Source organism: Corylus avellana, chromosome 1 (assembly GCF_965113065.1).
Source record: "Corylus avellana chromosome 1, dhCorAvel1.hap1.2, whole genome shotgun sequence".
In the NCBI taxonomy this organism is placed as follows: domain Eukaryota; kingdom Viridiplantae; phylum Streptophyta; class Magnoliopsida; order Fagales; family Betulaceae; genus Corylus; species Corylus avellana.
The window spans coordinates 11,654,148-11,714,063 of NC_142490.1; the positions used below are offsets into that span (position 1 = coordinate 11,654,148).

Genomic DNA, 59,916 nt, shown 5'->3' on the forward strand with positions numbered 1-59,916 from the left:
CCTCCAAGGCACCAAGGAACCTCCCACACATTCATCAAACCAGCCAACTCTTCTCAAAGTGTCTTTCTCTCCCCATCCTCATTCGAACCATATACCCCCCCAAAAGCCCACTCCTTGTTATCCTCCACATTTTGAAAAGAGCAAGCCAAGGAAAAATGCCCCACACACTCCTCCTTACACTCCACCACCATCCTATCCCACATCAATAACATCCCCCCCGACAAGCCATTCAACCCTTTAAACTTCCATCCCACATGTTGGCCTCCCCAAAGACTATGAACCACCTCTCTGGAAATAACCTCCATCTTTGTCTCAATCAAACACACTACATCTACTTTCCACTCTTTCAATAAACCCCTAATACGCAACCTTTTTTTGAGGGCATTCAACCCTCTCACATTCCATGCTACTATGTTAAGCTTCATGATCCACCAACGTGCCCCTCTCACAATCCTTGAGCTCCTTTAATCTTGTTGGGGCTGGAACATAGGCAGAGATGCCTCCCAAATCAGCATCACCCTGAATCCTAGAAGCTTCAATAGAGTTGAACAGCAACTCCAACTCCTCTTTCTTCCCTTCATCTGTAATACCAATTTTAGGGCAGAATTTGAGGCAATTATTAACTACCCAACTGGAAGACATCAATCCTGGCCCTAAATCCTCAAACCCAACAGAATCTGAGATACTTTCCTCTTCCAAACTAGAGCTAGTCCCGAAAGGCTCCATAGCCGGCATACACTCCACTCCTTTTTTTCCCTCAAGAAACTGCGGACTCGTACTGCTTGCCTCCCCCCGACAAAATTCCTGCGAACAGCTCCCCTCTACCATCCTTTTATTCCGACTAGAGGGTATCTCTACCAGGAACTGATCAGTACCCTTACCCGTACCTGCCCCCCCATCTCTTGTCTCCACAAAACACATCGGCAGGCTCTGGGTATTTTCCGGCCGGAATTGCGTTTCCGGCACCCTCTGGGCTGAAACCAGCTTCGACCCCAGTCTCCCTTTCCCCTGCCCACACGTCGCAATACATTCCCCAGCTTCTCCGGCACCCTCTGGACAGATTCCGTTCTCCACCGAACATATCGGCGAGCTCTGGGCATTTTCCAGCAAAACTTGCGTCTCCAGCACCCTCTGGGTTGATTCCGGCCTCAACCCCAGAACTCCTTTCCCCTGCCCAGAAGCCGCAATTGTGCCTACCGACACATCATCCCATGTTTTCTGCCCAAAATGCCTTCTCCTATAAGTCAACAAACCCTTTCCCTTTCCGGTAGACTGAACCTTCGCCGGAAAGGTGGAGACTCTGTTGCTTGAGTTCTCACCGACCATAAACCCATCGCCATCCCGAGCAGAAGTGCCGACAAACTCTGTGAGTATACCCCTTTCCGCTGATCCAGCCCTTCCACCCACAGGTAGAAACTTCTCGGCCAGCAACGACGAGTTCTCCGGTTGTACCACGTGAGGTCTGAGCTCCAACGATTTATTCTCAGCCTCCTCCCTAAGTGCCACCTCAGCTGAGAGACATAAATTCGGTCCAACTCTACTGAAGCAGCCCACGCCTGAGCCCAGCAGTCCTTTGGGCTTAAAAACTACTCTTTTTTTCACCTTCATCTTGCTGTTGGGCTTTGAGCTCAGCCCACACTTTCCCTTTTCTTTCCAAACTGAACTTTCCTGGCCTATATCTTTCTTATCTCCCTGCCCAAGCCCACTGCCCTCCAACTGCTTGAATACTCTATCAAGTTTAAGCAATCCCACGTCACATTCTCGTTTCAGACAACTCAAAGTCTCCCTAACGTTGAGGAGCTCGAGATGTACAGCAGAGTAGGTCTGCCCAGCATGGTTCACCACTCCCTCCCGTCCCTTCAAGTGCCCAGAAACTGACGTCGACACCTTCTGCCCTGCCGGCAAAGAATTGCGACTCACTGGAGCTCCTATCGGCGCTCCCATGCATCCTCCATTCTTCACGCTGTGCCTACCAAACCCTACCGGACCTGTATCAGACCTCGCCGGCAAGGGCAGCTTCGTCGAACCCACCCCAGAAACACCAAAGGCCGACGTCGAACCTTGGGTCTCCGACAGAAACACCCCTTTGCTGCCATAAACTTGAGCTTGCTGTTTCCTGTGCTCAGAGTGGTCTTTCTGCCTCCTAGTCACTCTGTTCTTCGGTTCTTGGAAAGAATTGCAGCAATCCTTGGTTGACTTTAATGACATTTTCAGTGTTTCCGCATAGCTCCTTCTTTCCTTCACCTCATTATCTCTCTTGTCTTCCCTTAACACTCGTTGCTCACTTACACCTTGAGAGTCACAGAGAGACGAGTTTGCCACTCGCATTTCCTCGACGAAACGATCCCACCCAAACCCACGCATTCCTTCAGGGATGATGATTGAGCCGCACCTCCTTCTTCCATCAAATTCCTCCACTGTCAGAAAACATTCATGCCTGTTTGAACATTTCTGAGCTATTATTCTAGGATACCCAGCTCTAGACTGATCCCAAAAAACTTATGAATTGTCCACAGCCACCAGCGCCTCTCCTATTCTCACCATCCATGCTAATTCGTCCTTTTTCATGAAAATGGACCTCTTGAATCTTTTACTCCTCTCTAAAATCCTTACCCCAGCTGCCCCCACCTTAATCAAAACCTCAAACTCCTTGGACTCCATTGACCACCTCCTCGAACCAGCCATGATACAGCCTAACACTAGCACAAACCAGCTCTCACGTGCCGACACAGGCGAGAGAGAGAAGAGAGAGAAGAGAGAAACAAAAAACCATTCCCCTCTTCTACAAGTAAACACATTCTTATGAATAAGAAGCTTGTGTAGGCATAAGACACATACAGTGTTGTCAAGAGTTGACAGACACAGTTTAAGAGGCCACACTCTTAAACTATGTAAATTGTTATGATACTAGTTTATGAAAAAAGCCTCGAGTATCGGTTGATAACCTTCAAATATTGAACATGAGTTTTCACGGGAATGATAAGTGTTGTCTATGTTATTATAGTCTCTTTTTTTTAACAAAAAAAAAAAAAAAAAAAAAAATCTAATTTAATAGATAAAATTGATCAAAGAATAGCCAAACCATCTAATTAACAATCCTTGCAGGCCTTTTCATCGTTCTTCTCTGGTTGTTGATTAACTATACTTGTTTTACATCATATAAGTTCATAAAATCAAATAGCATAATAGAATGAAAAATAAAATTTGCATAATTCAATATCCAAATCTAATCCAAACAAATAAACGAAACGATTCCAAGCTTCATTGCAGTTATTTCAGTTTGTTAAGATGAACAATTAGAAAACAGGTATCAAAAGATACCATCAACAAATACAAAGATCTCACAGAGCTTTCTAATCCTTCACAATCTGTACTTGGTCCCAATTCAACCCATTTAAATATTCTAAAAACAACTTACAAAAAAAGCTGATAATGATCCAAAACTCCTGCATTATAGAACAACAAGTTCGGTGGATGATTTGCAAATACATTAATTCCAAGAAAGGCAGCCTCCAACATCTTTTTCATTGTCACCGCAATTCCCCCTATGAAATGCAACACAAAGCAATGAATTAGAAATATAGTTTATAACTTACAAAAACGAAAAAGAAAAGAAGAAATATAGTTTATAGTTTATGTATTCACACCAACAGAAATAAACAGAATTAGGTTGCGAAGTTTCGTGACACTAGCACACGGCCTACACCATGGAAAGCTCAAAAGCATTCCGAACATGTCCTCCTCTTCAAAGAGAGGACTCTTAGGTATAAAAATCAAAACAAACCATACTAACAAAACGCAATCCCTGCTCAGCCAAAACAGGAAAGCTAAAAACAAAAACAAAAAAACATCCAAAATTCAGAGAGAACGACTTGTCCATGGAGCTCAGCAAAATTCAGAGCTCACACACATCAAGCCCAGCAAATGAGCCTAGAAAAAGTTTCAACAAATATACCCATTCTCGACCAACAACCAAAAATCAAAGGAACCAAAATTTAACAACCTATTCGGTGAAGCAAAACCAAACCAGGGAGCAAAGAAATCCCCCCACCTAGCCCACTCAGCCATGGCAGAAAGAAGACCCAAAAGTTTTTTCCCCCATGCCCAACTGGTGCTCAACCAAAAAGTAAAGGAAAAATCAAACCAAGACTAATTGAAATTTCATACCCATTTTCGATTTAGGAAACAACCCAAAGAAAACCCATTCATTCCTTAAGAGCAAATCAAATGAATGATCAAAACAAAACCCACAGAAAATCAACCAAATTCACTTCAGCCACCAATTTTCATCCATTTAAACAAAGCATGAGAAGAAGAAAACTTCAACAATTAAAAGAGGAAATAAGCTCGCCTAGCAGGTCATCAAGAACAACTACAAATGGAGAAGCAGCTGGCAGAGGAGGCGCATGAGTGGTGGCCTTAGGAGGGGTGTGAGGGGCTGTCCATGGAGCTGCTGAAGGCCGGCATGGCATGCACAGAGGACGACTTGTCACCATCGTTGTGGGAGTCACGCGAGGAGCTCTGTACTTCAGGGACCCATGCGACATGATTAGCTGCCTCACTGTTATCTGGTCAATGAAGACACAGTTGCAAAAGCTGGGATTTTTTTTCCAGCTTGATGCAAGGAAGAAGAAGTGTCCTTTGTTTTGAAATTTGAACGCCCGGCCTTTTTTGTTTTGAAATTTGAACAGGTTTGGCCTCTCAATAAGATAGTAGACAGCTGACCTGTTTTGCACCCTTAGAAAGAACAGCCAAGATTTTGAAATTTGAGAATCAAATTTCAAAAGAATTCAAGATCCAAATCCCAACATTTCCCCCAAAAGAGCGGAAAATAGAAATATACCTTGATGTTTAGAAAACCAAATAGCACTTCAAAGCACAAAATGTTTACATTTTATGTTCTACTTTTCAATAGCAAAATGAACCTTTACATGAAACCTGATTATGGAGGTCGAACTTAAATCCAGGCCACAACACAGAATAGAGATAGGTTATTTTGATGGAGCTTTTTCTTTGCCAAGATGGAGGTATTTGGCTAGGTTTTCTCTCTGTGTCCTCCCCACTGGATCAACTTGCTTACAACACAGTTCTCCATATCCCAGGTCATGATGACCAGACAAAGCAACATCTTGAAGTAAATTATCCCCACAGTCAATCATAATATTGTGTAGTAAACAACATACCAAGATAATGCTTGGCAATTTCTGCTTATCAGGTCTCCACATAACCTTGTGAAGGATTCTCCAACTACCCTTTACCTGTGAGAATGCCCTCATTGCAAGCAACCTTGCAGCCTCGTGCATTGAATTGAAAGTGGGCATGAAAGTTGAGAGACCATTACTTTCATAAGGTGTTATGAGCCATGGGAGAAGAGGGTAGCCGACCCCACCAACTATAAATTCTCCAATCTCCTCTCCTCCAGATAAACTTCTAACATTTCCATTCAAACGCTCCCCAGCCTCGCAGAGTTTGAAAAATCCAGTACACTTCAATAGCCTGGAAACTGTCATGCCCCCAGGCCAACCTGTAACAATATCAAGAAATCTCATTTCATGGTCAACAATTCCCTGCAAGAGCATACTGTAATTATTTTCTCGGTCACACCAATCATCTGAGGTCTGTACAGCCGGCAGGGTCATGATGATGTGTGTTGCATCAATGGCTCCACAACAATTAAGCAATCCAAAGGATGCTTCAAATTTGGATTTTATTTCCTCCATTCTATTGAAATCAGGCCACTTGAGATGATGCTTAGCACGCTCTTCCAGTGCTTCGATAAACCTCCAAGTTACTTGAGAAACTGTAGACTGGCCAACCCCAAATGCAGCTCCAACTGAGACCTGGGACTCACCGGATGCCAACCTTCTCAAGGCAATCGCAACCTGTTTCTCAACACTAAGAAGCCTTCCCTCAATGTTGATAAGCCCTGATGGTGGCCTCGATATAAGATCTTCTCTTACAAGAGAACAGATGTAGCTGAAAGTCTTCTTTGAAACCCTGAAATAATACTTAAAAGCTTCTGCTTCATCGTTGGGTACTGAACAACCTGTAAGTTTAGTTACATAAAAGAGAATAATTAGAAATTTCAGTTCCCATTACGAGCAACCAGCTAATAACTAAGTACACATCTACAAATATATGAACAAAATTCATTAAGAAAAAACAATGACATCACAACAATCAATTACCATGGATTTTATAACTTGCAGATTTAAATCCAAACTACTTATTTTCTTATCAAGTCTAATTCTGCCTGGATTTCAAACTCTATAGGCAACTTAGAAACCCAAATTCATCATTCTATTTCAAATTACTAGTCAATGCCACTATTTTAAGCTTTATTTACAAACAGATACAGTTGCTACACTTTCAGATTGACTCTAGAATTTGACCTAAATTCTACCCTTTTGGTTTCTGGCAGCTTGGACTGCAAGTATACTTATTTTTCAGAATTTTCTAAAGACACACACACAGATAGAGGCTACACTTTCAAATTCACTCTTTACCTCATTGGTTTCTGGCAGCTTGGATTACACACACACTGGCTACACTTTCAGATACACTCACTGACACACACACACACACACACACAACCCAGTGGTTACACTTTCAGATTCACTCACACACACACTGGCTGCACTTTCAGATACACTCACTGACACACACACACACACACAACCCAGTGGCTACACTTTCAGATTCACTCACTCACACACACACACACACAGTGGCTACACTTTCAGATACACTCAACACACACACACACAGTGGCTACACACAACACACACACACACACTGGCTACACACAACACACACACAGATAGTGGCTACACTTTCAGATACAATCGAGAATACTATAAAACCATAAAATCAGCTTAACTTAAAAGGAGACTATTGCAAAGTCATAATTTTGAACTCCAATAACAAATTCAATTGCATGGGTTTTTGCACAACAAACATAATCAAATACAGAAACCCCAGTAATAGTATAATCCTGACCAAAAACACAATCAGGAAAAAGATAAAAACTTACCCCAAAATATGAATGCCCATGAGTTTAATTTCCTATAAACACAGTGATCATAAGGAAATAAAGGGCGAGTGAGAGAGCAAAATGAAACCTGGGGTCGAAGAATTCTTGTGCCAGAAAGTGTCCCACCAGTCAGACTCAATGGCTTTGGGTTCTACAGAAACCACAATGCTTATGCTTTTGGGTTTCTTCAATTTTTTCAGCTCCCTTTTGCTTTTCTTGGATTTCTTGTGAGGTGCCATGGAGCATAAGAAGATTTGCCCACCTTTTGGACAGTGAAAATTCTGCACCAATGTGGTCTGTCAGAAAGTGGAGTGATGAAAAGAGAAGATGGTTAGTTCAGAAGGTATTTTCAGGCGAGAAAGTGAGGGAAAATGAAGCTTGTTAAGGTTTAAAGTTCCCTTTGATCACTGTCTGTTTGGGGTTTAAAGTGTTTAGTAATTAGCCATAAATTAGTAGAAAAGAAAAAGCTCAAAATTTTGGCCAGTAAGAAAAAGTGGGCATGCATTATATTTCTGCAAGGAATGGATAAAATGGTTACAAGAAAAATAAAGGGGAAACTTCACTTTGACCCCCTGAACTTCCACTCGATTTTACAAACCCCCTTGAACTTCCAAATATCTCATTTTGGATCCTTGAACTTTCAATTACTCTCAATGTGGACCTCTCCGTCAGATTTTAAACGTTACATGACGTTTATACCCTTGACTTTTGTATAAAATTCCAACTTCCAAAACGTTTTTTTATTTTTTTAAAAAATGAAAATCAAGGACATTTTGGTCTTTTTTTGTATTTTTAACGGCTAAGGGTTCTAATTGAGAGTAATTGAAAGTTCAGGGGCCCAAAATGAGAGATTTGGAAGTTCAGGAGGGGTTTGTAAAATCGGGTGGAAGTTCAAGAGGCCAAAGTGAAGTTTCCCCAAAAATAAACATAAAGATATCAATAAAAGGCACTATGTCCAAATATGACAGCATTATAGCCACAAACAGCCATATAAATACTCATACAACCAGATTAGTGCATTACAAATATCATGACATTACAAAAAGACGGCACTTAGCTACTGTTAGACTAAATGTCCTCCCTATGCTTTATCAGTTGTCCACCTTAAGACAGTATGAAATGTAAAAAAAAGGAGGAAAAAAACAGCAAAGGAGTTTTGACCACATGAATAAGATCTGAATGGGCTCACTCTTGTGACTAAGCATAATAAAGCATTTCATAAATGAAAAGGAGAAACTAAATAAAATGAGAAAAAGCAACACTGACCATGTAATGAAACAAAATCAAGTAATTGACTGGATAGTTGTGTGAAAGAGCACATGGAGTCTTGATTAAAAAATAAAAAGAAGCATAATCACTGCTGTTTACTATATAATGAATTTACTATAAATTCTTTCTTCTTTTTTTTCATACATTCACAAAATACAAAAATGACGCATAACAATGCAATAGCACTCATCAGGATTCCAAGATTTCTAATTTAACCTTAATTTGTGTCTAATTAATCCTGTATGTGGCATGTGGGCTGCACTTCAATATTTAAAAGATTTCTAATAGTATCTTCCATTTCATTCCAAAGGAATTTGATCCATAAGTAGGAACTTCATGCAAACAAATTTCACTGTGTTTTTGTGCACCCGAAGACCATGAAACTGAGGTAATAAGGTAGTATATAAGACATGCATACATTAACCAATTTCACTGTCACCGAGCTGTTGGAAAAATGGGCTAGCAGTGTTGTCTCCTTCACTAACCTTATCAAATTTAACCATGGATTTTCAAGCTGAAGACACCCAATATTAGATGGCTATAAACATTTCAAATTCCTCATTTCTTATATTGGTTATTTCATATGCAAAAGTGTTGTGAGTGCACTTGTGAGTCAAGTTGAGTCCCACATTAAGAAAATATAAAAGAAAATAGTACTTAATATACCTAAGTGGACCTTAGCCCATTAGCTTAGGCTTTGGTGCTAGAGTTGTGTTCAACTATGTATATTAATGTACTCTTGGTAAAAATTTCATAACCGCTTTATCTCCCAAAAAAAATAAATGGATTTGAGGACGGGATCTCAATTGCTCGACACAAAAAAAAAAAAAAAAAAAAAAACACGAAGAAATAACTTTATGCAACTACCTTTACTTTGTTTCCTTTTCGAATATGAAACAAATGTAATGAAATTAATAATCTAAACATCTGCTGCATATGCTCTACTGGGCATAAACCCGGAAAAAAAACCCCACGATCAAGGCAGATAAACCACAGTGAAAGCACATTACACACAAATGCCAGATAGAAACGCAGCGGATTAAAGTCAGCACTAAGAAAGGTTCAAGTTATATGTTGGCATATAACTGAGAAAGAAAGCAAACAAGAAGCAGCAACTGTAATAGATTGAGCAGCAGAAAAAATTAGTAGATCCAACACATCTGGATTTACAGATCGATCAGAAGGAAAAGAAGAAAAATTACTCCAAAGGGCTTTCCTCTTTGAATGACAATTTTCACCGTAAAGAAAGGTTGACAAAATCTTCAACACACTCGAACCGTAAAATATGTACAGAAAGTCATTGAATTCCAACCTGAAAATTAAAAACCCTGAAAGACCCACTAATCAAAACCCCAAAATCCATAGAAAAGGAGCAGATTTTGTGAAATGGAAGGGCACCTGTGGGGATCGTAGGCAGTGGCTAGTGCTACTTGTGTCAGTGTGTGTATATTCTAATCATTGCCACAAATTCAGCACAAATTCTCGCAGGTTCAGCCTACCCAAAAACCTACAATACCGAAACACATAGCCAATTTCTTCCCAAATCACGATCTACCCATAAACTTACACAACTGAAACGCATAGCAAATTTCTTCCCGAATCATGATCTACCCATAAACCCACACAACCGAAATGCTTAGCATTGCGTATATATCGAAGAAAAAACAAAACACGCCCACAAGACCACACAGACACGCATGAAATTCTGGGCCACATCAAGAAATGAAGAGAATGTAAAAGTGAAGCCAACCTTGCGATAGGTGGAGCCGTCCTGTTCGACGGTCCAGCCAGCCTCGGCGCCGGCCTTCAAGACCTCGTCTGCAACGGCGAAAATGGAGAGAGAGAGAGAGAGAGAGAGAAATGGAGAGTTTTATTGGAGTGCGTGAGGGAGTATATGGTGAAAGGTCAAATAAAAGCAAAAACTGCAGCGGCGCCCGAAATGGAGAGTTTTATTGGAGTGCGTGAGGGAGTATATGGTGAAAGTTCAAATAAAAGCAAAAACTGCAGCGGCGCCGGCCGAGGGAGGCGCTTGCCGTAGATGGAGGCTATGAGCGGCTGAGCAGAGAGGAAGGGTCGTTCTGAAACTTGGGAGGCCATGAGAGGTAGATTCGCTGTGGCATTTCTTCAAACAAAAAAAAGGAAAGAAAATTCAAAATTATGTGTAATTGGAAAAAATATGTTTGTAAAGGTAATTATAGTTTTTTAGTTATCAAGGAATTGGCTACAAGAGGCAATCTTACACTCACTTTAAACAACTCTACATTTTGAGTTATTAGTTAGATTAATGCTATAAGTTTTCTTATAGTCATTTTATAGTCATCCTAAATGTGATGTGACTTTTAAAATTACCGTTGAATTTAAAATGTAATTTATTGACTTTTAATTAATCTATTGGTGATTTTAAAAATCATATCACATTTGTGATGACTCTAGGAAGACAATTACTCTACGAGAACACTAGAAAGACTTATTACATTAATAATTAATGTAGTGGTTATTATTGAAGTGTTGAGAAAGTACGAAGAATATCCTCTCCATTTTATTTTAAATTGATAATACTCGGTTAGTGTATTTTAGAGGGATAAAATTGTTCAAAAATTTTTAAGGTAAATATCTAATAAATCACTGGGTCAACACGTGAAAACAAAAAAACTCCGTTAACTTTTTTCTTTTTGAATTTTTACTCTCTAGATCAATCGAAAAGACATTATAAGTCCTTTTGTTACATTTTCTTCAAAATGTCTAACGTCCGTTATCAAATCTCAAAACTCACAGTTTTGCCACATTAGCTTTTTTTCACCTTACTTTAAAATATTAATTTAATTTAAAAATTAAACTAAAATAAAATAAAATTTGAAGGAGTGGCCAACTGGGGTTGCCACCACTGGCCACCCCCAAACCAACCATGCAGCCACCCACAAGGGTTAGGAGTAGCTTTCCGGCCACCCCCGAAGGTGTTAAGAGTGGTCACGAGCCCCCCCCAACCCTTTAAAGGTAGCTTTTCGGCCACCCACGAGCCATCACGTTGGGTGGATTTGGGGTGGCTTTTCGGCCACCCATGAGCCATCTTGTTGGGTGGTTTGGGGTGGAGGGTTAGGGATGGGCTGTGGGCCACCACAACACTCGTGGCCACCCCGTTGGACAGTTTGGGGTGACCGCAAAGCTACGCATGGGTATTAGGGTGGCCGTAATTGGGGGTGGCCAGGGGTGGCCAGGGGTGGCAGACAACTGGCCACCCCTTCAAAATTTTATAGTGAGGTGAAAAAAAGCTGATGGGGTAAAATGGTTAGTTTTGAGATTTAATAACAGACGTTAAACATTTTGAAGAAAATGCAACGGAATGACTTATGACATCTTTTCGATTGACCTAGGGAGTAAAAATTCAAATTAAAAAAAAAAAAAGTTGGAGAGAGTTTTTTGTTTTCACGCATTGACTCAGGGATTTATTAGATATTTACCCAAAATTTTACTCATCTAAAAAAACATTAACCGAGTACTATCAATTTCATTTGAAATAGAGAGGATTCTATTATGAGAAAGTAATGATGTATGGTGTGAAGATATATATATATATATATATATATATATATATATATATATATATATATATATATATATATTGTGATGTTATGATTAAGTAGTGGTTATTGTTATTGTTGTTATAGAAAATGTGTAATAACTCTTTGAGTCAACCCTCCAAAATTTAAAACTCTTTAAGTTTTTTTTTTTTTTTTTTTTTTTTTTTCAAAAATTTACTTCTTGGGTTAATTGAAATGACAATAAAATTCAGGCTATCAAAATTTTTTAACAGCCGTTAAGGCCAATCAAAATGCATCGTTTTACCTGATTAAAATATTAATTTTGTATTAATTTAATTAAAAAAGTTAAATCTAAAAAAAAAATTAAAAATTAAAAATTACAACCACCCCTAACCACCACCCAACCCCTATGGGGTCGCTGCAAGCCACCCCAGACCACTCATGCGGCCACCCCAAACCCCCTGGGGTTGGGGTTGGGTAATTTTTTAAATTAAATTAATACAAAATTAATATTTTAATAAGGTAAAATTGTGCATTTTGATTGGCCCTAATGGCTGTTAACAAATTTTGACGACAAAAATTTTATTGTCATTTCAATTGACCCAAGGACTAAATTTTTGAAAAAAAAAAAACTTAGAAAGTTTTAAATTTTGAAGAATTGACTAAGAGATTTATTATACATTTTTCCTTCTCGTTAAAAGAGAAATTAGTTTTTTTTTTTTTTAATGGAGAAATGTAATGTAAAAGTCGTCATTTTTATGTGCATGGATGGTTGGTATTTGGTAATTATAGTATAGAGTTGATGAAGTGATTGGGTAAATGATTTGGAAATTTCTAAACCTTATTAAAAAAATATATATATATTTTTAAATGATTTGGCAATTTATAATCATTGTCCCCGTAAACCTATTGGTAATTGAACCTTCAAATGTGTGACAATCTTGGCTACTCCTTTGAATAACGCCAATAAGAGCACTCTTTGCAACCTCGTCAAATTTATTTTTTTGGTTATTTTAGTGAGTTAATTTAATCAAAATAGCTTAAATGTATACTTTTCAGCCTTACCACTTTAACAAAAAAAAAAAAAAAAAAAAAAGCAGTGAGGTGAACAATGCTCACCAAACTTAAAATATACTATTTAATATTTATTCACCTATTCATTAAACAAATATATTCTCTCTCTTCCTTACTGCTTTTCATTTATCTTTTTTTTTTTTTTACTTTTTCTTTCCCTTTTCTCTTAGCCTCTCTCCCTTCTTTTTTATTTTCTCTCCCTCTTCAATGAAATCAAAGTATATATTATGCCATATAATTGCATTAAATATTATTACTGTTGAATGATATTAAAGACAAAAAATTTCTTTTTTTTTAAAAAAAATAAATAAATAAAATTTCAGAATTGATATGGGAGTGTATATAAGCCGACATTACTAACAATTCAAAATCAATCATGAAAAACATTATATTTCTTCCAATAGAAATTAAAACTAAGAAAGTGAAGGAAATATTACAATTTTTTAAAAATATTACCGTTAGAATAAGACAAATATTCTTAAAATAGACCATTAACAAACATTCAAAAATATAAAAGTTAAAGAATGAATAAACAAATCTTTAAAAATAATATTTAAATGAAATAGTGAAAATTAATTGTTAAAGTAGTGAGACTGCTGTGTGTACTCTAAAAAAGTGAGTTATTAAAATAATTAAAAATATATTTTCAATTATTTTGGTAAAGCTGCTATGAATGCTTTAAATCAATTAGCTCTTGAGGCTGCCATAGATTTTTGACTAATGCTGTGCATATTTATTTTTATATACTTTTAAGTAATTTTTAAAATTATTGTCAATTTAAAATTCAATAAAAATTGATCCCAAATATAATATTCTAGGGTTGTTTTGATTCTTGAAAGTTAAGGTGTGTGGAAATGAATGTAGAGAAATGGTAGCTTCTCCCATCAGTCTCTTAACAAAATTGTCGCATCAGTCATAGAAGTAAATGCTTGTTCATTGGTTGCCCACAATCTTGATCTTATGATTCTTATCCAACGGTCAGCATGAGGGAGGCACACAGCCAAGAAAAAAATACAGTAAGGACAAAGGAGAGCCAATAAAAAAGAGAACCCAATACCCACGTAAGTCCAAGAAGTAACAAAGACAGCTTTTTGTCCACTTCGGTATTACAACTGTACAGCCTTGATTATCTCAAGGCTGTGCTGACCACAGATCCTCCTATTCAGAAGATTCTGGATCAAAGAATTGGAGCACAAAAATCCATTTTCTTTTTTCTTTTTTCCTGTTATTATTAGGTGCCACTCAAAAAACCAAGTTGTGAGTCTTTGGATTTTGATGGATAAGTTTATGGTGGTGTAACATAGGCACAAAAAAAGAGAAATTGGTTCCTGAAACTTGTTTTCTGAACTGGGTTTCTTATAGGTATGGTGGTTGAGCTTTGCTTGATGGCTTCTCATGGGTACCCTTCCGGGCTTGTTTTGCACCAAGAGCAAGGTAGAGTCCTCAAGGTATGGCACAAGTCCATTCTAACTTGATTATTTGATTTTGTTGGGTTTGTTTGATTTTGGTTGCCGCCATGTTAAGTCTTTGATACTTGTTTTATTGTGTTTGTGTTAGGAATTGGATGATCAGCCTGCTTACTGTTTGATTTTAATGGGTTTGGTGACCTGGGTTGTGGAAATACGTTTTAATTTTTAGTGGGTTTTATTGGGATTCATGTTTTAAAGATAGTTTGTTTTGTTTCATGTATGTGCTAATCCAGCTTGGTTTATTGAGCTTATGTTTCAGGTGGGTTTTATTGGGTTCACATCTTGTAGCGTTTAGGTTGTGGATCTATGCGATAGTTCTACCGGTTTTGATGGGATTCTGATTGGGTTTTCCTTTATTTGTTTAGATTGCTGATTGGCATTCACCTATTTGAGAAAAATTACAGGTCAAATTGTTTGCTTATAATTTGAATTTTAGTTCTTTGCGGTATCGGCGATGCTGATGCATTTCTGATGATAATTCTAATTTGGTTCAAGTTCATGTTTTAGTGACTTAGGTATAAATTCAAGTCAATTTATTGTTAACGTGTTTTAACACAATTGGATAATAAATTACTTTGTTATGGCTTAATTATGTAGTAGCTTGTGTTGAACTGTCAATTCACATGGTCAAATGATAATTGAGGTGATTATTAGCTGGTTTGATGATTTAAGAACTCTATTTCGCATGTAATTCACTTATTTAGTGCTAACATGAAGACTGAGCTTTTCTCCCTTTCTTATGTGAAGTTGTGAACTGTGCTAATGAATTCTGCCGTTCCTGAAATTGAGTTTCCTTTTGTTTAATGCCTGACTCTGTCATTTGGTTGTAACTCTAAATTTGGCTTTTTTGGGTAGTTCTTCATATCTCTATTCAGTTTTTTGAAGTTTGAGATTGTGACTTCTAATTAGATTGCTATTCTGTATTGTTACATTAATTTGTGTTCATTTTGACTTTCATGTTTTCAGTTGATGAAATCTTCTAAAGCACTTTCAACAGGACATTAGTTTTGTGTCATTGGCCTCCTATGTGTTTTTGTATCTTAATTTAATAGCCTCCAGTATAGCTTTCAAAGGTTTTGTTACTGTTAGTAATGTTTTGCTTGTTATTGCAATTGGATTGCTACACCTTAGGATTGATAAAAATTTGAGCATCTAGTTCCTACTTTTATTGTTGCTCAATTCTGTTGTTTGCTTGATTGGATTGACAAGTTTGCTTTTCACTGCCTGCGTCTATACTATGGCATGTCCCATGATTAGTTGTTTCCTTTGAAAACTGATTTCTTTTAAATATTGTTCAATGCAGGATTCTCAACATCTTTTGCCAAGTTCTGGAGCTGGACATGAGATAATAAGCTCAAGATCACTTACTTTGAGGCCACATCAGTATGAGGAGCCGTGGAAACCCATAAGTGGGTTGTCCAAGTCTAGTCAGTTTGTCCAGCTTGACTCGACTGTTAAAAAGCCTGTTCTCATTGACGTGCAAGGTTTGCCAATCATTTTTTGGATGCTATGGTTGTTTGAAGATCATTTCCCTTTAGTGATTGAGGTCATTATTACTAATCATTTAATAAAGGGATGTCTGAAGATATATGAAATGAAATTAGTAAATCGTGCTTTGTGTTGCTGTTGATTTATTTTTGACTCTATTCATCTCATTTTTTAGTTGTAGCATGTAAAAAAAAATGTTTGGTGGACCTCTCGTTCCATTGGATATTGAAGGAAGGCTAATTTCATCCAAGAGAAACAATGAAAAGAATTTTTTTTGCAAACTGTGTGGCCATTCACATGAAGCTGTGGAGTCATACTAGTTTCAGTTTATCCTTTAAAGCAGACCTAGTTTGCTATCATTCCCTTTTCTGTTTTTGCAAACATATGCTGTCATTGGCACCTGTACCCAAAAAGAAAAAAAGAAAAAGAAAAAGAAAACTCTACATGGGTAGCATTCAGCAAACATCTTTTTCTATTTTATATTGGACTAATTGCCTTTTGAGGAATGCTATTTTGCAATCTTGCCCCTCGTGAAGAACTTCCTATTGTAAGAAATGCTGTCAAATGCAACCCTATAGATTTAGTTGTTTATAAATGTACCCTGGGCTTTTGATGACATCTCAATTTTGTTTGTTAAATTGTTTTTTCCTTGGCCATATTGAGTAGAATATTGGGCTCTTGTATATGGAGTGTGTCTATGTTTGCATTTTTTTTGTCTGTGCATGTGTGAGAATAAGCACAAGCAGAGCAAGGCAATAAATCCAGTGATTAAAAATAAAAAAGTAAAAAAATTAGTATTAATCAAAAGATGGGTCTGAATTGTTAAATGATATCCTTTATAATGGTAGGGCAATGGATAAAAGGCTGAAGGAAACTATGATTGGAGGTGGGGGCATAGCTGGTGACATGGTTTTTTAGCACTTTGTTTGTCTCTTGGTAGGATGACATGTAGAATGATTCACTGCTAATTACTCTTTGCTTTTCTCCATATTTGCTCTGTGCTGAAGTAATCTTATTTGCCTCAATTTTTTGAATGCAGATGATAACCCAGACTCAATACTGTTTAGCTTTGGCATTGCTGAGCAATGCACAAAACATGAAAAAATCTTGAATTTCCTCAAGTCCGGACCAAGTGAAGCAGAGAGAAGTGAACTAGATATGTCTTTGCTATCTGACTTGTTGGGGCTACAAGCATTGACAACTAATGTGTATCAACAGCCGTTTGCTCCTTCTCTTATTTATCCTAGTTGCAGACTTTATGCCCAGAAGCCTCGCCTGGACTTTGTGGGAGATTTGGCCCGTAGTTCAAACGTTATGGTTCACCCTGATGGTCGGGTCGTATTCAAGGGTACTGAGGTGGAGGTGAAAGATCTACTTTCAGTTGTTTCTGAGTTTTACTTATCAGGAAACTCACCTAAGTGGAGAAAGCCGTCTATGTTGGTCCCACATTATAGTAGGTATGGGTGTCTAGACCTGTTTTGTTTTCAACCAGAATTATATGCAAGTTGATTTTACACACGTATAATTTATGTGCATCTGGAGTTTTATGTTTAAATTTTTGTGGAGGGTTGTCTCAGTCCTTCTATCAAATTTTTTATTTTTTATTTTTTATAAGGTATCAAAAGTCATTTTATATGAGCGTTCTTTTAACATTTTACTTGATCTCATGACTATTTTCAGTTAGCTTAGCATATGGTATTAACTAATTAATTTGGTTTCTCAAATCTGCTGTGCACCTCTTGATTCGATATATTTCATATAATGACATTTATCAAATCTATTTTTGTTTTTTTGTTTTTTTTTTTTTAATAAAAAAAACCCTCACCACTTGGCTTGACTTTCTTAGCACTCTTTATTTTATGTCATTAGGTATTTTTTTTTTTACTCCATTCCATTTTTGCTTGTCTATAGGCCTTTATTAGAGGGTCAAGTTTGTTTTATCTATGGAACTTTGGGCTGACTCTTTAGTATTGCTGAACCATTGACTCATATCAAGTCAATTCAAACTAATAAGTTGGTGAATTTAGAATGATGAGGAACATTTTATACTTTGATTACAATGAGCAGCAGAAATGATGAAAATATCAGCATGAATTGTGTCATGCTTGAACCTATTCTAGTCCGCAACATTGTTCACCGATGTGGAGTGTGAAGTCAGAATTGACCGTTACTTAATTTGCATTGCCAATTCCTTTCCCCTATAAGTTCTGAACTAACTCACATTCTAGTACCCAGAAGAAGTATGCTAGTTCTAGATTACTTGTTTTACTGAATTATATCTTGTTTGAACTCCTTGCTTAAACTGATATTGTTGAATGAATTTATGATGTTGCATTGAAGTTGACAGCAATGGGTTTCCAATATGATTTTGAATTTTTATTTATATTTCAACCATTCCTTATTGTCATTGTTTTTCTTAAAGACCTGATTAGTCATTATATTATGCAGGCTGGACAGCAATGAAGCAGTGGTCAATGTTCATGGGTCTTCTTTGAAGCTTCAAGCAACAACTCTTGCCCCTTTGAAGAGGTATATGACAATGATCTAGTTTCTTTGGCTGAATTGGATCTATTTTCTAAAAAATGTTCTCAAAAGCATGTTTTCAAGAACGAGAACAGTAAAATGTTTTGTGTCATTTTTCGATACCAAAAAATGTGTTTGGAAAGAACTCAAAAATTGTTTTCAGAAAATAAAACACTGAAAACTTAATTGTTTTATGACAATTAGACAAAGTATTTAAAACAGTGATAACCAATAAAAAAATCCTTGGTTATAAGCATTTTGTGCTAAACAGTTTCCGTTTAGCACAAAATGGTTTGAAGGAGTAGATCTCCGTATATTGGTTATGACAGAAATATTCAAACTCACCAGAGCATATTCACTTGGTAAGCTGCAGAATTGGCATAACAATCTAAAACAAAAAAATTGAACAAACTATATTCTGGATCTGATCTTGTGGCCCCATTAAGCACGGTTCAGTGACCACTATATTAGCAATATGAAAAGGACTAGGGCCTTCATATATGACTGATTCCATGGATTAGAATGGTGTTCCTAATCAACATTCCATTGGTTGAGATTTTCGTCTTATTTGAATACCTGACACTGGTGATTCATATTTTATGCATGGATGCATTCATTGCTTTGTTTTTTTGTCAAAGATTACATTTCTCCCAAAAGTAAAATTTTCAGTTGTAATTGAATTTGTTGATGAGCGCACACATGAACTTTCTTCCAGCTGTTTCCATGCTTTAGATGTTTAACACTTTGATTTTGTTGTATGCTGTATGTCACATTCTTAACAGTCCTGAGAAAATAAAGGTCAAACCATCGCCAAAGAAGAAGAATAGTAAGAAAGCAGGCAGAGAGAGGGATATGTACAAGAAGAACTATTTCCATGCATGTGAGAGCCTTCTATCATTAATGGTTAACAAGAAGTGCCATCGAAAAACAGCAGTCCTTTCTCTAAAGAAATCTGGCCCAGAGCTTCCTGAGCTCCTGACCCAATTTTCTGCTGGAATTGCTGGGACCGGCCTTGCCGTACTTTTCTCTGTTGTCACCAAATTGGCTTGCGGGAGGGTACCATTCTGTGCTTCCAGACTGTTTAGCACCGGAGTTGGGTTTGGGCTGGTTTGGCTCTCATGGGCAGTGAATAAACTTCGAGACACCATCATCTATATCAGCAAGAATTCTGGGAAATTGGGTTTGAAGGAAGAGGAGATGGTAAGGAAAGTGGATAAGAGCGTGCATGAGATTTACTTTAGAGCTGCAGCTTTGATGGCTGTAGCGGTGTTGAGGTTTGCATGAGCATCAAGAGAAGAAATGAAATATAATTTCATGGTTTGGAGAAACAGTTTAACAGGGTGGTTGGTGACTGTAATTGTAAATGCCATAGTGAAGTTGGATGATGATCAGGCAGGCTCAAGTTCATTTGGCTTGCTCGAAATGAAACCCAACATTAACCTCTGTTCCACCTCATCACCACTCGGCTTGTTCCTGTAAGTTGATGTGCCACTAATAGGTTATAATTTTAACATTAGGAGGGTTACATTGTTAAGGACTGGAGCAGAACTTGTATAAAATGTACCATACATACAGTTTTGTGCATGCAATTAAGGGGTTTTTTGTATTTTGACTTCTAAGTGATCTCTCTTTTTGGTCTTTTTCTTTTCCCATAGAATCAGTAGACCAAGTCACTAATGTGTTTTGTCCAGTTAACAATGCTACAGTATTAGCCTTTCTGTAGTGGACCTTTTCTGGATATCTCGACCAACTTCTGTGGAGTTGAGTACCCGCAAAACCTCTTCGGAGGCTTTGCTGAAAGTCATATTCACTTTGTTGAAGAAATTTGGGCATTTGATAAAGAATCGTTGATTTTGTTGAAGAAATTTAAACATCTACTGTGCTCATTGCTGTGGACGGATTCCGATCCCACGCAATGAGACAGCGAGAGCTTGCCCAAACCCCGTTGGCTGTGGTCCTTGAGATGATGGAATAGTCAGCAATGCAGCAGGAAGCTTTTGCAGGCTATATGATTTCACTACTACAACCAAGTAGCAGCTTGATCTGCCTGGTGGTTTATGTTACTTCATTAGCGGAACATGCACATCTCTGAATTAGCAACTCTTGGGCAATTATACGGGATCAAAGTTTTCTTTCGTTAAATTGTAGCTACAAATGACTTGTGGTGATGGAAGAAACAGTGGGTAGCAGCCTCTTACAAGCCAGTATCGTTAAACAGATAAAAGTGGATTCCCAAGGCCGATTACTATTTTCCGATCTCCATGGTTTACAATCGCTGGCATAAATGCAACTTTCACTTAAAATGCATATTACTCTTGAATCAACTTGGGCTTGCTTAAATAGACAGCAATGCAAGAGAGCACTAAGCACATCATTCAAGGTGGTGTTACAATTGTAAAGGGCAACATATTCACCACATGGTATCATATACACAGTTAGATTTAACAAAATAAAACTTTACCATAAAGCAATTCCTCCATTTCAATCCTATTCCATCATTCAAAAGGTTAGCAAGAAAACATCTATAAAAAGTCTTAAGGGCTTTTTTTTTTGTTGGGCAGAATCCCATGCCTATAACTCAAAACATATATAATGTTTCAAAAAATATAAGTAATATTTTGGTGGATCCCCATGCCTGCAACACCATAAAAGTCCACAACATCGATTAGCTGATTATTTCTAATAACAAGGACAGAATTATTTCAGTACCGATCAAGATCATTTTGACCAATTGTGCACAGCAAAAAGTAACAACGAAGATCAACTTCCTTTAAATTTACTCAATTTCATACCACTAGAGATCTCTCTCGTAATGCCCTAGAGCAAACATTTCATCAAGTGTGGACTTTGAAAGTAATAACCACATGGCATGTGTATCCAAATCCAAGAGATAACAGTCAGGTCTTTTGTTTTCCTCCAGCAAACGAACAGAATAAAAGCTGAAGAATCAAGCAGCGTGGACTCAGCTCACTAATTTCGAGACTACACCAGCACCAACCGTTCTGCCTCCCTCCCGCAAGGCAAATCTTTGCCCTGTTAGATTGAAAAGAAGAAATAAATAAGGTCTTATTTCCAGTATTTCAGACTCTTTAACTAGGCCACAAGTTTTATGGAATAGGGGCAAAAAATACACCATATCCGGAAATCATAAACTAATGATTTTCAGCAGAACACACATGGTCCTATGCATTAAACGAAGCAAGAAATACAGAAACAGAGTCAAGCAAAACACTAAGTTTTTTACCACTGAGAGAGCATATTTTGCATGCAGCAGACAAATAAAATGCTAATGGATTGTCCATAACCCATATCTGCCATCTACAATATCACATACACTTGCAAATGTAACATACATGCCAAGGCATTAGGCATGTCACACACACACAAACTTCACATGAATACAACAAAAACACAACCATTGGGCTAAAAGACAACCTATATGGAGAGTATAACAAAATTATTTCTGGCATGTAAATGGGAAGGTCTACAAAGGAAAGAAATGACAGAAGTAGTCTACTCAATGACTAGAATTAAAGTAATATACAAGCAACTGATGCAAGCAAATCCAGTGTCTTCAACTAGGTTACCTTTTCACATGGTTGTACATGTTCAAAACTTATGGTGCCTGCCTAATTCATAAATACCCCAGTATGCACACACAAAAAAAAAGTAATGAAAAATTTTGTTTTCTAAGACATCTTACCATGAAATACAATAAATATTAAAGGTACAACACTTTTAGCAGGGTAAAAATTATGCTGCATCTTTACAATGCCTAAAAAAATCATACAAGCAACTCCTTTCGTTAATTAATTTAGACATACCTGGTTCAAGTGGAACAGGTGAAATCAACTCAAAAACTGCAGTCACGTTGTCCCCAGGCATAACCATCTTAACATTTTCAGGCAATTCTACTTTCCCAGTGATATCTGCAGTCCTCAAATAGAATTGAGGCCTGTAATTTGAGAAGAAGGCTGTATGGCGTCCACCTTCATCCTTTGTAAGTACATATATCTCAGCCTCGAACTTCGTGGATGTTTTAATACTATTGGGCTTGGCAATTACCTACAAAATGTAGTTAAGCAATTTCCTATAAAACTCATCTTCACGATACAAATTGCCTACATCCATACAATTTTTAAATTCTTCATGCTTGTCACAGGCACTACTGATCAAAATCTTGTCATGCAGCATACAATTTCAGTTATCTTTAATAATCAAAGCCAATTCACTGAGACTACTCTGTAGAGTATACAACATAAAATTGAAGCAGAATCAAGTAATTAAATTAAGTTTCACAAAATATACCAGGAAATTTCAACGAAGATTTTGGTGACCATAAGCAAAAGTACACTTTGAGATCTAAATAAACTAATTTAAGTAACATATGAGCTCTTCATGATGCTACCAGGTCCAGCACTCATTTTTCTAAAGCTTGATATGTGCTACTTACCTGACCACGCTCAATGTCTTCCCGCTTTAGACCACGTAGAAGAAGACCCACATTGTCACCAGCCTATTAACATTTACAACCCACCATTAGTTTAATCCCAGCTGTGCAAGTAGCTCAAGGTGTAATCAATCACTTACTTGCCCCTGATCCAATATTTTCTTGAACATTTCAACACCAGTGACTGTAGTTTTCACAGGAGCACCCTACATAGAACAGGGAAAGAACCCCAATATTAGAACCAGCCATTCCAAGTATGGATTTTGGCTACAAGATCTGAAGAGGAGCTTCCACCAAAGGTCAAAGCCAATCTAAGCTAAAAGGAGACTGCCCCATCAGTAATGGCAGATTCATTATCAAAATAGAGAGCAAGTAATCAGCTATTTACTGAGAAGGAAATACCCAACGAATTTTCCCAGATATAAGACAACAAAACATGATTCCAGACTTACCTGCCTTAACCCCAAAATCTCAACTTCTTCACCAACTTTAATGGTTCCTTGTTCAACACGGCCAGTGGCAACTGTTCCACGCCCCTTAAACAAACAGAAAATTTTAACACTAATTTGAAGTTCCAGGAAAAAAAAAAAAAAAGAATCTCTGTGCATAGAGTCTAAAGTATACAAGTACCAAAAAAAAAAAGAAAAAAAGAACCCATCCTCATTTTTCAGCACATTACTAACAGCAGTATTGAAAAACAAAAGCTTCCCAGTAAAAAAAGGTTATGTCATAAAACAGTTGAATTGCAAAACGAAGACATTTTAGTAACAATACCTTAGTTACTCACTTTACTATTCCATAGATCTACTGAAATCAATAAACCTCAAAAAATCAATGCGGAGAAAAATATATAGTCCATCACAGCCTTAATACATTCCTCGTGAAGATTCAGAAAGGGACAAAACAAAGACTCATATTGAGAATGAGTAAAGAAATAAAATTCCTTCTTGCTAAAGTGCAATTCCCTTTACCAAAGGAATGCTTAACAATTGATGCTGAACGGTTGCACTTTTACCTGAATTGAGAAGACATCTTCAATAGGCATCAAGAAAGGCTTGTCAAGCTGGCGTACAGGGTCAGGAATGTATTCATCCACAGCATCCATTAGTTTAAGGATAGCCTTTTTGCCTATCTCTTCATTTGTGCCTTGTAAAGCAGACAAAGCTGAACCCCGAATGATAGGGATCTCATCCCCAGGAAACTTGTAGAAGCTAAGAAGCTCTGCCAGATACATAAGCTACGTGAAACACTTGTAGTAGAGTCAAAGGTAACATAAGTGAAAGTACATATATATATATATATATATATATATATATATATATATATATATATATAACAAATTCTCAAAAAGCCAGGCTTACCACGGAGCTCCATCTCCACCAGCTCCAACAACTCAGGATCATCAATAGCGTCAACTTTATTTAGAAAACACACAAGTGATGGCACACCAACCTGCGTGCATGCATTCAAATATCCTTATATACTTCACTCCATTTCTACAAGTTCAAACAACAAGTACGAAGGGTAAAATTTACAAGCCCAAATAGTAGGATATTCACCTGGCGCGCAAGCAGAATATGTTCCTTGGTCTGTGGCATGGGGCCATCAGGGGCAGATACAACAAGAATACCCCCATCCATTTGTGCTGCACCCGTAATCATGTTCTGCAAATCATGAGCGGGTGCATGAGGCCAAAGATGAAGAGATATGCAATTATTTAAACTTCAGATACAACTGACTTGCAGAAATCCTTTAGAAACAAATGAATTTGGTGTATAAGGTATAACAAGTTAATTAGCTACGTTCAAAGTGAAAGTCATCACAGAGATGCGAGTCAAAAATAATGAGAGGTCATATTTGAAGCTAATTGAACTAATGTTTCATTTTCACCTAATTTCTGTTTGCATATTCAAACCAATCTGCGATTTATTTACGTAGTCATAAAGGGATGTTAACATGTCTAAACCAAACACTCATATAAATATATATAAGTTCATGAAACAAGATTAAGCATATGTAGATTCTGATACAATGTACAAAAGTGAATTGGTTTCAGTAAGGGTTAATCTATTTCCTACAACACTTTTATAGATTGTTCAGGTCGTGGTAATGTTGCAAAACTCAAATGGGGTTTGACATACTTCCTTCCTGACGAAATTAAATAAATTGTACAGCTTACCTTCACATAATCTGCATGTCCTGGACAATCTACATGTGCATAATGTCGTTTAGCAGTTTCATACTCCACATGTGCCTGTAAAATATTACTCCTAAGGTAAGCTGAAAAGATATTTTGAGAAGATGAATTTGTTAAACAAGCAAGATCCGAATTTGTAAAAAGAAGCAAGATGGAATGGCATAGCATTATAAGTATCCATGGACAAAACAAGAAAACAGTATCCAACCGTTGCAATAGTAATTCCTCTCTTTTTCTCTTCTGGGGCCTTGTCAATTTCATCGAAGGCAACAGCCTTAGCTTTACCTTCTTCTGCTAGCACCTAGAAAAGCATCACATGAAAATTTCAGAAACTTGGTCAGCCAAGTGTTTTGTTTTTCATACTATACAATTCACTATTGTAGTCCACATATTAGTCACCTAGGAAAAACACCAAGTGACCCAAATAAAAACTGGGAAATACAAATATATTCCACAGACAGATGCAACCAAATTAATAGACAACAACCAAACCTTTGTTATAGCTGCAGTCAGAGTAGTCTTCCCATGATCGACATGCCCAATGGTTCCCACATTCACGTGAGGTTTCCTGTCGGAAAAGAAAATCAAACAAACCACCAATATTAAGAAGGAAACAACACAGGAATTTACACCCTGCATATATGAGCAACATTATAGCTTAAACAACGGAGAATCCAATACACATAATTGATTGCACCAATTTCAAGCCTAATTCAGACTACTACCTAAATTATGAAAAAGTAACTACAATCACCAAAAAAAAAAAAAAAAAATTGCTTTTCTTCTATGCGAAGCCGAAACAGAAAATGATCATCTTTTCAAACTTAGATGAAATCAAGAAACAACAGAAACGTATTAAAATCGCTACTGCTACCAAAACCTAATAACTACTTTTCAGAATGGGAACTTTGTTTATACTACCTCCAAACACGCCCTAAAAATCTCGAAGTCACAACCACATTCAATCACTTAACCACCTTGCTTAATCACCATTTCCACCACCTAGACTTCTCCAGCTTTCCATTACCACTATTCGATCTTAGTCCCATACAAAATTGAACATACATTCATACATATATGCACACACTCACCCACATAGACGCGTACATACATATATACATATCGATGACAAGGGAAATGGATTTACGTTCGGGTGAAGGTGGCCATGGATCTCAGCCACGAGGTGTGAGCGGAAGCTCTGTCATTTCCAGAGATCGAATCGGTGGGAGAGGAGAGAGTGGATCCTCGGCAGCACCAGTAGATTTGGGAGGAGAAAGGGAGGAGGCGCTTGGAGTTAGGGTTTCTGAGAACCACTGAAGCCATTGGGAATCAGAATCAAAGCCCTAGAGCTCAGAAACGCAGAGCTTCATACGCTGAGAGAGGCGAAGAGGGGGTTTAAGGGGAGTCTTTCCGATTCGAGGGTTTTAGCTTTGTGGTGTATTGGGCCGAGTTTAGTTTTTCAAGTCCAAGCCCGGCACAGCCCATCCCATATCCTTCGATGCACTTGGGGTGCATTTGGTATTCGATTTCACACACAGAAAGTACGATTTTAAACCAAATCGCAAAAAATTGATCGTTTGGAATTGCGTTTTTTAAAAATTACGATTTAAAAACCTAAAAAATTTGCGTTTTTAAATTGCATGCAAAGTTGTGTTTTTTTGAAAACGCATAATTTTAAAGGATAAACTGTGATTTTAAATGCCAAATTGCGATTTTGTCAGACAAATAACTGCGTTTTTAAAAATCACATTTCAAATCGTACATCTTAAAATCGCTATTTTAATATTGCACTTTTTGAAATTGCAAACTCAAACCAACCGCTAATATTAATTTTGATCTCTAAAAGTTTTTCAACTGGTCCATGAGATTTAAAAAAATAAAAAATAAAAAATAAATAATAAAATAAAAGAGTAAAATTAATCTAAACCGTTAAAAAAATTATAGCAAAGTTTTCATTAATTTTTTTATAGCACTTAAGTCAAATCCATTTTAATTAGTGGATTACTGTGATAATGCAAATTATAAAGTCAGAGAATTTGAATATTTTCCACCAATTTTTTTTTTCTTCTGTTTTTGAAAAGTTATTTTTCAGGAGAAAAAGAAGAAGAAGATTTTTAGCTATTTTAAAAAATTAATGCTACATCCACAACTTTTTTACAATTTTCTTGAACTCAATTCAATCATAAACATTCGTTTATTTAATTATATAATTACATCATTTTAATTTTTTAATTTTTAATTTTTGGTTTTCTCCCATTCCCGGATTGAACTAGTGATTTTAGAAAATTGAGGTTTACTTAATTTCCTGTAAATTGGGTTTGAAAAACTTTCTCTAATTCAATCTGCTAAACTGATATAGAGGCCAAAAGAAAGAGACAAAGCATTCGATGATTTTTAGTTCAACTTGCAAGACACTCCATTTGCTTACAAAACTTAAAAGGAATTTAATCTTCACATTCCAGCCACATCTAAGGACAAAAAGCCATTCAATTATAATTTGTTTCATTCATTGATCCACCCGCCCAGCTTTCTCCATGGCTCCTAAATTCTGCATCTTTAAAGTCATAGCCATAACTTTCTCTATCTTTCCTACTGTTATCCCTGTGACCAACTTCAGTTTTCCGGCTATCTTCAACTTTGGTGATTCAAATTCAGACACCGGTGGCCTGGCTGCCGGATTTGCTTTCCCGGTTGGACCACCCAATGGGCAAACCTACTTCCTTAAGCCATCTGGGCGATTCTCTGATGGCCGTTTGATCATTGATTTTCTAAGTAACATATATATATAATTTGATATATATTTTGAATATATTAGAGTCTGCTATCTAATCTATTGCATGTAATATCTGCTGCAGTGGATGCAATGGACCTACCGTTTCTCAATCCATATTTGGATTCTGTTGGTGCACCAAACTTCCAGAAAGGTTGCAACTTTGCTACTGGAGGATCTACCATACTTCCAGCCAATGCAGCCTCCACAAGCCCTTTTTCCCTGGGGATTCAGGTAGCTCAATTCCTCAAATTCAAGGCTAGAGCCCTCGAATTATTGGATAAAGGTATTAGCTTTATATCACCACTTATTTCAAAAGCTTAAACCGATACGTATTTGTAACAACAATTGTGTGATTAAGGATAATGCTCAGTAAATTCTGGTGGGTGTTACAGATAAAATACTCCAGAAATACCTTCCTTCAGAAAAATCTTTCAAGCAGGCACTCTACATGTTTGATGTTGGTCAGAATGATCTTGATGGCGCATTTTATTCGAAATCAGAAGACCAAGTACTTGCTTTGATTCAGACTTTTCTAACAGAGTTTGAGACCAGTTTTAAGGTTGTGTACCACCTTTTCCCTAAATCAAATTAGCAAGTTAGTTTAATTTGTTTTTGTAGAATAATCAAATACAGATTTCTTTGGTTTTTGGTGCTTTTTCAGAAATTATATGATGTGGGTGGAAGGAAATTTTGGATTCATAACACTGGTCCCCTTGGATGCTTGCCTAGAATCATTGCAAAATTTGGAACAGACACAACAAAACTCGACCAGTTTGGATGTGTAAACTCACACAACCGTGCTGCTAATCAATTCAACATGCAATTACATGATCTCTGTACAAAATTCAGGGCACAGCTCCCTGATGCTAATATCACTTATGTTGACATTTTCTCAATAAAACTCAACCTCATTTCAAACTATTCTCAATATGGTAAGAGTTATCATTACCCCATCTTGAAATTCATATTTTCAATTTGTTTGCTGCACTTTGGATTACTCATGAACTTTGGCTTTCAGGATTTAAACAACCTTTAGCAGCTTGCTGTGGTTATGGCGGGCCGCCATTGAATTTTGACAGCCGAATTGCTTGTGGGGAAACCAAGAATCTGAATGGGAGCATGGTGACAGCAACACCATGCAATAATACTGCTGAATATGTGAATTGGGATGGAAACCATTATACAGAAGCTGCAAATGAATATGTTTCCTCACAGATATTGACAGGAAATTATTCAGACCCACCTCCCTCAGTGACTGCAGAATCTCTCTTAGGATCGAAGTTCTTTGATCCAAGAAGATTGTACTAACTCCAGGTGATTTCCAAGTATTGTCTTGAGAAATTGTGAAGTGATATTTGGTATAAAATTGCTAATTCCATTTCCAAGTGTTGTTCTTTCTGAGTTGGTGTTCATGCATAACTTGAATATCATGATGTCAATGGGTTAACTTTCGTCTTCTTGTGTACCTCAAAAAGAGAGGAAAGAAAGAAAGAAAAAAATTATTTTCTCTCGCATTAAAGTTTTAGGGGTAATTTCACTTAGCCCATGAACTTACGCGCCTTTTGCAAACACCCCTCAATGTTCAAAGTCTCTCACTTTGGTGTATCGAACTTTGATTTTCTTCCATTTTTTCCCTTCCGTTACATATTGTAGTTAAATTAAACGATGAAATGAGTAATTTCAGTAAAGGTATTTTAGTAATTTCATACCCTTCCTTTAGGATTTAACAGAAAATCCTAATGGAATGGGAAAAGTAGAAGGAAATCAAAGTTAAATACACCAAAGTGAGAGACTTTGAACATTGTAAGCTGTTTGCAAAAGGCGCGTAACTTCATAAGGTAAGTGAAATTACCCCAAAGTTTTATACTTTTATTAACGCTAACATTTATTTTGTGTGACGGTTGACATGTTGTGAATTGTTATATATAAAGTATGACTATGATTTAATAATAATAAAATCTCAAATTGGTAAAAAAAATAATTGAGGGGTCCTAATCCGAAAAGAAGAGGGGATAGTTGCTTATTATAGAACATGAGAATGAGGTTGATTGCGGGAAAATGAATTTTTCTCTTCATTATGGTGTGCTCTCACTGTCTCACCTAGATTGTAGGCATTAGTTTTTTAATGTACTAGATTCGAAATATTACAAAATCTGATTTTATTTTTTTGTCACGTGTATAATTTTTCTTTCTCTTTTAATGTCTCTCTCAATGCTAACATGGTAGTAAAAGGGCAAAAATGACCATAAAAAAATAAAATATTCTTATAAATTCAAAAAACAAAAAACAAAAAAAAACCAAACAACAAATGATAAAAACAAAATAAGAAGAAAAAAAACACATGGTGGTGGCTTCATTTTGTTTAGTTTTTATTTTTTATTTTTTATTTTATTTTTATGTAATTTTATATTTTTTTTTAATTTTATAAATGATATTTTTGTCATTGGAAGGGACATTGACATTTTTAGTAATTTATGAGGGACATTGACATAATTAATAATTTGGGGGAATTTAAAATAAGGTGGTAGTTTAAGACTTATGTGTACTTTTTTTCCTATAAAATATCTTGACAACATTGATTTCCTCCATCTTTCCTTATATTCTTAAAATTGTTTTTTAAGCTTCCTAACACAATTCCAACTAGACTCTAAGTATTGACAACATTTTTTTTTTTTTAAAGCAAATTTGGAAAAGTGTTACATGGTTCAAAACACCAAAAAAAGTGTGGGCTCTCCAACAATAGACCAAAAACAAAAATTACAGTGAATAAAATACAAACAAAATAGTAAAAAATTGGTCAAAAATTGACCAAGTCTTTTCAGAGAACCGTATAAAGCGATACAAAAACCAAAACAGGGGCCACAAGCAAGGGCATAACCATCGCGAGATCTTTCAACCGTACCAAACTCCCAATGTAAGGGAAGCATATATGTGCATGACTCTCAAAATATCCTTCAACCCTACTCAAACCCCTATTTGATAACAACAACAACTGTCACAAGAAGGAATGAAGACCGGATGCAGAAGTTTTTTCTACTTGATCAAATCACATAAGTGCAAGGAAACAAGAACCCAAAGCAGAATACAACAGAAAACAAAGGAAAATACATAGAAACAAAAACAACTATAGACAAACAACAAATGAACCAAACCAAAACAGTTTGTGGGGTGGAAGCAATGACAAGGCGACACTGCTCCCAATAGAGGCCGCATGAGTGTCATGTGCTGTTGTATGGTAGACGCTAGACGCTACACGGTGGTGTGTGAAGGTCGAAAGGCGGAGCTGAGAATGGCGAAGGAGAGCGGAGAGGCCGGTGAGAGCGATGACAAGGCATGATGAAGGGCAAAAAATCATTGATGTTGTAAATCGAGCTTTCAAAAAAGAGCAATAATCAAATAAAGCAACATCAAGGCCACAAAAGAACCATAACATAGTAGCAATTGGGGTGGTAAGAGACGGCAAGGTGGCTCGGGAGAATATCAAAGGCTCCATGAGTGTCATTTTCAAGTATTAAGTTAGTCGAGAAATCACCAAGGGTGACTGGTCCAATGGCAAAAAGTAGGTGTGAACTAGGTTTTGGGATTGAACTATTATCTCCAGACTATTACTACCCACCACTTAATGCAATTGGAATTCTAGTGAGATTAGGGTGAAACTATAGCCAAATCGAACTAAGTAAATACATACAACTCCTTACAATCTAGGCCATTTAGGATATTGATTGATTTAATCACCATCAAATATAAGCTACTATCACGCCTAAGGATATACAAGTAGGGCGGTTATTAACTGTTAATAACAGCCTAAAATCACTAACCAATTGTGGTACCTATTATATGTGTTTATTAAATTTTTGAGAAAATTAGTTTAAAATCGTAGGTTTGTAGTTATAGATCCATTGTCATCAACATCCACTTTTGAATTTGTAATATTGTTTTATGTTTTGGATTTATAATGTTTTTTATGGAAGCCTTGTAGAGTAAATTGGTTTAGATTGAGTTTGGATTTGTAATTGTTTTGGATTTGTAATTATTTTGGATTTGTAATTGTTTTGGATTTATAATTGTTTTGAATTATGAATTTACATATATAATTCTCATATGACATTTGAGATATGAGATAAGAGATAAATCACAAATAAATAATGGCATTAATAATTTAGTAGTTTGAATTAACAATATATTATGAAATATGAACATTTTGTCTCCTTTGAATTAACAAATGTAAAGTTTTATATTAAAAAAAAAAAGAAATTATTATGAAAACCAGTTTATAATTAGACTTCAATAGCCGTGCTCCTCCGCTGCTGCTTGTGAGGTTTTTGTGTTTTGTGTTTTATTTTTTTGTTTGTCCTGGTCTTCGGGTTGATGATGGATATATTGTCCTGGCATTCAGGTTGAGGATGAAGTAGATCGGTGTAGGGGCTTAACTCTCACGGACGGATTTTTAGTTTCTAGTTTTTTTTAATTTTTTTTTTATTTTATTTGAGCTATCCATGTCTTAGATCTAGTTTGCACGGAGCATATATGTTCCTTAAAAGTAATTGTACATGGGTTAGCGAAAGCTTGAAGTCATTTATATTACTTTGTAACCTTCATAACTTTTGACTATGATTTTTTAGAACTGTATACTCTACGTTGTAAGAGCTTTATGCTCATGTAATTTTATCAAAAAAAAAACAAAAATAGCCGCATAATCACGAGTTACTTGACCACAACCATTACCAATTATTTAAAATAGAATAACCACCTAAACTAATTAAGATTGTAATTATGAGAAAATAACCGCTGCTACTACTGCAACATGTTATAAACATTAATGCCCTTGAATACCAAAATAATAATAATAATAAAAAGGATGCTCTTTCTGTCAAATCCAACATAGTGAACCATGAATACGAAAGTGCCCTTTCATGTCGCAGACCGTAATTATTTATCTTGTTAAGAAGAGACAATCTGGACGAGGACAAACAAACACTTAACGGTGCGCTTTCTCCAGTTATACGACAGACATCCGCTAGTCCAACTCCAAAGTGGCGAGGCAATGCGCACGATAAGCGGTGGACACCCAGCGGGCGTATCTTAGCAACATCCAACTCAAAGCCTGCGCATCCCCCACACTCCCTCTCTCTTACTTCACCCCCTCCTCCACTCCTCGCACCCGATTCTCTCTCTCTCTCACATTTTCTTTTCCAATCTCTATTTCCCCGGGAAACAAACGGGAAACGAATAGTATTTCTTTTTTCTTTAAGAAATAAAAACTTGTAATTACGAGTTTTATTTATTCTATTCCCGAACCTTCGTGAATCGTTTCCCTCTCTCTCTTCTTCCAGATTGGATTTTCTCAATCCTTCGCGGTGCTTCTCTGCTGATCGTTTTTTTTTTTACCTGCAATGAAAAGCTTCACAAAAAGTGCTTGAAATTAGGGTTTCTTGGTTTGGTGGTGGAGCTGATTGGAGATGGTGATTCCGTGGGGTGGACTCAGTTGCTGTTTGAGTGCAGCTGCTCTTTACGTTCTCGGAAGGAGCAGTGGAAGGTCCGTGCTTGATTGCCCTAATGTTTTTATTTGAAAATAATTATGGTAAACAATTAATTTAAATTACGATGAATTTGATTCGAAATCCAGTAAAAGAATAAAAACTTGTGTAAATCGAGCTAAATTCTGTACAAAACACACGCACGGAGTGTGGCTGTTGCTTAGTTTGGAAAATTAGTTGTTAATTTGGGGTTTTGTTTTTGATATAATTTTGTTCCTTTTGTTGTTTTATGATGGCACAGGGATGCGGAGATTCTTAAGACGGTTACTCGGGTGAATCAGTTGAAGGAATTGGGTATGTGCCTTTTTGAGAAACTGAAAGATTTGTTTTTGGATAGCCTTTTTTGTTGTTCCAATGCAGATTGAAAGCAACAAATAATTCTTGTGGATATAGAATTTAGATTGATGTATTGTGGGTTTCAGACGTTCAAAGAGAATATAATTCTTGTGGATATAGAATTTAGATTGATGTATGAAGTGTGGATGTTTATAGAACCTGTTGCCCAATTGCAGCACGAGGCTGCTGCTTCTGTTAGGTCGTGAATTGCTGAGCCCTAGTGATGATCTAAATGGTTGCATATCAATAATAGTGCATAGTGAAGAACATGTAACAAATAAGAACTTTATTCATGATATGCAACTTGCTAGTCTTTGTCCATAACTATGAGAAATTGGTTGGGCCTACATAAGTTCTGTTGGGCCCCTTATCCCTTCTGCAGTTAAATGTGATAAATGCCATTTGCATATGCGTGTGTGCATAATAAGTTTAAGTGAAAATACTAACACACATTGATGTCATAGGCACCCAAGGGTGTCTCACACTCTCACTCCAACTTTGTTTATGTCTTGGGCTACAATGTAATGTCTTCTGGTGAAGAACATGAGAAAGTGATCGTTGATTATGTTAACATGAGAAAGTGAAGGAAATCTGGTATCATGTGGGGATATTGTGTGAAGGCTTTGAAGAGCAGTTTATCGCCTTGTGTGAGCCATTATCAGAAGGATTTGGCCTCTAGTTCCAAATTGGGCAATAGAGAAAACAGAGAACTAAAAAGATTATCGTGCTCTTTCAATTATGATTCAAAAGGTTGTAGCTCTAGTTGAGGTAGAGCTAAGTTGTTATCTTGGAATGTGAGAGGGTTGAATGAAGCTGACAAACGCCTTAGAGTTAGAAACTTACTCAGACAATGGAAGGCATGTATAATTTGTTTAGAGGAATCTAAATTGGAGTTTATTTCCAATAGTGTCATGCGTAGTTTGTGAGGATGTCATCATGTGGATTAGTGTTATTTATCTTCTAGAGGGGCCTTTGGTGAAATCTTGATTATGTGGGATAGGAGGGTGGTGGAGAAAATTGAGTAGTGTAGGGGGGAGTTTATTTTGGCTTACTCTTTTAGAAATGTCAAAGATGGCTTCTCCTGGGCTTTCGTGGGTGTCTATGGGCCAAATTCCGACTGTGATAGGAGGTATTTATGGGAGGAATTGGCTGGCTTGATTAGTTGGTGGAACTTGCCATGGTGCATTGGAGGAGACTTTAATGTCACTTGTTTATCCTAACTAAAGATCGAGTGACATGTGTCTTTATCCAGCTATAGTGGAGTTCGTAGACTTAATTTTTTTATCAAAGCCTCATGGATATTCTCCATATAGGAGGGATTTTTACACGGTCAAATAATCGGGAACCCCCCTTTTAGTCTAGAATTGATAGATTTCTTGTGTCTCTGGATTGGGAAGCACAATTTCCTAATTTGCCTCAGAAGAGATTGTCTAGACTTTGCTCAGACTATTTCCCCATTCTCCTTGATTGTGGAGGTATTCCTGGCGGTAGAAGATATTTCAAGTTCGAAAATATGTGGTTGAAGGCCAAAGGTTTTGTGGAAAGAGTGCAACAGTGGTGGACTTTCTATCATTTTCGAGGCTCTTTGAGTTTCTCTTTGGCTTGCAAACTTAAAGCCTTAAAAGTTGATTTAAGAGTCTGGAACAAACAGGTGTTTGGTAATGTGGTGAATTCGACACACGGAAAAAAAAAAAAAAAAAAAAAACCCTCTTGGATGAATTGTGTTCTTGATGGTTTGGAGGAAGAGAGAGAGCCTCATGCAAGGAAGAGAATCTGAGGAAAGAAAAAGTTATTGGGATTTGGAGAGGGCTACAAGATTGGAGAAAATAAGTTAAGAGGCAAAAATCGATGGCGCTACCATCAACGACTTGATGGAATTAGTTCTCCTATTCAAGTTAGCCACTCGATGGAAAAATTTCGTGCATTTGATTCCATTGATGAGGAGGAGGCCATTTGGTTAGAGCGTCCGTTTGAGGAGAGTGAGGCTTTGGAAGTGGTAAAAGTTATGAATAGGGATAAGGTGTTGGTCCCTGATGGTTTTATTATGGCTTTCTTCCAAACTTGCTGGGATGTGATCAAAGAAGATGTTATGAGGGTGTTTCATGAGTTTCATGCCAGAAGCAAGTTTGAAAAAAGCCTCAATGCTACATTCATTGCTCTCATTCCGAAGAAACCCGAGGGTATTGATGTTAAAGATTTCCGATCCATTAGTCTAGTGACTGGTGTCTACATGATAATTGCCAAAGTCATAGCCATTAGATTGAAAAAGGGTTATAGAAAGATTATACCAGAGCCCTTGAATGCATATTATTAGAGGTAGGCAAATCCTGAACTTTGTTCTTATAGCAAATGAATGCTTGGATAGTAGAATTAGATTTGTTGAGCCAAGTGGTATTTACAAATTAGTTTTTGAAAAGGCATGCGAACATGTTAACTAGGAGTTCTTATTATACTAACAGAGGAGGTGTGGTTTTTGGGAGAATGGTGTAGTTGGATAAAGCATTGTTTTTCTTCGGTACACTTTTTTGTTTTGGTGAGACACCCCTGGTTTCTTTAATAGCTCTTGTGGTTTGAGACAAGGTGATCTTTTGTCTCCTTTGCTATTTGTAATTGTTATGAGGGCTTCGAGTAAAATGCCATCTTCTATTGTAGATGGGGGTTTTCTTTTCTTTTCTTTTTTTTTTTTTTCTTTTTGATAAATAAAAGCTTCTAAAGCCACCTTAATGCCCTCGTACTGGGTCTCAAGCCCGCCTACCTGGCTCGGCTTTCTTTTAAGCGTTTCTGAGGAGTCTATGAACATTAGTATGCTTCATATTTCTCATCTTCTGTTTGCAGATGACACCTTGCTTTTTTGTGGAGGAAACCCAAAACGTGTACGCTCTCTGCGTGCCTTATTATTATGCTTTGAAGTTGTTCCAGGTTTGAGAGTTAACTTGACTAAGTCAAAATTGGCTCATGTGGGTAGTGTCAATAATGTTGACGGTGTGACCAATATTTTGGGATGCACGTGCCTATGAAATATTTTTGTCTTTCGTTGGGAGATCCTTTTAAGTCTAAGTCTATTGGGGATGGTGTTACTGAGAAGATTGAGTGTCATTTGGCCGGGTGGAAGAGGATATACTTGTTTAAGGGTGGAAGGATTACCTTAATAAAGAGTACCATGTCCAATTTGCATCTTTTCCCCATTCCTGCTAGTGTTGCAAATCTCATTTAAAAGTTACAACAAGAAGACGGGGTGCTTCTAAACCTAAGGGAAAGAGAGAGCTTAAAAATTTGGAATGCTCCATTAATTTTGATGTTAGAAGCAGTGGCTCTAGTCAGGGTAAAGGTAAGAGAAGAGCCTGTTCTGTGGGTTTAAGGCTTTTTTTAATTTTTTTCTTTTTCAGCGTTCTCTTGTATAGTTCATGTGTACTAGGGTTGCGCACCTTTGTGCTTTTGATATGCAACATTACTTATTAAAAAAAAAAAGTTACAACAAGATTTCTTATGGGGTTGGCTAGGTGATGAGTTCAAATTTCGCCTGGTAAGCTGGTTCAAGGATTGCTCTCTGATTGATGAGGGAGGATTGGGGTCTTAAACTTGCTTCTATTCAATCGTGCTCTTTTGGAGAAATGGATTTAGCTCTATGTGCATGAAAGAGATTCCTTGTGGAAAGTCGTAGTGGATGCCAAATATGGCAGCTCGTGGGATGGTTGGTATTCTAATGAGGTTCATGGGTCGTATGGGGTAAGTTTGTGGAAAAATATTAGGAGTGGCTGGAGGAGTTTTTTAGGCATACCCGATTTGAGATGGGAGATGGCTCCAAAATTATATTCTAGCATGACAAATAGTGTGGGGATTAGGTCCTTAAGGTTATTTTCTTGGATTTGTTTTGTATTTCTTGTGTAAAGGATTATTCCATGATAGATTACTTGGAGTTAACCAATGATACTGATCAGTGAAATGTAAGCTTTATTAGAGATGCTCACAATTGGGAGGTTGATGCATTTGCTTCATTTTTAAACTTATTGTATTCCTTTAGGTTGAGGCAAGTAGGTGAAGACAAGCTTTGTTGGAATCCCTCCAAGAGAAGGATGTTTGATGTTAGATCTTTCTATAATGTCCTTGTATCTCATGATAGCACCCCCTTCCCTTGGAATAATATTTGGAGGAATACAACCTCCTTGAGAGCGGCTTATTTTGCTTGGACAGCCACCCTAGGCCCCCTTGAGAGATGAATGATGAAGATAGGGTTCGAACTTTGACCTCTACTTTGATACCATGTTAAATCACCACTTATTCCAAAATGTTAAGTTGATAGGAAGAGATGAATTTATTAAAGCTTAAGCTCATTTAGTTTATATTCTGACATTTGTGAGCTGTTCTACCAATCTTGAAAATCTTCAAACCCAATTCTTAGGATGGCAGCATCTTGAATTTAATAAATGAACCAGAAAACATGTGAAGTGTCCCCTTGTCTTCCAAGGGTGTTGAGAACTTGAGATATAGGTTTTTCAATGTGCTTCCACATGCACCTTCTTCTAGGGATGACTTGTTTGATTATTAATGTGATTTGTATGTTCGGTTATGTTATTCATTAAAAAAAAAGTGCGCTCGGATATGTTCCTTCATGATGAATGCTGCATTCTCACTTTTCAGCACAATTTTTGGATGCTGGGTGTATATTACCTTTGGTTGTCACAATTTCTGGAAGAGTTGGTTCTGAAACCCCAATCAGCTGTGAGTTCAGTGGTTTACGGGGTGTAATTGTAGAGGAAACGGTAAACATTTATTGATTCAAAGAGCACAATGACTTTTGTTTTTTTCATAAGAAAACTACATAAGTTTTTGTCTTTTAGTTGTTTGTAATCTGTATGTAACATTGTATTCATATCTATCTCAGGCAGAACAACATTTTTTGAAGCACAATGATGCTGGCTCATGGATACAGGATTCTGCTTTGATGCTATCCATGAGTAAAGAGGTTCCATGGTATCTGGTAACTCTCTCCCCTGAAACTATTGCTAAACCAAAGTCTATAGCATTAATTGACATCTTTTGTTAAAGAAAGTTGACCTTCATATACAGTCTAAAGCTTGACTCATAGGATTTCTCGGTGGCTCCGTGGTTCATATGTAATAGGATGATGGAACTGGCCGTGTATATGTCGTGGGAGCTCGAAGTGCATCAGGTTTTGTATTACCGGTTGGAAGTGAGGTGTTTGAAGAGTCAGGAAGATCCCTTGTTCGTGGAACATTAGACTATCTTCAAGGCCTAAAGGTATGCCATTTTTTGTTAATTTATCCCTTTATAGTCAAGCGAATGAATTTTTGGGTCAATTAATGTGTGCCATTTACATTGTTAGATGCTTGGAGTCAAGCGAATTGAACGAGTTCTTCCCACTGGTACTTCCTTGACTGTTGTTGGTGAGGTATGAGTACTATGATAATTAAATTCTACTAAATTCTTTTGCCTCCAATGGAAGGATATAAACAGTATCAACTTAGGGTTCAGTGTTATACTGCAATGAGGAACAATTAAGAGGATATCGTTATGTAAATGAATAATGAAATAATTAGTATTTAGATGATATTTTATCATTGCAATGTCATGCGATTACCACGAACGCAGCATTTTGAGTATTATATGAAAGCATTACTTAAAAACTGGATGACTTGAATCAGTCTAATTCCGATTTTTTTTTTTTTTTTTTTTTTTTTGGAGATTTCGTCTATCATAAAATTGTTATTATTTATTTCTTTTAAGTTTTGCTTCCACTTCAGATCAATTTGCTTCAATTCGGTGGCTCTTTTATAAGTTGCTCAGTCTCTGTCAACATGTGGCCACAGAGTAATGCATATTAATAGGCTGGGGGAAAAGAAGGAAAAAAGAGAAAGGGCTGGGGGTAATGACATTCAAAGGCCGTATGGGTGAAGAAAATTTAACATGTTGGAACAATTCAGGGCTGGGGGTAAAAAAAGATCCATGCATGCTCTACTCGATAAATCAACCATTTATTTGGTAAACTTGGATCTTTCATTCCCTTCGGTGCCTTCACTATGAACTATTCTGTGATAATATTATCAGAAAAACATCTAGCACAATATGTTTCTCATGAATCTGATCCTTTAGAAAAAACTAAAAAATTTATGAATTTAATATATTAGAGCAAAATGTTTAAATTAAATGGAGAGCAGACCTACATGATGCATAAATACTTGTAAAAAGAAAAAGACATAAATCATAGAAATTTTATCCATCTTGTGGTCATGGATGATGGACCTTGATGGATTTTGATTTGATGTTGCTTTATTCATTTATTTATTGTTTAAATCTTGTGATCAGGCTGTCAAAGATGATGTTGGAACAGTTCGGATTCAACGACCCCATAAAGGACCATTCTATGTTTCTCCCAAAGCTATTGATCAGCTCATAGCAAATCTTGGGAAGTGGGCGAGGTTGGTTTGTGTGTATATACCTGCATGTTTTTTTTTTTTTAATTTTTAATTTTTAAATATGATTAACAGAGATGTGTTTAACAGATGGTATAAGTACGCATCTATGGGTTTGACAGTGTTTGGTGTTTATCTCATTGCTAAGCGTACTTTCCAATATATTATGGAAAGAAGGCGACGTTTGGAGTTGCAGAAAAGGTATTTTGTGCTGGTGTTTTATCATTGCTATTTGGAAACTCAAAACAAGTTGAAGTAACTGATCTTCTTTGTGTACTTAAGAAATCTCCTCTTTTTGATAAAATTATGATTATGTATATTTGAAAGAAATAAAAAAGATTGATCTGTGATGAAGTTAAAATTCTGAACATTCAGGGTTCTGGCTGCCGCTGCCAAGAGATCAGGGCAAGATAATCAAGGTAAAGCGTTGAGGGTCTTAATTATGTAACTTCCACAGATTCTATTTCAATATGGTACTGAATATTCCAACTAATTTTTCAGATTTAAATGAAAAGGCTGACAACGAAACAGATGGTGCCAAAAGAGTAATGCCAGATATATGTGTCATATGTCTTGAGCAGGAGTACAATGCCGTTTTTGTCCCGTAAGAAAACTAGCTGTATTTTCCTTGTTTTAGGCAAATGTTAATTATTTAGATGCCAATCTGTCTATGAGGTGGTGCAGTTTATATATTTCTTTCCAACCCATATATAGATGGATGCCATGCAAACTTTTTCAATATGTAGAGCTGGACATCTAGCGCACCCCCCCCCCCCCCCCCCCCCCCCCCCCGGGGGCCCCACTTCATTCTTTCTTTTAACTTTCGGTAGTAATATTTGACTCAATAGGATATCTTCATTTATTTAAAGACAACAAGTTACTTTATATAACAAAAGAAAAAATTACTTGATTTATTTTGAGAAAAAGCATGGTTGCCAAGAATTCAAAAGGCAATGGGTTCCGGATGAAGCTGAATTGAGAAAAGGGTTCATGTTTGCTTAACCCTAGTTCTTGGGAGCAACAGTTTGAGTTTGAGTTGTATGTACATAGTAGTTACTCAGTACTCAACTAGCCTAACATGTTAGGGCAAATCATGTGAAACTGTTGTCTGAAAATAGATCAACTGAGTGTCTCCTCTGAGTGTGGTGTCTAGTGACCAACAGGTCAACAGGTTCTTATTTGAGACTACCAAATCCACATTTAGCTTTGTTCTTTCAAGAGTACTTATGTTCCCACTTTATTTAGTTGTTCCTTCAAGTTCAAGATGGTGCCTACGTGCCTTTTATGGAGAGAAAGAAATGACCGTAAGAAGACTTTGGAGGAGATTACATCTTTTTTAAAAACAAAATTTGTATCTTTAGACAATTGCTTATGTTTCTCCTGTCCATTAGTAGTAGTGATTTACTTCTTTTTTTTTGCTCCATCTAACTAGGTGCTTCCTCTTGTATACTTCTTATGTACTTAGGGGCGTTTTACACTTTTAATGACATTTTCAATTACTTATCAAAATTTAGTTGTTGCTTGACAATTCAAAAATGAGATTGTGGTTATGATTTTCAGGTGTGGTCATATGTGCTGTTGTATAACATGCTCTTCGCACTTGACCAACTGTCCTCTTTGCCGGCGACGAATCGAGCAGGTAGTGAAGACATTCCGCCATTGATGTTCTGCATCTATAAGTTAACCAATTATACCAGATGATCAGACCTGGAGGATTGTACTTCACCTTTGGGAATGTCAAAGGCCTAAAATTTTCTTCATCGGGACAATTTATCTTCACTAGATGGGGTAAAAGCTGCATTCAGCCTTCACTACTGCTTTTTCTGTTAGCAAGTTTGAAACCTACTTGTGTTTGGAGAAATATTCCCAACATGATTACATTGTAATTTAGTGATTGATGAGTGTGTCTTGTTGGGATCTTCTGAATTGTAAATGATCTACAGCCAGACAACCCTGTAAATCAATGTTGCCCAAGTATGGATAAATTTCTATCAATTAAGAGATGCTGTGTAGTTCATATGTTCGATTATTACCCTCTGGTTATGACTATAACACGATATTTTAGAGAAAATTCCATGTTTTATGATCCAAGGACACGGGGTAAAATGTAATTTCCGGTTTTATTTTATTTTATTTTTTGCTGACTTGTCTATATTGCATGCAATACGGGTATCTCATTTGCACCGATCGCCCTCCTATCTTTATATACTTTTCCAATGGCGGTTTTGCACTTGGAATCATTGTTATTACTTTTGGGAAGTGGGGTGTGAAGACAAGCAAGACAAGTGATCGACTTCAAAAGGAAAAGAAAATTTGGTGCTGTGATTAAATTGGGAAACAACTGGAACCTATAAGAAGATTCGTAATATATGCTGCATCACCTTCTAGATTTCACATTGTAATCATGGAACTTCTACTTGGGTTGCTAGTTTTGGTACTAAGCAACATATATAGGAAGCAAACTACTACAACTGGAAACTATAAGAAGATTCGTAATATATGCTGCATCACCTTCTAGATTTCACATTGTAATCATGGAACGTCTACTTGGGTTTGCTAGTTTTGGTATTAAGCCACAACATATAGGAAGCATATTACTGCAACCTATAAATTCTATTTTCCGTAATTTCAAGTTCAAGTACCTTTATTCATTTTTCTCGAACTATACAGGGGGAAAAAAGATTACGAATGAGTCTTTTCCACTCTTGATCTGAATGGAATAAAGAATAAGAGACCAATTGAAAATACTTTCAAATATAAGGTAGGAAGTGGCCCACTTAGCTAAATAATCTGCTCTAAAATTAGCACTACGAGAAATAACTGTACACTACTTAGGATGTGTTTGGCATTGAGATTTCATAGATAAGAAGCACGATTTTAAATCAAATCACAAAAAATTAATTATTTGAGATTGTGTTTTTTTAAAAAATTGTGATCTGAAAATGCATTCAAATCACAGGTAATGACGTATTTTTTGAAAACGCACAATTTTAAAGGCTACACTGCAATTTTAATAGTCAAACCGCGATCTTGCTAAACATTTAACTGTGTTTTTAAAAATCACATTTTCAAATTGCACTTTTTAAAATTGCAAACTCAAACGAACGCTATGTGAGAGAGAGAGAGAGAGAGAGAGAGAGGGAGGGTGTTGACAAGAAGTCCAATTTGATTCTTTTAAGCTTTGAAAAAAAATGATTTGTGGAATCACGATTTTTACGTGGTAGCATCACCAAAATAGAAAATCATTCTAGCTGAGGAAAAAATGGTTTGTTTTATACGTGAAACTTCAAACATTCGTGGAATCAAATACCACCCAGATGCCAAACATTTTCACTTCTTTCATAAACCAGTCTGTCCTTGTATAAAAGAGCCAGAGTTTTGTCGAATCACGTAATATCTTGTGCTATATTAGTTGTATTTATTATATTCTAGTTTTTTCATTTTGTTGAAAAATGAGGCTATAAAAAGTTGGAATATGATCCCAAAACCAAAACATCTAATCACTTTGGAAAAAAAAGTATGAAGACAGCTCTCCCTTTATTAAGAATCTTAGCTCAACTTCACATTGAAACCTGCAAATGAACATATTTTAAATTTTTAATGGCACCCATCGGTCCCATCTTGATCTTACTATATTATTTATCCACTATCCACTCTCTTCATCACACAAAATAAATAGAGGCTTCCCCAGCCCTCACAAATCACTTCTCCCAGCCAACAACCCTAAACTTGTTGATTTCCTCCCACATAAACATCCATGGAAAATGATCAAGACACCCCAAAATCTTCTGGGGTGTGTGAGAAAATCCTCCATGCATTTTCTGTCCATCCTGCTCGCACAAAAATTCGCCAACAAGATCCCACACCTGCCTCTCATGCTTCAAATCCTTCACTGCCACAGCATAATCATGTGAGAAAGCCTGTTGATATCCATATGAAAGCAGCTGCTCCTGAGCATCCCAATTCTGCAGAAGCAGACAAGATTCCCATCAAGTTTGACCACTCAAGCCTGCAGCATCCTGCAAATGAGAAGGGAAAAGGGAAGTCAGCATCAGCAGCAGCACCACCACATTTACCCATTCAGAGCAGCAATAGTACTCCATTGAAAAAAGTTGCTTCAGGGCTGCAGGAGAAACCAAAGCCGAAGAGGCAAATGGCTGCTGCAGAAGTTGAGGAGAAACATCATGTTCAGAACCATGACATCAATAATACATTCTCTGATTACATCAAACGTGCCAAGCTGAAGATCAGAACCGTGTCAAATGTTGGCGGTGGGAAGAATCATGCCCCTCTACAAGATGATGCTCATGATCATACAAAGAAAAAGGATACTGCAAAGGATCATTTTTCAGAATACATCCATCGTGCCAAGATGAAGCTCAGAACTACTTCAAGTATTGGCCATGGAAAGATTGTGTCCTTCAAACGAGAGTAGAAGGCTTCAAAGAAACAGGGGAGCAATATCTGCAATAACTTTTGAAATGTCTTGGTGAATAATCTTGGTCTTGGTCGTTTTTCGTGTTTGTGTTAAATAATTTGGTTTGGTTTTCCCTGTTTATTATGCCTCATTTGATTATAGTAAATCCTTGTAACTTTGTTCCATACTAAATATTATCAATGAGGCCATTCCATGGTTTTGTGTATTTCTGTCTTTTTCTTGATAATGTCATCATGGAAATCTATGTATAAAAGTGAGCTGATAAAAGAAACAATTGATTAAGATCTCTTTTGGAAGTTCCCATCAGGAAAGTTCCTCAATATCAGTTGTCAAAAGTTCTGAAATAACATTAGTGGCAAAAAGGGGATGGGTCAGCTATTCGGTGCGAAGGGACCACGATGAGGAGGTAGCGGGATAAGAGCTTGACGGTGGTGGGGAATTGGCGGAGGAGTGGAAGAAGAGACGACGGTGGGCAAAATGTTGAGACAAGAGTGCTTAGAATGAGATCTAAAATTTTTAGATGACGTGTTCGTTTTTAAATAATCGGTCCAAATTTTCAAACAATACTCTTAAGTATTGCATGGGATCTCCATCCGACAAATTGGGATTTATAGAGACCTAAAAGTTAATAAAATGAGTTAATTATTATCAAACGTTTACAATTGATGTTGGGAGGTTTAGATTCCTCAAACTATCCTAAAGTAAACCTAGAATTTCTTAAATTATCCTATCAAAAATCTATTTTCTTATTAATTTTTAATTACATTGGCACCCCTCCTTGAATTATCCTACCCCCATTTGGCCAAGAGGGTAAGATTTTTTTTTACCAAAAAAAAAAAAAAAAAAGGGTTTCAAAATCTTAGGCTTTTTAGCTCTAAGCCAGTCCAGCCTGCTACTATCTTTTCAAAAAACTTGAGGATTTAATTAGGATGCCAAAACATAGAATTAGAGGACATGAAATTATATTTTAGGGTTAAATGCATTTTCAGTACCTGTGCTTTGAGCTAGAATTAAATAGCCACATCCATTTTTAAAAATATCACAAATAGTACCTATAGTAAACAAATAAACTCACTTGGTACTTCCGTCATAATTCTGTTAGTTTTTTTACGGAGCTTCACGTCACCGTTACACGTTGACTGGTACCTGTTGTTTTAAGGCGACACATGGCGTGGTACCTGTGTTTTTAACGAAATAAAAAATAAAAATAAAAAAACCTGAAATCACCAATTAACAAATGAAACCTGGGATTAAAAATGGGTTGGCCACCCCATTTTGGCCATAGGAGGTGACCGGCCACCCCCATTTTAGCTAGGGGAAGCCACCTCCAATGAGCAACCAGAGGGTGGCCGAACTACTCCCAAGAGCTTCGGTCCTTCGGAGCCACCCCGTTTGTCATGGGGTGGCTTCGGCCACCTCAGACCGACCCCTCGCTGTCCATTGCCACCCCTAGTTAAAATGGGGGTGGCTATGGCCAAAATGGGGTGGCCCAATTTTTTAATTTTGTTAATCAGTGATTTTAAGTTTTTATTTTTTATTTTTTTAATCGAAGGAAAGAACCTTTGATAATAAAACATTTTTATTGTCTAATTTATTTGATTCTTAAAATACTGAAGGCTCATTGATCGTTCCAAAGGTTTATATTTGTGGTTTCAAGACCTTTTTTTTTTTTTTTTAATTGTAACTTCACCTTAAAATTCTCAAAATTATAACGGCTGTTTTTAAATTACATAGTTTCGACTTATTATCTTAATATTTAAAGACAACCTTCAATGAGCAGTAAACTCCATGTTTTTATACCCTCCATTAAAAAACCAAACATGTCATCTAAAATCACCCAGTAAAATAGTGATGAAAATACTGAATCTTAGCCCAAAACTCCACTAACTTGATAAATGAATCTTTCTTCCTTAGATAAGCCCAAATGTAGTAGACGAGGGAACAAGATCCTCTCCAATTTATTTTGAATTGAAAAATATCTAGTTAATGATTAGGATCTCTTTAAAGAGATCTTGAGGTCATAAATAGGACATCTATCTCATTAATAAAAAAAATAATAAAATATTATATATTTTTAAAAAAAAATTATAAAAAATTAAGAGGTGGCTAACCACCCTATTTGGGGTGGTCGGACCACCTTAGTTGGGGTTAAGGGTGGCTTCAGCCACCCCATGGCCCTTGGGGGTGGTCCGGCCACCCCTGACCGACCATTGGGGTGGCTCTCAAGCCAGCCCCAGCTAAAATGGGGTGGTCTAGCCACCCTTTATAGCCAAGATGGGGTGGCCAGTTATCCCTTATTTTTTTATTTTTAATCTGATTTTTTTTTTTTTAGTGGGACAGGTATCCTATTTGTGGCTCTAGGATTTCTAAGAATAAATCACAGCCATGAATTGGATATTCTCTTGTCCATTATGGACTAGAGAGGATTCTATTCCGAAGATAAGTGAAATGGCTTTTTACTATTTTACACATGCCCTTCATTAATTAAGGTGAAGCAGTAGCCGTAATCTCCCAAATTCATGCCATTTTGCCTTAGACATTTTCTTCAACCTTTGGACACCATGCCCAAAACATAAAGCACTTATTTTTTCCTCAAACCACCACCCAATTCAGAACACCATGAAATGTAAATAGAGAAGGAAATAAATTTTTTTAAAAAAAATCCAAATACCCAACGAGAGTTCAAGTTCGTAAGATCTAGTGGTGTTGGGCGGGGGAATGGAGACGATGATCCCTTCCCTCCGGCAGTGGTTGAAATTAGCAGTCGAAGTGAATAATTCTTAAAGTTCCTCTTGTGTAACTTAAAAAATGAGGTGATTTTTAAAATCACAATTTAATCAAAATCTAATAACGATCAATTACAAGCCCAATAAGAATTTTAAGACCCATATTATTATTAGAGTGAACACAAGAGGTGTAGCATTACACCATTCGGAGGTGTTGGTTGAAGGTGGCCATTGTGCCTCTTGAAGGAGGATTCTGGTATAGTCAAACGAGAAGAAAAATGGTTTGATGGGCCGCTTCGATTCTGTGTGGACGCACATTTTCATTAGTATGTGAACAACTGATGTGGCAGCCTCAGTTGGAGGCTATAAAACCCTTGTTTTACAGCACATTCAGATAGAAGAGGTTCTCTAATATTTATCATAAATAAAGGAAAATAAAACGAAGTGAAAAAACTAAAATATTTTATAGGTAGTAAAATACTAACGTGACAAAAATTTCACAAAAAGTTCTTCTTTTTTTTTTCTTTATTTTAATAAAAAGAATACTGGTTTTTCAATTTTTTCCTTTTTTTTTTTTAATTGCCGTTTGATTTTTTTTTTTTAGTTTTTGTTATAATTTTAAGAAAATTTAAAATTTTATAAAGAGTATTTTTGTTATTGGGAGACATTGACATTTTTTTTTTTTTTTGATAATTTAAGAAGAACATTGATACAATTAATAATTTAGAGAAGATATTAACAATATATATTACTTTTATAATAAATAAAAGCGTCATCGAATGGCCGGATCGGCTACTTTTTGAGTTGGAATTAGAAGAACCTGAATTCATAATGTCATTGGTGGGCCCGGTTAGAGCAGCCCATTTCTTCTGAGGCCTGCCTGCCTTAATGGAATGGTATATGAAGAAAGTGGTGGCCGAAGTTGAGCGTTGAATACGGGTCAGCTTAGACCTGACCGGCCCATTTCAAGTTGACCGCAACCTACGAGTTCTTCTAGATTCATCTAGATTGGTCACAGGCCGGGCTATCTATCAGGTTACCGTTGAGAAAGCAAATCTCTTTGTTAAAACAAAATTACATCGAGTGTTCTCTATAAATATCTTCTCCCTACAATCATGCATTTCAAGAATCTTACAAACAACTACTTCTAATTTATATTTCAAATGGAATGCACATCAAAAAAAATCATCATATTTTCTTTGTAAGTTCTTCTCTTTATTTTGTTCAAGTGGGGGTGTAAGATGAGCCCAGCGACTTGTAAATTCGGTTCTGCTCAGTTTGATTAAACTCAATTCAATCTCGGTTCGAATAATAAACTTAACTTAACCTTCTTAAATTTTCATCACGTTTGCAATTAACTCTTAAAGTTAAAAATAAATAAATACTCAATTTTGTATATTGAACTTTTAATTTTTTGCAATATTACCCATCTGTTAGGTGTATCTGTTAAATATTGTCAAAATTTTCAAAATACCCATTTTTTATTTAAAAAATAAAATAAAAAATTGCAAAGATTCATGCATGGGTATTTTTGTAAATTCTGTTAAATCCTAACCAACGCCCGAATCTTAGCAATTTTTGTTTCTCTTTTTTTTTTCTTCTTTTTTCTTTTCAAAATATGGGTATTTTGGTAATTTTGACACCTCTCCATTAGAATTTAACAGAAAACCCTGATGGAGGGGTGACATTGAAAAAAATTAAAAGTTCGGTATACTAAATTGAGAGTTTTTGAACTTAAAGAAAGTAATTGCAAAAGTGAAGAACTTAACCTAATTTTTTTTTTTTTTTTTTTTGAGTTGTTACTATAGGTCTTGTGTTTATGTTTGTACCAATGGGTAATAATAAAGGGCACGCTGGCGTGCATGAACAGTTCATGCACGCCCAGCCAATTTTTTTATTTTATTTTAATTATAAAATAAAAATTTAAAAATTAAAAATTTTAAAAAAATAATAATAATAATAAAAAAAAAAGGCTAGGCATGTATGAACTGTTGATGCATGCCAGCGTGCCCTGAATCATTACTCTTATACCAATACCTCCATTAGCCTTGGTTTGAAGTTGGCACGTGCTAATAAGATAAGAGATAAAAGACTAAGCTCAAAATATATATAGTTGAAAACATCAAAGTACGGTTTTGGGAGCAATTATTTATATGTAAAGAAGAAGATACAAAATTGTCCACATATATAATGACAAGACATTCTCAATACACAATGATATAAAGTCCACATTGATCAAGACGTTTCTTATTCTATTCCTGTATTTTCTACCACTTTGCCTGTAGAAAGAAAAAAAAAAATTACATTTTACAAGTTTATATCCTCAATTAAAAATTCCATCTCCATATTTTTCGTGAATAATAAAATTTTTCAAAATAATATTTCTGGACATAAAACTTCATTTTTTTTTGATAAAACCCTTTGGGGTTTATCTAGAGCAAAGGACAAGTTTATGAATAATATCATATTTTTGTATCAAATTATATTCGATGCCCAAACACATGGCTTAATTACAATTTTAACTTTAAATACAGATAGATCAGTGGAATCTCTAAAAGAGAAACAATTACCATTGAGTTAGTATCGATAATTAAATACAGATAAATAAGTGGAATTTTCAAAAGAAAAAAGGTTATCATCAAGTTACTATCAAAAGAGTAAGCCATCATGGATGTAGGGTTAGTGAGTGGAATCTCTAAAAAAGAAAAGGGTTATCATTGAGTTAATGTCAATAGAGTAGGCCATCATGAACGTCAGCTATGGAGTGTACTGGTATGTTACGAACCTAGGTGGCATTATCTTTTTGCAAGCTGGTCTTTAAGAGTAAATTTTACCTAAAATTTACAAAAGGATGATACCCAAAAACTTACAAACACATAATTAAAATGGTACTTAAGTAATGTGTAACACCTAAAATCGTAACATGCTAAGGCATATGCTTTAATCCCATTTTTTTGTACTATTTTTTTTTTAAAAAAAAAAATCAATATTTGTTTTGCTAATAACTAATTTTCTACAACAAACAGACAAAAGAAATCGTTCACGATCATGTCTCACCTGGCCCTAGGCTTTGCTTAGGGTTCTAGCTAATTATTAATTATTATTTATTTTTATTTTTATTTTATAAGCGAATTTTAAACTAATAGATACAACCCAGCTGCATGCGGCCGTTGGCTGGCGTGATATCTGATGTGTTCTTCAGTCTCTAACATTTGGTAGAAATATTTAAATTCAAGTAATTAAAATATTAAAATCGCAGCTCCTAATAAATAATTTTAAATGGAGACTTGGGATTCCTGGGGAGCACGCTGGAGGATCCTATTCCTTACCATAATATGGCCTTGAAAAAAAAAATATATAATTCATTTTTTCTTGTTTGTCACTCACGGTCTGTCACGTCAATTTAAAAATTTTTCTGAGTTCATTTGTTTGGCTCTCAAACACTCCCCAAAATTTAAATACCAAATTTTTTTTTATCAGTTTAACTAAATATGTATTTGCTTCTTTCCCAGCTAGCTAGATAGTGATTATTGCCCACCATTTGTTATTAATTTTTGCACCAAACCTGGATTTGACTTTGAACTATTAAGTAATTTATTTTTCTTAGCCCACAATGTAATGAATGAAAAAATTTCTTCATTATAATACGTGGGATGCATGCTCTAGGTATCAAATTAAAAATAAGTTTTAAATTTTAATTAAAATCATATAATTTTGTTAGAAATTAAAATTTAAAATTAAGGGGGGTATCAAGGAGGTATTTATCTTTCACATCCTTATATTATAAATATATTGTACAAACGAATATATTCTATGCAGGTTTTTACTTGTCATATTACATGGTGATCATTCCTTTATATTTTTTTAATAGGAATAGGGGATTTTTAATTAGGAAAATAATTAAAAATAAATAAATTGTCATCGGGTGACAGACTTCTCGATCTGCAACCAAATTGACCTTTTAAGAAATGCTATTGAAATTACATACAGTTTAATGCTTGTAGGTTATTGCATGCATAGAGCATGCCTATAACGTTAATTAATTGTCCATTTTAATTAGGTTTTAATTACATACAGTTTAATGCTTGTAGGTTGTCCTTCGGGACATCCGATAATGCTTGTAGGTTATTGCATGCACAGAGCATGCCTATAACGTTAATTAATTGTCCATTTTAATTAGGTTTTAACTGAAACATTAATATTTGTTCCAGTCACACATATTTTTTTTATAAACCAACTTCTAAAAGTGATCGACACTTATCTCTTACATATGAGAAGTACGTGTTTTTTTTCAATATATGCTATTTTTAATAGCTTAAAGGACACGTGTTAGTTTTCTTTACTAGCCTTAGAGTATTTTTACTAAACTCACCAAAATAATCAAAAGTATATTTTTTCATATTTTAACTATTCACTTTTTTAAAGCACTTCCAGCAGTCTTACTATTAACTATCAATTTTCACTATTCTATTTAAATATTATTTTTCAAATACTTTATTATTTTTATTTTTTAACTTTTTCAAAGAATAAAGATGGAAAGAGAAAATTTATATTATTTATTATTCATTTAGTGAGTGCATAGTACTCACTAAAGATGGTCAGTATTAATTATTCACTCACCATTTATTTTTGGTTAAAATAATGAGACTGAAAATGGAGGATTTTAGCCACTTTCACCAACTTGCTTCACGAAAATAACCAACAAATGGTTTTGGTGAGGCTGCAAAGAATGCTCATTCCTAGCAGCCTCACCAAATTTTATTTACCAAAATAGCCAAAAATACATTTTTTTCTCTATTCTAACTACCAACTTTTTTAAAACACCCACAACAGCATCACTATTTTAGCTATCAACTTTCACCATTCCATTTAAATATTCTTTTTCAAAGACTTTTTTATTCTTTTTTAATTTTTTTCAAAGAATAAGGAAAGGGAGGAAATTTATATTATTTTTTAGGGGAAAACTTCATTAAGACCCCCAAACTTTCACATATTTTGAAATACCTCTCCTAAACTTCAAAATCTCTCAATTTAGTCCTCTGAACTTTCAATTGCTCTCAATTTGGATCCTTCCGTCAATTTTAGCTGTTAAAAATACAAAAAAAGACCAAAATATCCCTGGTTTTTGTTTTTTGTTTTTAAATAAAAAAAGGTTTTGAAAGTTAAAATTTTATACAAAAGTCAGGGTATAAACATCATGTAACGTTTAAAATCTAACGGAGGGGTCCAAATTGAGAGCAATTGAAAGTTCAGGGGATTAAATTGAGAGATTTTGAAGTTTATAAAGGGTTTATCAAATCGGGTGGAAGTTCAGGGGTCTTTAGTGAGGTTTTCCCTATTTTTTATTCATTTGGCGAGTGAATAGTACTCACTATCTTTAGTGAATACTGTTCACTCACTATTTATTTTGGGTTAAAATTATGAGGCTGAAAAGTGAAGATTTTAACCACTTTTACCAAATTGGCTCACCAAAATAACCAAAAAATGGTTGGTGAGGTTGCAAAAAATGCTCAAACAAACTAGTTTATATAAGAGATTCTTGTCCAAATTTAAGTTGTCCAAACTTCAATGAAAATCAGATAGTCCGGAGGTCAATCTGTCCCAAATAAGTACATAGGTGTGGGCAACCTATTTGCAGCCCTCTTCTCTTAGGGAGTAATGCTACATACTATCCTTTTATTTTTTCAAAGTCAACTTGTTCTTAAAATCACCAATTAATTTGGAATGATCATTATTGGTTAATTAGTAATTTTAAAAAACCCATCAACTTTGAACAAGTCTCTACCCACTTCATACCAACTATAATAGCCTAGACCACCTAAAACATGATGATATTATTTATAAAGTTAAGGAAAAAGAACACAAAATCAATCAATGTGCCATTTGAGAGTGATTTGGCTACCCCTAAGTCGGTCATAGAGTATGGCTCAGTCACTCCATAAATTTATAATTTTTATTTATATTTTTATATTTTAGTTTATTACCATTGACAAATATTACAATGTGATTGGTATTAAAGTGACACTCTTAACGGTTTTTGTCAAAAGCTTTATACGGAAGTTGATTACAACGTCCCATACGTGTTTTATGGTTTATCACAACAAAATTCTTACCAAATTTTATTTCCCAAGAACCTAATTGCAAATGGGGTAAATCACGTATTTTACATTTTCCCAATAATCAATCTATAGATTGTTAAGAATTAGAAAGAAAAATATTTATTTAGGGACCTCAATTTTAAAAAAGAATTATTACAAAAACAAATTAAAAAGAAATGTTTTAAGGACCTACCTACCCAATTGTTTATTAGAGCCATCGAAATTTTTTTTTTTTTAAACAATTCCCAAGTTGAAAGTTGAAACAGCCATTAAAGATTTCACTGATAAGTATGGCATGGAAAATGATTTTTTTTTTTAAAAAATAAATAATTTCAAAGCGGTTTCACTCACAAACAAGAAAAGAATTACCCAAAGAGTTTCAATGTCTGAAAAGGTGATGAAAGAGCGAAACTTTTATCATTTTTAAAGTCAAGTTGCCCATGACATGCCTTTCCATCCACCATATCCTCTGTTAAAATATCTATAACCACCACGACAGCCAGACAGCGACCAATACAAGAAGTTTTGGCATCATCTGCCACACCAAAAAAACATAGGTTTTTTTTTTTGGTTTAAAATCTTTTTCTGATCTAAGTGACTGGCCGCTCACATTTTACTAACTGACATAATAATTACAACATAAATTGGCTTGTCAATCATAAACTGCTACATTGAGTTCACGTTTTGGTAATTAGTGTAGTAATTAGTAATTATCATATAAACTGTCATGTTCATTTTATAAATAATTTTATAGTAAAAGTAGTAACCAAACTGTAATTAACCGTATTAGAGCATTTTTTCTAAGTTTAGGAAATTTGTCCAAAAAATTACAAAAAACATTTAACAAGAGACTCCATAAATGAATCAGTAATCCTTATGATTATTAAAATATAAAAAAATAATTCTTTCTCTTTTCTCCTCTTTCCTCTCCTCTCATGTTTCACAATTCTCTCTCATCTCTCTTCTCATATATATAATTTAATTAAAAAAAATAAATATTTTAATGATATAGGGAATGATTAAGAGAAGTTATTAGAGTGTATTTTAATATAGAAAAGTAAAAAATAGTTTGAATATTTAAATATAATTAAAATGACGAAGAAACTGGTAAGAATATTCTTACCATGCAAAGAAGGCAATCCAACCACGTCTCGATATTGAATGAAGTCACACGTAGGTTATATATACCAGGGATGAAAAAAAAAAAATTTTTGAGCATCGCTTAAATTAGCTTTAGGTTTTAATATATATATATATATATATATATATATATAGATAGAACCGAATTACAGTTATACTGATCATTCAAGAACCTATCCGAAAGTCTGTACCCCATCATGCAAATCATGAAAGGATCGCATTGCTTCTTTCCTTTTCCTACTTTTATATATTGGACGGTCATGATGAACCCATGTGGCATGTTCATCCATTTTTTTATATATATATTTTTTTTATGATTTACCATAAAGGGCCAAAATTCACTTCTGCTCACTTTGGATGGTCCAATATGGCAGAGACGCGCGCAAGTAATCCCAGATGATTCTCCACCGTCCAAATTTTACAAAAAAAGGTTGGCATAAACATACTTAAAAGTAAGAGAGAGAAATAGGGAGATTAAATTGGTGAATATATACTTTTATGAGGATCCTAGGTTTGTAAATATCAAAAAGGATTCTAATTTTTCCTTCTTTAGGGTGATTTTTATCATTATATTCTGTAAAAAGATTAAAAAAAAAAGGGTTAGAAGAAAGAAGTTACTACATTATCATCTCGCTCTTATTTATTTTACTGGGCTGGTGTAACTGTCTCATCAGTTAAATAAAAAAAAATTCAAATACTAATAGACATTATCACATTAGTCTAACAAAATAAGAGCGAGATGTGAGTGTAATATATAACATTACATGTGATTTTTACATGCATAAAATTATATAGTCTAAAGACACGTCAATTTAGCCGACAGATTGATGAAAAATTTTAGAGATTATAAATGGAAGACAATATCTAAAATTGTAAATAATCTGTGTCAGCATGAAGATTTTCGTCATGAGTGACATCATGGATCTTTTTAGAGGCATATGCTTTAATATTGATAAAGATTGATGTTTATGCTTCAGGGGGTTGAATTGACAACTATTTGAAAAAGAAAAATTTAATTTAAATGCTATTTGACTTTCAGCATTTACGTGTCTCCATCTGGTTGGGTTACTTTTGAGGGCTACTTTTAACATGGGCCTCTCATGTGCACCCAGCACTTTTGCCCAAAAAGGGAAACGGAATCGGGGTCTTTACATTGTGGGTCCCACTGTTACAAAGAGAGCTTGGCTTGCTTACTTGCTTGCTTGCAAACTGAGCCACATAGGCCTTGGGGAGTTGGGGCTTTCTTTATTTATGATATGATATTCTGCTTGTCACCGTAGAATCTAACAAAGCTTCATGTTATTTTAATGAAGTTTTCTGTCACTTAAAAAAGATGGCTGTCATCTTTTTTTGCAACAAAAATTCTCCTTCGTTTTGCAAAATATTGGGAAGGTAAAAGAGGTTTACAGGAGTTTCCCAATTTGCTTTTGGAATTTTATAAAAGAAAAGAGGATTGAGATTCCTTGGGTTTTTAAAAATAAGAGATATGGTCTCTAATAGGTAGCACAATCGGCTGGAAACCACGCCTTATAAAGCAAAGGTTACTAGTTCGAATCTCCCTTCCTCCTCTTGTATGGACATATAAAAAAGAAAAAAGAAAAAAAGAGATTTGATTCTTTCATTTTATCTAACTGTCTAAATAAATGCAAAATTTTATGTATTATCGAGGTAATTAATTTTAGTTTTCAATATGTTAAATCCACTTGCCTTAATAACACAAACTTTCGCTTTTATTTAGACTGTTAGATGAGAATATCATATTTTAAAAAAATATGAGGGGATCCAAATCCCGCAATAATTCGTTCTTAATTACTAACTATTCAGAACAGTGGCGGAGCCAAGATTTTGGTTCAGAGGGGTTAAGATTAAAAAATAAAATTGAACAAAAATTTATTAAAAATATTAAAAAATATAGTTAACAAAATAAAAAATTATTGTGTAAAACATATAAATATAAATTATAATTTATTTTTGCTTTTTTATATTCATAAACAATTAATCTACATTGACCAATTTAAAGATAAAAGTGTACATAGACATTTTGTTATTTAATAATAAATTAGCGTAAAAATTCGATTACATACCTCTCCGAAAAAATAATTAAACACTTTATTTGAATTGTTTAATGGCTTGAAAAAGAGAAATTTGGTTGATTAAATTTGCAAATCACAAATTTGAAATCGCCAAATCGCAACACAGTTTATGAATTTAGGTTTTATTTTTTATATATATGTAATACGTGTCGATTGTTAACATGCTAAACTCAACTCAACTCAACTCAACTATCAAGGTATAATTTCCTTTTCCCCTTTCCCATATGAAAAAAAAAAAAATTTTAAAAATAAAATTGGGGATTGATATGCCCCCACTCAAAGCCCCCTGGCTCCGCCTTTGATTTAGACAATAAATGAAAGAGAGTCTAGTCTGTTTTGTTCAAATAAAAACTTGACTTTATAAAAGTTATCTTATATTTGCTATCTAAATTACATGCGATTCCAATAACCAATTATAGGAATTTTGACTCAAAATGAGGACCAATAATTTAAGACTAGTACATGCAGATGCAGTTATTTGCAATATCCGCAGCCGCATCCGCAAAATGTAGAATATCCCTTTTAGAAATCCGCATTATCATTATATTTTTATTAATTGCATCCATGCGATTATTACGGTTATTAAATGTGGTTATTATCAGCTATCCCCATATTAGATAATTGGGCTTTTGTGTTTATTTTAGTCTTTTTGACCTTCTTTAGGTCTTTATTATCACTTATTTTTTTAAAAAAATTGTTGAAAATTTTTTGTGCCCTTTTTTTTATTTTTTTATTGTTTTAGGCTTGTGGTTAATTTGTTAAAGTCCTAATGTATTAAAAAATATATTGATTTCACATTATTTTTGAAAACAATGTAAACATAACCTATACCTAATTTAAAATGTCATTTTTGGTAGTAAACACTAAAACAACATCATTTTAGTGAATTTATTAAATGTAATACATTATATATAAAATGTATGCCGATGAGGAATTAGGATCTTATCCAGTTCAAATGAAATTGAGAGGATCTTGTTCCGCATATGAGGCTATTAACCACATTTGCATAGCCTAAAATCACCATTCGCATATGCATTTACACGTACGGATAACGAATACAAACATTAACCGCCTGCATATACACCCTTACTCAAATCTACCACATATTGGGAAGGCAAATATGATAAAAATGAAAACGGTCTAATGCTTCTTGAAAAAGCATTGGTCGGTGTAATTATTGCAAACTTGGCTCTTTAGATATTTTAAGTCATGTTCAATTATGAAGATCTATGTTAATTTGTTGTTGCCCACTATGAAGAACACAAATTTTGAACAATTCCAATAAAGGTTATTGCTTAATAGGATCGATGTGGCTTAATTAGTAGCTAATTTTTTATTGATTCAGAAAAAAAGTAGTAATCAACATGGCATTATTTAAAACTACTATCGTCATATCTTTTTTGAAATTTAATAAGACATAATTTCACCTTCTACTCCATATCATGACTTTTTCAAATTCAAATAAACTTTAATGGATCATTGTATTTAAATAATATGTCGTACTTTAAAAACTTGTTTATGTCTTTATATGAAGATAGGGGGATGGAGACATCATAAATAATTTAATGTTAAAATAAAATGGTTTCTATTATATTTTATATGGATTGATTGTTATGATTCAATGGACTAGAATGTTTTAGAAAATCTTAAGAGCAACTCTATATTAAAGTTTTTAAATTAAATATTCTAAATTTTATCACTTAGTAGTTAGTATGCAAGTAAGTGAGATACAATGAATTAATTAAAAAAAAAAAAAAAAGAATCTTTTCAATGACAGCAAATCATGAGGCTAAGAAATATTTAACTTAAAAATGATTTTAGAATATTGAAAACTCTATTATCAAAAAAATTTATCTATAACAAATTTCAAGTATAGTCTGTGTAGATGAATCAGAGATTAACCATTTCAAGTTCTAAATTTTATTTTATTACATCTAATAATGTACATAGTGTCACGTTATTTAAGAATTTCAAATTACGTGACAATTTATTTACCTTATGGTAATATATATTATATATATACCATTAAATCTGTCAAACTTAATGTAGACTATAAAATAATTCTTCTCCTTTCTTGTCCATTTCACAAATCATGACTGATGTGAGCTTAATTGCATAATGAGGAAGTTTCCATAGATGGAGGCTTTAAAACCTCATTCGAAAAGACAGCCATGCATTACAATATGAGTTGGCTTATTACTATTGTACGTTATTGTTTATGATGTTACTTGTTTTTTGTTGGTCTTTTGATAGAGGCGAATCCATAAGAGTGTCTGTCTTATAGTTTATCATATATAAAGTTTAATGCTTTAGGGTTTAATCAAATTTTAATTGGGTCCAAACAACAAATAAATTAAAAAGAAAGAAAATTCGTTGACACACAATGGTGGCTTCCATTTCGTGGTTTAGATTTTATTTTATTGTATACACAGGTTAAAAAATATTTAAATAACATGATAATATATATATTATTAAATTTGTACTTTAGAGTGAAAAACTCAAATTACGCATTGAATGAACTTATAGTATGTTTTATCATGCGATTTTGCAATTCAAAAGTGCGTTTTTTTTAAGCAAATTTACAAAAAGCGTTTTTAGAAAACGAAGGTTTGATTCAAGTCGTCGGCAACACGACGTGTTTAAAAAAAAGGACATAAATTTCTTACAAATCAGCTTCTAAAAATGACGTGTGTATTTTACAGGTGTAAACCATATATTTTTTAATAGCATGTACTTCTCAAATGCATTTTCAATAGCTTAAAAAGACACTTATTGTTTCTAAAACTTGATTTATTCAAGTTTTTTTACAAACTAATTGGTAGAAAGTCGTGTGATTTAAAAAAGAATAATAATAAAAATTATTTTTCACCACATATTTATCGATCTCTATATAGTAAATGATTGAATTTGTGTAGAATTTACATGAGTTCACAAATATAATTGTAGAAATAGATATTATTGAGATGATAATGTACAATTTTAAAAATTAAACTAGGATTCTTCTAAGATCAAGTTGTGTTTTTAAAAATCAAACTTGATGTTTGCTTTTGTAGAAGATGAGGGGAATAAGACAGCAAAGCTCTTTTAAAACAGTGTTTGGAGGCTGCTTTGGAATCGAAGCCAAGAAAGAAAAAGAGAGAAGAAAGTGGCTTTGAATAGCCGGCTCAGCGGGTTAGATGGTGGAGAGGGTATCGTCCGCATGTGCGCAATGCGGATGCGGGCTTGGGTGGCCACAACCACAAACAACAACCCACCAGCCCTTGCGAGTGGCACCCCGCAGGGGGACCCGCCACACCTTCCCT

The 59,916-nt window shown here is 35.2% G+C and overlaps 6 protein-coding genes across 8 annotated transcripts; 4 read left to right on the plus strand and 2 right to left on the minus strand.

The window, feature by feature from the left end:
* Window positions 1-4,731: 4,731 nt before the first annotated feature.
* Window positions 4,732-10,421, minus strand: LOC132171854 (protein ANTAGONIST OF LIKE HETEROCHROMATIN PROTEIN 1). 2 transcript variants are annotated; one of them, XM_059583264.2, is made up of 3 exons: window positions 10,053-10,421; window positions 7,122-7,314; window positions 4,732-6,046 (listed from the first exon to the last, which is right to left on the minus strand). In XM_059583264.2, the coding sequence occupies exons 2-3, from the start codon at window positions 7,270-7,272 to the stop codon at window positions 4,992-4,994; spliced, it is 1,206 nt and encodes a 401-aa protein (XP_059439247.2). In that variant the 5' UTR covers window positions 7,273-7,314; window positions 10,053-10,421; the 3' UTR covers window positions 4,732-4,991. The 2 variants fall into 2 exon arrangements, with proteins under 2 accessions (XP_059439247.2, XP_059439249.2); XM_059583266.2 differs by having other exon boundaries at window positions 7,122-7,329.
* Window positions 10,422-14,020: 3,599 nt separating this feature from the next.
* On the plus strand, window positions 14,021-20,001 carry LOC132172326 (uncharacterized). 2 transcript variants are annotated; one of them, XM_059583804.2, is made up of 6 exons: window positions 14,021-14,172; window positions 14,278-14,363; window positions 15,688-15,868; window positions 16,912-17,329; window positions 18,321-18,401; window positions 19,178-20,001. In XM_059583804.2, the coding sequence occupies exons 2-6, from the start codon at window positions 14,280-14,282 to the stop codon at window positions 19,677-19,679; spliced, it is 1,266 nt and encodes a 421-aa protein (XP_059439787.2). In that variant the 5' UTR covers window positions 14,021-14,172; window positions 14,278-14,279; the 3' UTR covers window positions 19,680-20,001. The 2 variants fall into 2 exon arrangements, with proteins under 2 accessions (XP_059439787.2, XP_059439786.2); XM_059583803.2 differs by having other exon boundaries at window positions 14,021-14,363.
* Window positions 20,002-21,037: 1,036 nt separating this feature from the next.
* LOC132172325 (GTP binding Elongation factor Tu family protein) lies at window positions 21,038-26,450 on the minus strand. The gene is made up of 12 exons (XM_059583802.2): window positions 26,190-26,450; window positions 25,535-25,610; window positions 25,251-25,343; window positions 25,025-25,099; window positions 24,405-24,509; window positions 24,207-24,297; window positions 23,861-24,066; window positions 23,298-23,381; window positions 22,986-23,051; window positions 22,849-22,911; window positions 22,220-22,460; window positions 21,038-21,428 (listed from the first exon to the last, which is right to left on the minus strand). Exons 1-12 carry the CDS (start codon window positions 26,363-26,365, stop codon window positions 21,358-21,360), a joined length of 1,347 nt encoding a protein of 448 aa, XP_059439785.1. The 5' UTR covers window positions 26,366-26,450; the 3' UTR covers window positions 21,038-21,357.
* A 995-nt stretch (window positions 26,451-27,445) lies between these two features.
* Window positions 27,446-29,211, plus strand: LOC132171868 (GDSL esterase/lipase At1g54790). Its single transcript, XM_059583279.2, has 5 exons — window positions 27,446-27,814; window positions 27,898-28,098; window positions 28,208-28,374; window positions 28,477-28,747; window positions 28,834-29,211. Exons 1-5 carry the CDS (start codon window positions 27,577-27,579, stop codon window positions 29,121-29,123), a joined length of 1,167 nt encoding a protein of 388 aa, XP_059439262.2. The 5' UTR covers window positions 27,446-27,576; the 3' UTR covers window positions 29,124-29,211.
* A 3,581-nt stretch (window positions 29,212-32,792) lies between these two features.
* Window positions 32,793-42,148, plus strand: DAL1 (E3 Ubiquitin ligase family protein). Its single transcript, XM_059582897.2, has 11 exons — window positions 32,793-33,351; window positions 33,594-33,646; window positions 38,327-38,448; window positions 38,571-38,666; window positions 38,810-38,947; window positions 39,033-39,098; window positions 40,013-40,125; window positions 40,210-40,320; window positions 40,495-40,538; window positions 40,621-40,723; window positions 41,680-42,148. The coding sequence occupies exons 1-11, from the start codon at window positions 33,275-33,277 to the stop codon at window positions 41,780-41,782; spliced, it is 1,026 nt and encodes a 341-aa protein (XP_059438880.1). The 5' UTR covers window positions 32,793-33,274; the 3' UTR covers window positions 41,783-42,148.
* A 1,657-nt stretch (window positions 42,149-43,805) lies between these two features.
* LOC148587942 (uncharacterized) lies at window positions 43,806-44,743 on the plus strand. Its single transcript, XM_088512383.1, has one exon. The coding sequence runs from the start codon at window positions 43,877-43,879 to the stop codon at window positions 44,552-44,554; it is 678 nt and encodes a 225-aa protein (XP_088368509.1). The 5' UTR covers window positions 43,806-43,876; the 3' UTR covers window positions 44,555-44,743.
* Window positions 44,744-59,916: the final 15,173 nt, after the last annotated feature.

What these genes read in the sequence shown, in the direction of transcription:
- LOC132171854 (XM_059583264.2), bottom strand. Translation starts at nt 7,272, where the DNA reads ATGGCACCTCACAAGAAATCCAAGAAAAGCAAAAGGGAGCTGAAAAAA. An exon ending in CAAGAATTCTTCGACCCCAG is followed by an intron (nt 6,047 to 7,121) that starts GTTTCATTTTGC and finishes CTAAACTTACAG; the next exon opens with GTTGTTCAGTACCCAACGAT.
- LOC132172326 (XM_059583803.2), top strand. Translation starts at nt 14,280, where the DNA reads ATGGTGGTTGAGCTTTGCTTGATGGCTTCTCATGGGTACCCTTCCGGG. An exon ending in AGCAAGGTAGAGTCCTCAAG is followed by an intron (nt 14,364 to 15,687) that starts GTATGGCACAAG and finishes TGTTCAATGCAG; the next exon opens with GATTCTCAACATCTTTTGCC. An exon ending in TGTTCTCATTGACGTGCAAG is followed by an intron (nt 15,869 to 16,911) that starts GTTTGCCAATCA and finishes TTTTGAATGCAG; the next exon opens with ATGATAACCCAGACTCAATA.
- LOC132172325 (XM_059583802.2), bottom strand. Translation starts at nt 26,365, where the DNA reads ATGGCTTCAGTGGTTCTCAGAAACCCTAACTCCAAGCGCCTCCTCCCT. An exon ending in GGTGGAGATGGAGCTCCGTG is followed by an intron (nt 24,067 to 24,206) that starts GTAAGCCTGGCT and finishes TGTATCTGGCAG; the next exon opens with AGCTTCTTAGCTTCTACAAG. An exon ending in AAGATGTCTTCTCAATTCAG is followed by an intron (nt 23,382 to 23,860) that starts GTAAAAGTGCAA and finishes TGTTTGTTTAAG; the next exon opens with GGGCGTGGAACAGTTGCCAC.
- LOC132171868 (XM_059583279.2), top strand. Translation starts at nt 27,577, where the DNA reads ATGGCTCCTAAATTCTGCATCTTTAAAGTCATAGCCATAACTTTCTCT. An exon ending in TTTGATCATTGATTTTCTAA is followed by an intron (nt 27,815 to 27,897) that starts GTAACATATATA and finishes TATCTGCTGCAG; the next exon opens with TGGATGCAATGGACCTACCG. An exon ending in TTCAAACTATTCTCAATATG is followed by an intron (nt 28,748 to 28,833) that starts GTAAGAGTTATC and finishes TTTGGCTTTCAG; the next exon opens with GATTTAAACAACCTTTAGCA.
- DAL1 (XM_059582897.2), top strand. Translation starts at nt 33,275, where the DNA reads ATGGTGATTCCGTGGGGTGGACTCAGTTGCTGTTTGAGTGCAGCTGCT. An exon ending in GAATCAGTTGAAGGAATTGG is followed by an intron (nt 33,647 to 38,326) that starts GTATGTGCCTTT and finishes CTCACTTTTCAG; the next exon opens with CACAATTTTTGGATGCTGGG. An exon ending in ATCAGGGCAAGATAATCAAG is followed by an intron (nt 40,539 to 40,620) that starts GTAAAGCGTTGA and finishes CTAATTTTTCAG; the next exon opens with ATTTAAATGAAAAGGCTGAC.
- LOC148587942 (XM_088512383.1), top strand. Translation starts at nt 43,877, where the DNA reads ATGGAAAATGATCAAGACACCCCAAAATCTTCTGGGGTGTGTGAGAAA.